The following is a 70004-nucleotide window of genomic DNA, read 5'->3' as shown; positions in this document are numbered from 1 at the left end:
TTTCCTTAGCCACTTCTTTTTGCAAAAGGAAGAAGGAAAACATGTTTCTAGGATATTCAATTCCATATAACAAACTGACTCTGATCTTCCTTGTTTCCTTCCTTTGCATGTTCTTGTTCCTGTTTGAAGGAGCGCAAATCTTTTGATGAGAAGTTTACCCGAATGGACACAAAGAGGCTCTGTGAGTTGACATCTGCCGCTGACAGCCTTCAGTTAAAGCCTCTAGTTGATCTTACTAGTCGTGCCCTTGCACGAATTATTGAAGGGAAAGCTCCTGAGGAGATACGTGAGATATTTCATTTGCCTGATGATCTTACTGAGGTGTCTGGTGCTAGTGGAACCTGCTTTATTTTTTTATCTGTTCTCTTAATCTCTTTTCTTATTTTAGTACTTACTTTGTTGGTTTAGGAAGAAAAGCTGGAGCCTCTGAAAAATGCCACCGATGACCCACGCATTCGACTGTTAAATAGATTGTATGCAAAAAAGAGAAAGGAACTAAAAGAGAGGGAGAAACTAAAGGTGACTGGGCTCTTGTTTTCTGCTGCTTTCATGCTGGTTATTTATTAACTGTTCTGCTTTACTTCTTACTTCTTAGTAGCATGTTTATATGGTTGACATTGCTTTGTCAATTAATTTTTCAAGGCGTCATTTTTCAACTCCCTACTTAAAAAATGCATGCAAATAAGTCGGGATTTCTATGTTTCAGAATGTTGAGGTTGACGAAGAGCTTGTTGATGATCGTTCAGTTGATGACCTCTTGTCATTTATTAATGGAGATGATGGAGGTATACTTAAGTTTTTCTCTAACATAGATTGTCAGCATATATTTATTTTTCCGTCCAAATGATTGTAGTTCTGTATAGCTTTCTGTGTTTCATGACTATTTTGGTTGGTTGACCTGCTTAAATTAGCAGAAGAGATGGTTTTACTGATTAAATACCTCCTCCTATAGAGAATAGTTTAGCACTTTTGCTCCTGTGGTTGCGTCTCATGTGTCAATCCCGATGTCAAAATGTCTTCTATTTCTCTGCAGTCATTTGTGAGTGTGAGGAACTGAGGAGTGAATGATAGTGGCCAAAATTGAAGAAAAGCAAATTGTTTTGTGTTTTATCATAATCCTGTTTGATGGTAAATTATGAAGACATCAAAAGGATAGGACCTTTCTTGGAAGATGTTACAAGATGACCTGTTTCGAACTTTTTATAGCATAGGATTAAAAAATAATTGATGTTTCCTTCAGTCATCATGGTCTAGGAACTTAATCTAGAATAATTTTCCAACAAACTACAGTTAAAAATTGTTGAGATTTCAGGCTCTTTTATGGATATCTCGTAATGGATAAATTGTTTAAAATTCTAATTCTACATAAGTTTTATACACCACAATTGTAATCTTTTAAAGTTGTGCTGCTTTTATGTATACCAGAAACCTCCCAGTCTTCTTTTTTTAGTTCTTTCTGAAGGCCTTATAGGAGGTAAGGGAATTTTATTTTGCAGATTCTAAAGGGATTAAAACTTCAAAGAGTAAAAAGAAGAACCGAAGAAGAAAAGATTTGCAGAAGAGCACGTCTGCTCATGAGGCCACTAAAAACCATAATAAGGTCTGGACCTCTCCATTCATCCTTTTTCTTTCTTTCAATACTGTCAGGTTTCTGAAGTTCTCATGTTCAGGAGTCAAATGGTCTTAACTCTGTATGCCGTAGTGCTGAAGTTCGTCAGATTCTGCCCAGTGTTGGTGCTACCACAAACTTACAGGATGTCGAAGATGATATTTTTCCCAATAAGAACGAGTTTGACGATGGTGATATTGATGATGAGATTGATCCGACATTGAAGGAAAAAATTGATAGGTAAGGTGATTTTTCCTTGTAAATCTTCTTCCTTGCTTCTTCTTCTCCACTCTCTGGAGCATTGAAAGACAAAGTGGTCACATTTCCCTGGATTTTGCCATGAGGCTTAGTGTTTGCATATTCTTCAATTGGTAAGCAGACAAAGATGAATATTGTACCTGATGAAGCAACAAAGTTAATATCTTAATAATTATTACATACACGATTTTGGAGGAAATTTATAGATTAGCCCTACCAGTCCTTTTTATGTTGTGTAGGGAGGTGGAAGATTTTGCCCGTAGATTGAATTCAGATTGGCCGGAAAGAATGCAAGAAATTCTCTCTTTAGGCCAAGAAAAGAAACCAGTGCATTTGTCACTTAATGGCAAGGGTTCATAAGGAGATATGCAGGTATGCTGCTCTCTCTTTTCTTTCGTAAGTTTTAGTGTCTATGTTACTTGGATTTAGGTGTCAGATACGGATATTTGTTTGACACAAGTATGTTAAAAAGTTTTGAAGCTTTTCCATGTATTTGAAGGGCACATATTCCCGCCCCCATTATCAAATATGTCAGACAGGGATACTTTTAGCAAAATGAAACGTTGGAGCAACATAGTCTAGTGTGGTTGCTTGTGAAAGTTTTAGGGCCTATTCTTCTGTGCTTAAAAAAAGCACTTCTAGCTCTAAAAGCACTTTTGGAATAAAAGCTGTGCAGAACAAGTTGTTTTTTACTGGAATTTTTGACTTTTCAGAAGTGTTTTTCAAAAGCACTTTTAATAACATAGTATTTTCCTCTCTCAAAAGCACTTTTAATGCTTAATTACTTTTTCACCCCTCCAATAACATAGTATTTTTTTTCTTCTTGGTGTTTAATTACAAATATGTTAAAATTATTAATTAAAAATAAAAAATATTTTTTAAAATACTAATTACAAATATTTAATGGTTATATTTAAATATTTAAAATATAGTTTATATATTCTAATTAAATTTTATAAGTAATTAATATGTATTACTTAAAAATATTTAAAATTTATATTTCATACGTTAAAATATTAACAAGAAGTTATAATAATTTTTTTATATTCTTACTAAAATATAATAATATTAACTAATTTAAATTTTATTTAAATGCATATTTGTTATTTGATAATAACATGTCTAAAATGTACATTTTATTTCTCAAAAGTATTTTTTGACAACAATACTAAACCCTCAAATTTTAAATTAAACTTTTTAAAAGCACTTTCTCACAGCACTTTCAAAAGTATTGTCAAACTAGCTTTTAATCAGATTATCTCGGACTTTCATTTACTTTAATGCAACATGTTCATTCTCGTGATGGTTTATCATTTGAAAGTTAAAACCGAACTTGATTTTCTTCATTTGTTTGATCAAAATAGTAAAAGAAGCAACACTAAAATAATTTTGTATGGCAAGACTCAGATCCGGAGCAGAGGTGATTCACAATGAAGGTATGCCTGAAAATTTTTGATGAGATGCTTTGCAGGTGGATGAAAGATGGCTTCTAGAAGGGCATTGTGGATCCTTTGTGAGTTTTTAATTTCCTTTTTAAAGTTTATTTTTCTTTGTTGTGCTTAGTCAGGCTGCAATTTTGATTCTGAGTGCAACTTCTTTTTACTGTATTTTATTCATATCATCTTTGTGTATATTCTCGTGTTATAATATTACTTAAGGTATTATATATTTTATTATAGTTTTGAGACATTAATAATTGGTATTATATAGATTTTGATACACTGATGTTAGTTTTTCTTTGTTGTGTTGTGCTGTGATGGTATATGTTCAAAATTATCGGGTCATATAGTACAATCATGACATTATTATAATCCGAATTATATCCTATCTATATGGTATGGTGTATGTATTGACAAGAAAAGAAAAAGGTTCAGCTGAAGTTATCCTTCTCCCATCCTGAGAGGGGGTCCACACGTGTGATTCGTCCATTAAAGATAGTGCGTCTGTGAGTAGCCGACCATGTGGGCCCCACTTCCTTGGCAGCTCCAGTGCCTTCTGTCTAGAGAAACCCATATGATATTCCCCTGAGCTCAGGTCCATCTCTACCAACACGTGTTTCGCTTCGAATGGTTGGGAATGGAATTCGACCAATAGTTAACCAAGAAATCAGTGTGGTTGACATTACCTGTTTCAGTTGTAGTTGTAAATATACCAGGAAATCTGTACGGTCCATACGGAAACTTTTAACCATTTTAGACAGTAGCCGGTAACCTTTGAGCTTCAGTAGCTCTCTATTATGATATATTGACCCACGCGTTTTCCGTTTTTCAACTACACTTGTCGCTAAGTAGTAAAAAACAGAATCATTCCCTTTTGTTTGTGGCTTCCCATTTCTCTTTTTCTTTTATTAAAAACATTATATTCATTTATGATTAATATTTAATATCAATATGAACTGGTCTTATGGTACATCCCGAAAGAAATAAAAATATTTAAATCATGATTTTTTAAAATTATAATTATTAATTAAATAATTAAATAATTTTATTAATCAGATTTTGAATGTGTTGGAAAGTTAAAGATCTTAAAAATCTTGTTTACTCAAGTTCAAAATCATGATATGGTGGTTATTTTATTTTATTTTTAAATAAATTAAATTATCTATATAATTATTTTAATATATGATTTTTTTAAAAAGTTTAGTCGGTAATTTTTCAATTGAATTTTAATCCGAATTATTATAATTTCAATACATAAAGGAACCCATTCATATTCTATTAAAATTCACAGATACGAACAGTAATAAAACAGTTTGGATTTTACTAAAATTAATACTAAAAGTGAACTCTTTTATTATTATTATTATCATAAACAATCTTCAACATAAAGTTAAAAGCCTAAAACTTATTTCTTCCCTTGAGCAAGGATCAGTGCACCCAAAAATGAAATTGCGTGAAATGCACACTTCGACCAGAGCGTGAACAACACAGGACAAGAGTAAAAGGCATTTCCTCACTGTTTATTTCATGTCCGAACCTCATAACGACAACTCAACCAAGTGAGTAAAAAAAGAAACAAAACAAAACAAAAGCGATATTTTTCATCTTCATTTCCTTCATGCTTCCATCTTCTGTACTTTCTGATAGTTCTTTTTTAAAAAAAGTTCTCTGAACAAAAAGGAGGAAGGAAAAAACCCCTAAAACCAATTTATTTCTCTCCTTTTCTTTTTTTATGGTGATTCTTTCCAAATATGGAAATTAATATTGTGTTTATCGTAATTTTAATAGTAATTTTGAGTGCTGGGTTCGTTTCAGCTGGGGACATAGTTCATCAGGACAACGTTGCTCCAAAGAGACCTGGGTGTGCTAATAACTTTGTTCTGGTATTCCTTTAAAAGTTCTGAACTTTTTTTTTGGGTCCATGTTTGATTGGTTGCTGAGAAATTGGAGGGATGATGAAAGAATCTAGCTTTTTGTTCTTGTCCTTGATTTGCGGTTTACATGTTCTATTAAATTCGATAAGTAGTTTGAATGTTTTTATTTACTTCAAATTATGACTTTTGTCTTTTTGCTCTTCCTGGTTGATTACTGAGAAAATGGTGGGAATATCCTTTTTTTTTCTTTTTTTAATTTTGGGCTTATTTTGTGGTTTGGTCGTGATGGAAAAAAGTTAATGTTTTCTCGGGACTTACTTTAATTTTGGTGTGGATAAAGGGAAACTGAAGTGGTCAATTTTTCTATGAACTAAATTATTGTGATGTAGGCTTTTTCTGTTTTTCCTTTCTCTTAATTTCGTTGTTGAGGTTGGGAGGTGAACTTAATCCACTTTACTTGTTTTTATGAACTAAATCAATTTTTTGTTTTGTTTTTATGCATCAAAAGGAAAAAAGCTTTGGTTAAACTAGGCTGAATAATGATTTTGACCTTTTTTTTTTTTTGTGAAAGGGATAATGACTTCGACTTAACTAGGACTTCTGTTAATCCGACTTTGGTGTGAATGTTAAATACAGATATGTTCAAATTTTTAAAGCTTTTCATGTATTTGGAGGATCCTTGAAGGGTCATATCCCCGTACTCATGTCCAATGTGTCTGACATAGGTGTCGGTCAAGGATACTTCAGGAAAAATGAAGAGTCCAAGCAACATAGAGTAGTATTTTATTCCTGCTATATTGGCATGATGAAACACTTTAGAGCATTTCCTATTAGCCGAAGGGAACTTTGATATCTCCTCAAATTTTAAAGTATATCAGAATTATATTTTACTTGGATGATAACATTTTATTGGAATGTCTTCAATCTCCAAAATATTTGCAACTCGAATTCAGCTTGAATTTGTTGAAAATACTCTTGCACCTTGTTGCTTTCTTCTTTTGCTTCTAAGTTATATATGCAATAGTTGATTTTCTTACTTCTTTGCTGTCCTTTGAAGTTAGAAATGCTGCTTGTTTATTCATATCTCTTTTCTCCAGTTTATTGTTTTCATAATTATGAATATGGACTTTTTATATTTTATTTGATCGAATTTCTTTTATAGGTAAAAGTCCCCATCTGGATTGATGGTTTAGAAAACACTGAGTATGTTGGTGTTGGTGCTCGTTTTGGACCTACTTTGGAATCGAAGGAAAAGCATGCAAATCATACCAGGCTTGCACTTGCAGATCCTCCTGATTGCTGCAGCAAACCTAGGAATCAGGTTTTTGAATTTTTCATCTTTTTACAGTCTTCATCCAATTTGACTCCTTGATATATTCTTTCTAACATTTGCTTGTGCTTTCATCTGATCAGTTGCTCTTTCACTTGTTCCTTTACTCTCTCATAACGTTGAATATCTTGTGTGTCGGCAGCTTACAGGGGAGGTCATTCTAGTGCATCGGGGTAACTGTAGTTTCACTGTGAAGGCAAATGTTGCTGAAGAAGCTGGTGCTTCTGCAATCCTCATAATAAACAACCAAACAGGTATTTTATGTCCTTTCATCACTTATTTGGATAACGCAAGAGTTTGAACATCTTGCTGGAGTCGTGTAGTGAAGATTAGCTCCTTACGCAATCCATATTCATGTGGTATCTGCCTGTTGTAGAAGCATCGCCTTGATGGATAGATCTTCATTTTATAGTAAGTTTTTGTTTGTTATCCAAAGAAAAAGAAGAGCTTCTGTGCAGAACACATGATAAAACTATTGCTTCAAGTTGGAAATTTGGAGAAATTTTGTGGGCATATATTTTGGTTTATGATATCTTGTCATGTGAAAAATGTTAACTCTACTGCAACTGTGATCGGAAAATTACTCATAAGATCTTTTTTTAGGGTGATATGTTTGTAGATATCATTCATTCTCTGTCCAAATACTCTATGTAGCTGTTTTGATAGTACCCTTTTCAATAATTGAGCCATAAAGGGATAGAAAATGTTACATTGAAAATATAGAATTTATTATAATAGCTGATTACAAATTTACATTCATGAGCGGTTATGAACAGTCCAAAAGTTATTTTTGCTTTCTGAATACTGAGCTAGTTAATCTTTTTCTACAGAACTCTTCAAGATGGTTTGTGAATCAGATGCTGATGTAAATATAAAAATACCTGCTGTCATGCTTCCTCAGGACGCTGGTTCCAATTTGGAAAATTATATAAATAATAACACCAGGGGTATGCCTTTCTTTTTTGCTGCATTAATTCCTTTTTGTTGTTCTGGAGCAATATTTTCTTCAGCTCCTTTTCCTTGCTTGGTGATATATTAGGATTTAAATTGTTTGCAGTTTTCATCTTTATGTAGTTTCTGTTGCGCTTTACTCCCCAAAGCGTCCGGCAGTTGATATTGCTGAAGTTTTTCTGTGGCTAATGGCTGTTGGTACCATTTTGCTTGCTTCTTATTGGTCTGCATGGACTGCTAGAGAAGTTGCTATTGAGCAAGACAAGCTACTAAAGGTTTCTTTATACCCTTTTAGAAGAAAATCTTTTATGTACTTTTTGCCATATCCAATATTATTCAATCATTCACCCCGATAATGTGCTGATTGATGTTGTATGCGCAGGATGCATCAGAAGAATTTCTACAAGTGGGAAGTGCAGGTTCAAGTGGTTTTGTTGACATAAATACAATGTCAGCAGTTCTCTTTGTTGTGTTTGCTTCATGTTTCTTGGTCATGCTTTACAAGCTTATGTCGTTCTGGTTTGTTGAGGTCCTGGTGGTTCTGTTTTGCATCGGTGGAGTAGAGGTGTGTGCCTTTACCCATATATTCGTATGCTTAGTGCAGTGTTGCTTATTTCCTCCATCTTTTTACTGGTAGTTTACAAGTTTTCACTGAGCTACTTCATATGACCTCCTATGGTTCCCAATATCTTTTACGGTCAGTTTTAAGATTTTATTAACAATGCTAGTCTTCCTTTTCTATATAATTCTCTTATTCCTGTGAGACCTGTGCTGCTTTGGAAAATCTTACCAAAAGTTCTAAGCCAAGCGTATTGCACTGAAAAGTCACGTCGGTCAATCTATGCTAGCTGGTACAAAGTTACCAAAATCTTTTCAATAACTAATCCAAAAGATATGTTACCAACAAGAAAAGTTTCATCTTGGTCAATGTAACTTTTTAAAGATGGTAGTTGTTCATCTATAACTTAGTGTGCGAACCATGACTATCTGCAATTCTCTTTGAACCTCAATTGAAAAGATTTGCTCAATAAATATGCCTGGATGTAAAAATTACTTAATCAGAAGCCACATCTGAATTCCAAGTTGCATTACTCTTACCTTCTCTTGTGCTAAGGCCTGATAGAAAGGGTTGGGGGTAGGGGTAGGGGAAAACTCTTTTGAGATGAATGTTAATCCATGGCATCCCTTTGTGCTTGCAGGGTCTGCAAATGTGCTTGGTGGCTTTGTTATCAAGGTATGCATATTCCCTCTTGATTGTTTTTTCTGTGTTTACATGTCCATCTTCTTAATTATTCTTCTTTACTGTAATTGAACATCATTAAGACCGAAGTCTCTCTCAGAAATATGTGGAAAAGGGAAGCCAGCAACTAAATCTCTATTCAATGTTTTAAAAGCAACTCTATTCCTAGAATATGCATATTTTCTTTCAAGTTTTAATAACAACTTACAGTTCATATGATACTGACACTAAAGTTTTATATAGTTTCAGGTGGTTTCAACGCTTTGCAGAATCTTTTATTAAAGTGCCTTTCTTTGGAGCTGTTTCCCATCTGACACTGGCTGTTTGTCCCTTCTGCATTGCATTCGCTGTTGTTTGGGCAGTGTATCGACGTATCTCCTTTGCCTGGATAGGTCAAGATATTCTTGTAAGACAATATGTCTAGCATCTTATCTTCACATGTATATTTCCTTCCGCATTGCATTCACTTGTGGTGCATTCCTTCTCATTGAGAACCAATATGTTCGGAAAGTTTGTTTGATTTGCACTCTTTATCATGGTGAAGTGCTGATATTTAAACCTTCCCTCTTTTCCTCTCAATCAGGGTATTGCGCTTATAATCACGGTCCTTCAGATTGTTCGTATACCAAATCTCAAGGCGAGTACCTTGATTTGTTTTGCTTTTTCTACTTGTTACTCAGGGTTCTTGCATGTTTTGCTGTTATGTGGGTTGTATCCTCTCCATGTACTTTTCACTCAGAGGATAAAATATGCATGTATCTAGTTGTATAGTGTATACATATGAGAATAATTGAAGATGGCTTAAATTTTTTATGCTTTTTAGTGTTGAATTTTTATTGAATCAGGTTGGAACGGTTCTTTTGGGTTGTGCTTTCTTGTATGATATCTTCTGGGTCTTCGCTTCCAAATGGTTGTTTCATGAGAGTGTGATGATAGTGGTAAGTAGTTATAAACATTATCTCTTCAGCATCGAATTCTGATGGTGGTTGATGTTCTTTCTGTGGATATGCTGGACTATTTAGGGAATGATCTTATTTTGTTATTAATTTCTATATTAGGTAGCTCGTGGCGATCGGAGTGGAGAGGATGGCATACCAATGCTACTAAAAATTCCGCGGATGTTTGATCCTTGGGGTGGTTACAGTGTTATTGGATTTGGAGACATAATCTTACCTGGACTCCTTGTGGCCTTTTCACTAAGGTTTGAACATTTGAAACATTTTGAGCCATATGTAACTCTCTCATGGCTACCATCTAGGAATTAAATTTCGATCTTTTGTTGATTTTCTCGCTTTTGTATAGTTTAAGACCTTATTAACTATAAGACTGAAACATGCTGATTCTATTTTTTTAATGGGCCAAGATTCGTAAGGCTTACAAATGTGCCATTGTTTGAATTCAATGTGCACCATGGTTTAAAGTTTAAATACGAAAAAATTTGCTTTTGTTTGTTTTTGCAGTATTCAATATCTTCATTACATGTTATAGTAATTAGATTTGTTCCAAATGAAGAATTTGATTCCCGACCTTTTGTGTGTTCATTGACTGCTGGTGCTGGTGACTTTGCAGATATGATTGGCTAGCAAATATGAATCTTCGAGCAGGCTACTTCGTATGGGCAATGACTGCCTATGGTTTAGGTACAAAGAAATAGTAATTAACCTTAAAAGCTGCCATCTATAAGTTTGCCAGCTATTTTCTTTTCCTACCATCTTGCGCATCAGCTTGTTAATTCTTTAAATTTCATTCCGCAGGTCTTTTGGTCACTTATGTGGCCTTGAACCTGATGGACGGGCATGGCCAACCAGCTTTGCTTTACATCGTTCCTTTCACACTTGGTAAGTAGCAATGAGGTACAAACAGCGTAGTCAATGTAATGTACATCGCATCATGCTCTTAAACCCCCAGATGAAATGTTATCTTCCGCCTAATTTCTCTTACCGTGAATAACTTGTTTCGGATTGCAGGGACCTTTATTACATTGGGAAAAAAGAGAGGTGATCTCAAAACTCTGTGGACACAAGGAGAACCAGAACGGCCTTGCCCCCACTTGCAACTTCAGCCGCTACAACAAAAAGATTAACGGTAATAAACCATGAGAAACAAGTATCTCAAATGTCAGCCAATTTTAGTTTCTAGCAGAGAAACAGTTGAAAAAAATGCTCTTTTTAACCTTTAGGTTGTAGAGAAGAAGCATGTAATATTTGCTATCTAGTTATTTCAACACCTTTAGAGCTTGACCCTAAGTAATTTTAAACCAGTTCAGCTAATCTCTAAGAGGTTTTACCATTGATTCTGTAAATCTATGATCAAATGAGTTTGAAATTAGCCTAAAACCAAAAGCTATGCTTGTTCGGTTGAATGGTCAGAAGATAATGCTTCTCATTTTAAGGTTTAACTTACCTCGATTCTCAATCTAGCTACAGTCTAACGTGACTTTTGAATAGCGAGGGATTTCAGAACAAAATGTAAATTTCAGATGGCTGTTTAGCCATGATGACTATGGGTTGCAAGTAGTGGAAATGTCGTGATATTTTTAAGGATTTTCGTTTTAATTTTGACTAAATTATTATTAAAAAAAAATATTTTACAAATACGTGATAAAGTTTGCACTTTCAAAGATGACAGAAGTTTGAAATTTGGAGTAGTAACAAATCCTAAATATTGATTGTAAAACGGATATTGATGTCACAACAAAATCACTCTTATTTTAATAAACTTTGATACTTATGTATTATTTTATAATTCTTTGAAAATATTAGATTGGTAATTTATAGGTGGAGTGAATAAGAGATCTTTGTTGGTATTATATTTAATTCTTAAATAATACTCTTTTAATTATTTTATTTGAAATATTATATAAAAGTATGAAATAATAAAAATATCCTTATAGTAATATTAATTACTTTTTAAAGTAAGTGTATTTTAATAATTTTTAAATAAGTTGTTGTACCAACTCAATTAACTATTTTATACCTAATTCAATAATTTTCAATATTTTATGAGTAGCATTTTTTTTTTGTTTGTTTGTTTCCTTAAAACTCTTTTGAAACATCTCTATCATGCAAATTCTGATCCGGCTAAAAGAAGTCGTTAAAAAAAAATCAAAATTTCCAATTAAGAATGTTCCATTAAGAGAGAATAAAAAAATTAATATTTTTTATATAATGCTTAAAATTTTTATAACCTATCTCTAATATTTAGAAAAGAAAATAAATACGTTTAATTACGTTTAAATTCATGTCTTTCTGCATTGATAACAGTATTGATGCTAATCGAACTAAGACTCAATCAACATAAAAAAATTAATATTTGATACATCGAACTAAAACAATACAGAAGATTTTTAATTTATTTAATTTCATTTAGACGAAGTGTCTAATTAACTAATAATAATATATAACAATATTCTAGTTAGGGCTAAGCAAGAAATTTTAAGAAATCAACTCAAATTGAGGTGTTCAGACCATTTATGGAACATAAATTAAAAAAAAACCGATGTTATCCGAACTAAATTTTATTTTTATTTAATTTATAATTAATGTTTATTTTTATTGTGTAAAAATAAATATTTCATATTTTTGGTATGAAAATATTTTATATTTAAAATAATAAAAATAACCTAAAAGTTTATATAAAACTATTTTTCAAAAAAGATTAATTATTTTATTTACTTGGAAAATAATACAAGATTAATTATTTTGTTTACTTGAAAAATAATTTTAAAAAATATTTATGGAAAAAGTTTTGAAACTTTATCAAATAATATCCAAAATTCATAAAATAAAGTTAATTTTGTCAAAAATAAGTTCAAAAGTCCATAATCATACCAAATTTTAATGCACAATTTGAAAATAAAAATAAAAAACTACCAAATTTGTGACAACTTATATATAACTTGACCGGAGGATGCAAATATAAAATGTCACATTTTGTTACTGAAGCAACCTATTTTTCTTGTTCACTTTATCAAAATGGAAGCGTAGTGATAAAATTATTTTACTAAAAATTTCAGATGCTGCTTATTTTACGTAAAATTCCCTGCAAAATTTAGATTTCACAATATATCTATATTCAAATCATCTCCCAAATCAATTCTCAGCACTTCGATATTCTGAAACATACCACAAATTAAGCACATCACACTAAAACCTTTTAATTGACCAATAACATTGTAATTATTGCAACTAAAAAATTAAATCTTTTATGTCACACATACATAACTATAGTCAAATGACTTTACTAAAAATCAAGTACATGTCAACTTGAAACAAAACAAAATATACAAACTTTGTTGAGTCCAGGATTTGTTGGTTGGATGCTGACAACTCTTGAGTACAAGATCTCAAAATACACCTAGCCTGCATATGAAAACAAGATCATTCAATGAGTAATAATTCCAATGATATTGCAATAACTCACTCAATATATCATGAAATTTAGATGATTGGACTCAATTGATTTGTTTCCTTCTTAGACCGATTCAAGTCTATATATCAAAGTTTATCCAATACATTAATATACACATGTATTCCAATAAACAAAATGCGATATTTCAATTAACCAATCTATTTTAACGAACTTATTAACATTTTATGCTAACGATGTATATAACCTTATTCGATTTTGTCTCATTTCGTCATATCGCATTGCATTGCCAATTTGAATCAAACCATTCTTTCTATTCAACATTTATATTTGCTAATACATAACTCATATTTGAACTAATTCATGAACCCCACTAATACAGTAATTTGGCACCCAGTGCCTCATTAGTATGTCCTAAACTAAACAAATTGCGCTCAGCACTCATCGATTCATCCGAAGCAATAATCATGCTCAGCACTCTTCGGAACGTCTGATGGTTAATGCGCCCAACGCTCATCAACCTATAGTTGAAGTAATCCGTATCGGGACGTTCGACGTAAGCAATTCGCACCCAATGCTCATCGACTCAGTCGAAGTAATACTTGTGAAAAGCCACGGTCGGGATGTTCGAAGAAAAATGTGCCTAGTGCTCATCGACTTATAGTTGAAATAATCCATTTTCACTCGATTCTATAAGATGCCATTTATTCTCAACTTTGCCCAACAATTACTACGACAACTAGTAATCTAATTTTGTTCTAAATTCAGCATCTATTCTATTGATCTCAACAACATCAATTCTTCAATCAAACACCATTTCATACAAAATATGACATGATTCGTCTCATGTTCGAGCCAATTTCGCAGTTCCATTAAATTATACTATTTCTAGTTTCATTTAGATTAACCTTCTGTCACAATAATTAATCTCAATATCTTATTTCTAATCAAATACTCATGCATAACTTCCTTTGTTATGCCAATATACCTCATAGTGTAAATAAATGAGAAAAAAAAAGCTAAGTTATAGAAATACAAATCGAAAATTTCGAGCTATTCGTCAGTGGCTTTAGCTTTTTCCTTTGCTCTTGAGGAATCCAGGTCATCGGCAGCTACGAATTAACATAAACACATAACACCATCAATAGTCAACCCAATTCACAATCAATTGTTATCTCAAACAAACTTTAAATTTCATTTAATTTAGTCCTTACAACTGAAACAAGCATAACTTTCAATTCTAAGCACCGATTTATAATCCGACTTCATTTCCTTCTATTTTAGACCCTTTATTATCGATTTCTAACAAAATTTCACGACAGCTCTATCTGCTATCCATTTAAGTTCTCAAATATAAAAGCTAACATCTAAATTAATAATTTAGTCCTTTTTCATATTTACACTCAAAACTTACCGATTAAACATAAAACCCTAGAGAATTTATTAATGACAACTCTTTAAAACATTATTAGTTTTATACATTGAAACACAAGCCAACTAAATTAAGCTCCTACGGCCACAAAAATGTAAAAATTAGAAGAAAAAAGACCTAATTATACTAACCAATTTAGTTGTCAAAGTCTAAAGCCCTAAAACCCAATTTATTCTCTATTTATTTTCTTTCTTTTGCGCGTGGAAGGCTTCTCCTTCCGCTTAACTAATTTATAATAATAATAATAATAATAATAATATCACAGCCCACCCTCACGTTTCTTAACCATATATATTCGACATGTTTTATTGCCATTTTAGGTTTTTGGACTATTAGCAATTTTAATCCCTTTAACTATTTTCTAATTAAAATCTATAACGATTTGTTTTATAATTTTATCTTTGGACTAGATTAAATATTTAAATTAACCAAATTATTTATCCTCAATTCAATTTATCAATAAATTAACTCTGTAAATATTTTTATTAATTATTTATGTACTCAATTCACTAAAACTAGACCTCAAACTGTAATTTTCGATATTGCTATTTCGGGTTGTTACAAAATTGAATCCATCTCACCCCTAATTCAATAAACATACTATAGAGGTTCATGTACTAAGAACCAGATTGCAATTTATCCCCTCTACTAAAAAAATAAGTAAATTAATTGTTGTACGTTAGATTAAAGAGCAAATTACTCATTCTGTTAAAAAAATATCCGTTTCTACTATTAAAAATTGATAATTATATGTCAATATGAAATATACGTTGCCATGTATCATTATCTAATTATTCTATCAATGCTAGTTTTTAATGATATAAATGAATAAAATTTTTAATAGAAAAAAATTACTTTTACCCTTAATTCTAGTGCACGAAAAATAATTTTTTTTATTAAAAACTATCAACAGTATCAGGGAAGAGCAAAAAAGCCTATTTGGGTTTATGAAAAAAAATTTGGATCCGGTTAAATTGCTCCAGAATCCGGGCCCAACCAAACAAGATACCGTCTCGTTACTTTTCACCCTTTTCAGTTTCCCGCCATCGTCCACAGCTCCTAGCTATTTAAGCAACATCGTTTCATCCCTTGGATGCTTTTCACTCGTAACTAGCTCCTCTTTCTCTTTTTATCGATAATTCGAAATCCAACGATCTCACTGTTCTTTTTTTATGGTATAAATGAAGTTGAAGATCAACAAAGCTTGCGATCTCGGCTCCATCTCCGTTTTTCCTCCTCATACAAGGTTTCTCCTCACCTTTATGATTCTCTTTGTTTCCCAAGAAAATGCATACAAACATAAATTAATTAAACTGTTTACTTCGTGAAGGTTTGATATTATTAGGAAATTATAATAATCTATCTTAATCGAGCTTTTTTACGGTTTTCTCTTACTATAGGGAAGAGAAGAGGTGATAAATCTCTTGTTCGTTTCTGTTAATTTTCTTAGATTTTGGAAGGAGGTCAATCCTCTTTCGAGTCTTCAAACTTCAAAGACACGTTTGACTCCGATTTCATATTTTTCAAACTTTCTTTTTGGAAAATAAGAATTACTTGTGGAAATTTTATTTTGCAAAGAAAATCATGTTTAGATAATTTCAAAATTAGCATCAACTGAGAACTAAGAATTGAATTTTTCAATTTGATTTGCATTGTTTGGTTTAATGTATCTGAAAGGAGATCGAGCCTGCCACCGAGTGTGCCTCAATCATCACAGCTTAGATCACAGCCATCACAACAATCATTCTCACAGGGGATTTCATCTCAGCATGCCTTATTTTCTCAGATCTCACAAAGCTCACTCGATGAAATCGTGACAACTGATCAGGTTGAATTATTCTCATCTCCTTTTTTCTTTTTGTTTTCCAGCATTCAAGTTTGTATATAAATCACCGTATCTTTTTTCTAATGAGAAAAATTGCTTTCTGTACTTCATCTTTGCAGAGATTTGGTTCCCAAGAACGAGAGAATACTGCCAGCAAGTTTTCTTGCTTGGCTCCAACCAACTTCACAAGAGAAGATAGTCAAGTGCCGATTTCTAGATCTTCCACCAACTTAATACGCAAATGGAATTCTGTTTCTGCTCCAGAGCATAGATGTAAGATTACTATTTAGTTATTTACTACGTTTAACATGACCAGTTTTATGATCTTACCTTTGAGTAGCTTAATTAAGCTTTTGAACTACATTTTTGGTATATTACAGCTATAGACGGATGCTGAACCTTTTATTTACTTGAACAGGTCAAACTTCTGAAGAACTTGAACACCGGCTTTCAGTGATTGAAACTTCATTGAACAGATTTGGGATGATCTTGGATTCGGTTCAAAGTGATGTAATGCAGGTGAACAAAGGAACAAAAGAAGTCTTGCTGGAAAGTGAGTCATTCAGTTCCTCAAGGTTACAAAATCCGGAGAGATGATAACTTGTTGCGCAATGGCTACACCTGTTAATAACTTGTTTGTCTGCATAAGAATGTTATAGACCTGTCATTCTAGGGCATGGTTCCATAATTTTAATACATAATGTCCAAGAATTGGACTTAAAATCAACTGGTTTTAGGTGGAGAGCCTACTTTAATATAAAACCACACAAAATGCAATTATATACATGAGGACAACCTTGCTTAGGGTTAGGCAAAAACAACATAGTACCATGTGCCCAATCTTAATGCAAGATCATAGACAACCCAATACTTAAAAGATGTGGGATGATACTATTTAACACTTATAATTGACATTTAAAAAAAAACCCCGCTTTTTCATTGTTAAAACAAAGTTTCTTACAATTTTATTTCAGTGGAAGGGATGCGGCAGAGGTCGATAGCTGAAGATACCTCTCTACAGCTAATGGTAACAACTAATAACACATCACTATATCCTCTTTTACTTTGTAAATTGACTAGCGTTGCTGTCACGAACATCCGTAAATATATACTTTTATAAGACAACTGAGAAATGGTAAACAGATCAAGGGACAAGAAGATATGAAAACCAGCCTTGATGGCAGCATGAAAGCGGTATCGGATCAACTAAACAATGATAAATTTCGAGATAAGTTACAACAGATCTTCTTGGTGCTTTCTGCTTTACCAGAACAGATCGAAGCTTCTTTAATCAAAGTACGAAATGAGCTTTGCAGCACGTTCACCAACGAAATAAAAGTATGCATAGAACATTTAGACTTTAAAATCATACATTCAGTTCCATGGTCTCGAATGGGGTGAAACAGCTCTTCTTTGTTCCCTAATTTCAAACTTTTTCTGTCAATCATGTTTCTTAGCTTGTAAACTGTTCCATCTTATTGTGTTGAAACTTTCAGGCAATTGATTGCAAGACTCTCAGCCAAAAAGCTCCAGTTGCTGCTGCCATTCTACCTAAGGTGCGTATCCTTTTCATTCAATAACCCTTATATCTCTTGAGCAGCCATGCAATGACAAAAAAATTTCTCAGTAGAACTTTCTTATTTGTGAACATTCAGTCTACCGGCTGTTCTGTAACTCCACGAACCAAACCATTGGCAGTTAAGAAGTACGTAATATTCACACCATTGACTGCTTCTTCATTATTTTCTTTTTCGACTATTTTGGTGCTCAAATTGATGCAGTCTTATGAAAAAAGCTTTTTGTCCTTTAGAAAATTTAAACTTCTCCAGCCTCTTCAAGACTCTAAAATATTCTCTTGCTTGTAGGCAAGCCATGCCTTTAAAAATTTATGAGCAAAACACTGTAGCTCCAGAGGTAGAAAAAGAAGGTTGGAAATCTGTTAAGATGAAACAATGTGCTACCAATGAAAGGGCATCCTGCAAAGAGAACGACAAGAGAAAAGGAGTTTCATCTGTTGAACAGGTAGTTCTTACTTCTTTGTTTTCATTTTTCTCCTCCACTTTATCCCTTGGCTCCTATTCTTCAAGGCCTATTTCAGGATATTCTAAGGCAACCGATTTGCTTGAATAACGGGTTACATGGACTTAACATTCCTTTACCCATTTGATAGTTTGCTGTAGCTTATTTGCTGCATTGAGTTGTTTATGCTTTGATTGAAATTGCAATCCATGTTTCAGGAAACATTCAGAATCTTAATTGAATCAGATGAAGAGATGGATGCAGGGTTTTCCTGCATGCTTAATGACAAGCAAACAGGTACTTAACTAAATAAGAGAGATTACATGATTCAGTTTCTGCTTATTAGTTATCATTTTTATAAAGTTCATACATGAACTGCATTGCTAATTTGTTTTAGCTATGTTGTTCCAAGCTCTTCTTTTTTCTTGATACAAATTCTGAAATTTCAGAGAAAAAAGTATACCTATCAAAAGATTTTTTTTCCCTTTATTTATTTATTGTTCTCACTTCAACTGATGCAAACTGGATAATATGGGTCTCTGCTGCGAAGGTTCTAATCTCTCTTTATCATCATCTTTCTGAACTTGTATTGTTTTCTAAGATGACGCAATGAACATTTTGATAGAGGAAGCAAAGGAAGAGACTGAACGAATTTTGAGGAAAGCTAGGCGGCGAAAGAGAAAGCCCCTTAATCCCATAATTATTAACTGAAGGTACTAAGGCATATAATAATAAGCATAAAAAGTAGGGTCGAAAACTCTTTACTTTTTGTAAGATGAAAAAAATGTGTTCATATCGATTGTACTCAACAGTAGATTCTGATTGATGCTTCAGCTAAATCATGTTCCAATAAGGATTGGAATGTTCACTCTTTTCTTATTCATACTTTGTAACCAAATTCAATTATATTTTGGATAGTGTATAATTCAATGCAATATAAATGAATTAAACCATACATCATGAAAAAAATTTAAAATTAAATTCACCCAAATTTATTTTTAATGATGTAAGATCTTTTATTTATTAATGCTTCCTAAATTAATTTATACATCTCAATACATTAAATATTAACCTGTTTTTGTTATAAATAGTGTCCAAATTATAAAAGATTTTATCCAAATATTCAAGTTTCGATTTAGTGGTTATTTCAACAAAGTTTTGATTTATGAATGATTTTTCTAGACAAAAAATAATTTAATTCCCTTTCTTCTTCTTCTTTTCTTTTTTCAAATAAAACAATGTTTCAAGAAAGTTGGATTTTGTTATATTTCTACGTAAACCCACAAAAAAGAGCCTACATTATTACAAATGCTAAGTAGACAATGGCATGATATAATCCTAATAAATCTATAAAAAATCATCAATCTCATTTAATGATCTTAATTTAACAAGCTCATCAACCCTAAAAACTTGAATCTAATCCTTTTTTTTTCATCAACACTTACAAAGATCATATCTAACTCAAACCCTAAATCAAAATAAACATTCAACCTTATAAAAAAATCATCATAAAATGGAGGCCAACTCTAAGCCCTTCTTTATCTACAAGTATCCTTTTGTGCTCTAGTGGGAGGGAAGAAAGACAATATTGAAACTCTAGTTTAACATCACCCAAGCATCCTTCAATCATCAAACTTAGTGACTCACTGGAACCACTCTTATTGTAACATTCTAAATTCTGTGTAACTTAATTGCTATAATAGATATTATTAGATGCGAGTTTAGCTTTATGTTTTTATTATATTTTTAATTAGCACTTTTAGATTTTTATTAAATATGATAAATTTTTTCATCAAATTTTTTATATATATAGTCTTTAATTCGTCCACAAACTTTTTTTAATCACATCTAATAAAATCTTATAGCAAAGTGGTTAGAAATTTTGGTACGATCAAATTTTGGTCATGGCAATAACAAATTTTTTTACCCAAAAACAAAATTTCTTAGAACGAAAGCCGTTAGATATTTTGGTTCTTCCCAACTAATTTTTTTTATTTAGTTTAATTTCAATATTTCAAATTAACTCGTATGAATAAGATATCACAATATAGATAAATGAATTCGAATTTTAAATATATTAAAAATTTGTTGTCAGTCGTGATTAATAATTAATTGAAAATTAAAAATATTGTCTTTGTTTATTATATATTATGATGGCAATTAATACTTTAATTAAAATAAATAAATTTTGATGTATAAAAAATTTTGGTTTGCAAAACCAATAACAAAATTTCTAACGAAATAACAAGATTTTTTAAGACAAAATAAGATATTTTAGTATATCAAAATTTATAATGAAATAACAAAATCTCTTAAAATATATAAAATAAACTAGTTTTATATGATTTATAATATATATGCAAAAATCATATACACATATACAAGATCTATATATCATGAAAAGGAAAGAAATAATATAATATTAATTTAAAAAGATGTATTTATATTTCAATGGACACAACAATTTATAAACCTTTCAAAAGGAAAGGTTGTGTCTTTTCAAATAGCCATATAGGTATTTTTTGATACTATGTATATAGATACAAAAAAATACGAATCGATATATGGAATTGAGTTATGAAAAAAGATTACTACTAAAATTATATTTTTTTCTCTAAATTTCATTCTAATTAAAAAACTTTAAATTTTAATTCTAATTTTATAAAAAAATAGTAACTCTAAATAAAATGTTACACATAAAAAATATGTAGAATTAAAAGCGTTTTCATAAAATCGACTTATTCCCAAGAAAATAGCCTAAACAGCTATTTTTTTTTTATATTGGGATTCGTTGTGGTTCATAATGATATTGTTTCTAAAATTCAATTATGAGAGTAGAATCTGAGTTATCACAAGAGAGTAAAAAAAATGTTGATTAAACGAAAATATTGGTGATGGCAAAGGGTGTCGTAATTTGCAAAACGATTTTCACAACCGAGTTTAGCAGGAATCACGAATCACGTGATATCTCCACCCTAAAGAGAGACACCCAAATCTCGTGTCCGGTCGGGTGATCGGGTCCCTCAAGCAAGGCCCGCGGCACGTGTGACACGTGTTTCCCTCGCACGTCCGTAGATCCCCGCTTAATACACTCCTATCTCACACACGCCCCATTCGTGCTAATTCCTAAACTTCACACACACATTACATGCTCGCCAATCCCGCACACGCGTGGAGCCCTAAGTCTCACGCGCTCGCTTCTCCCTCTTTCACGCGCCCCTCTCCCCTGCCGGCAATACCCCCGTTCTGGGGCCTTCTCCCTAGCTTTTTGTTTCTCATCAGCTCCGGAGGAATTCTGGTTTTACCACACCGGAGGTACCCTCCGGTCGCCGGGAAAAAATAGGTTGGAGTCGAGAAAGTGGAATTTGAAGAGAAAGTGAAGGATCAGATATGTTTCGAAGCTTCATTTCTAGCAGATTGAAGACTGTCTGACAGTTAGGGGAAAAAAAACTGAGACTTTACTTTCAAGGTAATTTTCGAGAGAGAAGACGTTATTTTCAAGGCAATTTTCGAGAGAGAACTTTCAAATTTTGCTTGGCCATGTCTTTTTAGTATTAAATTCTCCAATTTTCTGGGAAACTTGTTATTTTAAGTTCTAGAGAAAATGTTTTCCTTTCCTTTTTCTTCTTTTTGTTCTGTTTAAGTCTTGTGATTAATGTACAACGGAGAATTTAGTTCAGTACTTAAAGTCTTCATGTGGTTGCTGAGAAAGCGTTGGAGAAGTGAAAGCAGATGAAAAATAATAAGATTTGACTCTTCTTTTTAAGGTTTTTTTTGTTTAAATTATCATAAACAAAAATTTAAAATCCAAATAAGACAAATAGTTTACTAACTGACAATTCTTTCTGAGGTCTAAGAAGCTTAGTAGGTGCCTTATAATGATTATTGTTATTATTTGGTCATTGTGTTAGGAAACATGTAGATTTGGAAGTTGGAGCCATGTCTAATTGGGGTGTCCTTCCTCCCCCTTTCGTGTAATAATATGAATTGAAGTTGTGATTGTTACCAGGAAAATTTGAAATCTTGGGCCGGGAAAACTGGTTGCTTCATTATAAGAGAAATCAATGGTATGTGTTGATTTTGCACAAGGTAAGGAAATGCTAATTACATTTTAATGTAGGGAAGATATAATCCAAAGGTTATTTAGGAGGTAGAGGTTTAGGATTAGAGTAGGAAGTTATGGCAACAAGTATGCAGAAACTAGTAGGAGTTAGTGAGGAAGATGATGAAGAGGAAATGGAAATGGATGTAAAAGAAGAGGATGATGAGGATGAGGAGAATGGAGAGAAGCAAATTGCTGCACAGATGATGATCGGTGTTGATGAAGTGATGCCAAGTACGAGCAGTAGTGATCAGTTTCAATATCAGCCGCAACTTCAAGAGCAAGTCAGCAACCAGGGTGGAGGAGGAGGAGCTCGGAGGTCGCGACCACTGGAAGAAAAGGAGCGAACTAAACTAAGAGAGCGGCATCGAAGAGCAATAACAGCAAGGATCTTGGCAGGACTGCGGAGGCATGGGAACTATAACCTGAGGGTTAGAGCTGATATCAATGATGTGATTGCAGCTTTGGCCAGGGAAGCTGGCTGGGTTGTTCTTCCTGATGGAACCACTTTTCCATCAAGATCTCAGGTACTAGCCTTTTGAATGCATAGGTTTTATCTTGAATTGAGCAATTATTTCATTGACATTACTGCTATGCACAACATCGAAATGTAACCTTCGATTGATTGTTCAATTGATTACCTTATTCCTAATATTGGATTAATGTATGCAAATTAATCCATCCTGCGTAACATTGATGGTAAGGCTTAGAACCACGTGTCATGCATTTAATTACACAGCTCTTTAATGCTCCTTTGATCTTCATTTCTGTTAAATCTATGGGAGAACCAAATTGGAATGTTTTCTCTTTGCAGAGTTCACCTGCTGCTGGCACTTCTGCTGGCATGACTTCATCCTCCTCTCAAATGGTGTCACAACAGATTCCACCTCCCCCTGCCACTTTGCAAAGAGTCTCTTCCGGCTATCGCACCACAGTGGAGTACAATGCTTGTCGTATGAAGAGTGTTTTCATGCCTACCCCTTCACCTTATGATCTATCCTCAACTGCCCCGGCTCAAAGTTCAGGCGTGGTTGCTGATGGTGGAGAACAAACAGAAAGACTTCCTCTTATTGCTGGCTCCTTGCAAGTGATTAATGACAAACAGGTATGGAAGAGTTATATGGAGGTCATATGTGAATAACTATTTATGCGTTCTGTTGCTAATTGGTCAATCCCAAATGATGTTCAGAAATTTGATCTTAAATTCCTTGCTAGGACTTGAGTGTCAGAAAATATGTGATTGTGGCACTTTCATATTTGAATAATAGGTTGAAATAGACACTGATAGTATGATCTTGTTCAGAGTGATATATAATTCCACAAGAGCATGTGCTCGTATCGATAATTCAAGTAGCTTTATCCTTATGATTTGTGATATTCATTTTCTCTTCTAATTACAATCTTTATAGATTATTGGACTACCTACTAAGCTACCCGAACGGGATTTTGCTGGCACTCCATTTGTTCCAGTTTATGTGATGCTACCTGTGAGTTTTCTAGTTCCCACTTCTTTCTATATATTTACATTGGATCCCACTTATACTTCAACACTTCATATTGGATTATTTATTTATTTGTCAAATGAGCATGCATAATTCTTATTCTGTTTCCATCTCACATATTGGGTTCTTTGACACAAATGTTTTTCCAAGCTAACTAATGCTAAATGTGACTACTTTTTAAGATACTTCTAGTTTCAGTCTAATGATTTACTTTAATTGTGACAGTTAGGGGTCATCAACATGAAATGTGAGCTAGCTGATCCAGATGGTCTGCTAAAGCAGCTAAGAGTACTGAAATCAATCAATGTAGATGGGGTTATGGTTGACTGCTGGTGGGGGATAGTGGAAGCACATGCTCCCCAAGAATATAACTGGAATGGTTACCAACGACTCTTTCAGATGGTTCGTGAGCTTAAGCTTAAGTTACAGGTGAGTTTTCAATATGGAATTATATATAAAGTTGAAGGCTTTTTAATGCTTGAGGTAGTACTCTATTCATATAATTGTTTGATTTATTTGTTCATGTGAGCATCGGACTTTGATAGTCCCCCTCATTTGACCTCATCTCATCCCCTGTGAATGCTGCAAGTCAATTCAGGTTGAAAGCAATACTACTTGGTATCTCTGGCATGCATTTGTCTCTAGATGTCAGCTTTTGCTGATCCTTGAATATGAGGATGTGGATGCTTTAGCGAGACGAAGGTTGGGGGTTCAATATGCATTGGGATTGGAATCCCCTTGTGTCTTGATATGTCAAACTTGGACTCAGTTGCTGCATGTCTGAGTAGTATTCCTCTGGTTAAGGCTGTTGTGATGCAATTTGTGAAAGAAAACACCAATTTAATTGGCGGCCATATTCTGCAGTGGTATGCCTTAGGTGGAGAGGTTGCATTTTGGTTTGTACCTTATTTTAGAGCTTGGTCAAGCTTTTCAATATTGGAAGGAAATTTGAAATTTCCGCCAGTTCCTAATCTTAGAACTAAAAGAAACAATCCAAACAATTACAACTTAGTTCAGATAAGTAACCCTGACAATTTAGGACTTTCCTTCTTCTTGTGAAGGTGTTGAAAAGGAGCGTATTTGTCATTTGTGATTGTAGAGTGTCTTTTCTCTTCTTTTTTGTTTTTACATTTTGGATGTGATTCTTCTAAAGATTTGTGCCAATTGTGACAGTTGCCTTATTGGTGGATCAGGTTGTAATGTCATTTCATGAATGTGGTGGTAATGTTGGTGATGATGTTTGTATTCCACTTCCCCATTGGGTTGCAGAAATTGGTAGAAGTAATCCTGAAATATTTTTCACTGATAAGGAAGGAAGAAGAAACCCTGAATGCCTCTCGTGGGGGATTGATAAGGAACGAGTTTTAAGGGGCCGAACTGCTGTTGAGGTATCAGTCTTTGATATAATTTAGCCATTAGTTAGTCTCTAATTCTGTAGCATTTGCTACCTACACTATTGTGTAAATCATACAAATTGCAGAGCTTCACTGTACTACATTCTGCCATGACTTTTTGTTATGGATCTTTTAACTTATTTGAGTCCAACTGAAGCTAGTTCTATCTTTCTTGAATATAATTGGTAATGGATCTGACTTTGGATCTTATTTATGTTAAATCAATAAGCGTTGCTAAAAACAAAGTAACTTCAATTTGATATTTTCTGAAATTTACCTTTGAGGGATAATTTAAAGTTTGAACAGATTTGTTATGCTAACTTGATCCGCACTTTTCTCCCTTCACTGTGATGCAAATATTTCTTTCAAGAGTAGATTTTTTTATGTTTTCTTTTTTGTGGCTAACATAGGTATACTTTGACTATATGAGAAGTTTCCGTGTGGAATTTGATGAATTTTTTGAGGACGGAATTATATCCATGGTCGAAGTTGGTCTAGGTCCCTGTGGGGAGCTCCGATACCCATCTTGTCCGGTAAAGCATGGATGGAGATATCCTGGGATTGGAGAGTTCCAGGTAATTTAATTACAATGTGAATTTTAATCCTTGTCATTTGACTTTTGCTTATTCAACTTATCTGGCCTTACAGTGATTTGACACAAAGTTTCTGCAGCAAGAACATTAATTTTTTCTTTTTGTGGGAAATTTGAAAGAGAATCTGTACTTAGAACCAGGTTCACTAATTCTAATTTGATCCCTAAATGTGACAACTGATTTTTTAATCACTATATATAGATTAATTGCGTTGCTGCTATATGTATGTTTTGCCTCTATGCTTCAATCCATCGCATTTTCATGCACCTAGAAACTTAGCCTGCAACTCGCCTCCCTCTCCCATTTATGTTTACCCTTTTGAAGGAAAGAGACCAATAAATAAGAAGTGGTGGCTAGGCAGGCATTCTAGGATGTCTTTTGATATTCTTATGTATCCTGCTTGTGTTAAGACATGGTTCCTTGCCAGCAATTCTTTTTAAACTTACTGTAAATATTCTCATCATGGTTATCAGTATTGCTTCATTGCCAGCCTAGCAAGTTTTGGATCTCTTTATTTATGCTCCTGTTGTGTCTCCGCTGTTACTTGTTTGTGCTTTTAGCAGCTCAAACGTGCCCAGAACATTAAAGTTTTGGTTCTTCTCTGGGAATCATGCAACTCGTTCTTTTTGCAGTGTCATGACCAGTACATGTTAAAAAGCCTGAGGAAAGCAGCAGAAATGAGGGGACACAGCTTTTGGGCTAGAGGGCCAGATAATGCTGGGTCCTACAATTCCCAGCCACATGAAACTGGTTTCTTTTGTGATGGAGGAGACTATGATGGTTACTATGGTAGGTTTTTCCTTAACTGGTACTCTCAGGTGTTACTCAATCATGGAGACCGGGTACTTTCTCTGGCGAAGTTAGCTTTTGATGGCACATGTATTACAGCAAAGGTGAGTGCCTGCACTGATATTTCTTATACCCGACAGTTTTATTCTTATTACCCTCCAGAATTGGTATTATGCTTTATTGTTTGCCTGATAACAATCTTCTTTGTCTTCAACCCTCTCAATCCTTTTGCTTCTTCAAGATTGTTGTCACTTCCCAACCTTAAGCCTTCCTCAACCCTGGTGACTCTGTAATAGTCTAAGGCCCGAGTCTTTTTTCATTTCTTAATGTTACACAGGTTTAACAATTTTTTTTAAGAGCTTATTCTTTAATATGCATGCTTAAAGTAACTCTTGGCACTTGAAGATTATCATTGATGTGTTATTCAACTTTGATTCTCATATGGAGCATTTTTTTTTCATGATGAAATAAGGAAAATTTGTTGTATAACATATATTCTTTTAAATTTTCTATTTTACTGTTTTATTGAAATGCCAACCGTTCATTTTTTACTATATCATTTCAATCCGCAAGTGGATAGGTCTTCTCCCCCTCTTCTTTCTCTTCTTATACATTTTCTGTTCCTTTTCCTTAATTTTGTTTAGGCTTTCTCCTGCTGTTAGGTTTACTTGAATGCAAATTTGGTTACTGTTCGTAACTAATTTTAAAAGAAGCAGCTGCCAGGTATTCACTGGTGGTATAAAACAGCCAGTCATGCTGCTGAATTAACAGCTGGGTACTACAATCCCTGCAATCGAGATGGCTATACAGCAATAGCAACAATGCTACAGAAGCATGGAGCTGCTTTAAGCTTTTCATGTACTGAGCATCACATTTTGGAGCAGCAAGATCACCTGCGGGAAGCACTGGCAGATCCTCGGGGTTTAGTGTGGCAGGTGACATTTGGGGAGCTCTTGATAAAACTTAACATTTACTTGCTATTAGAGAAACACTTTTTCTTTGGAAACAATCTAGCAATTTAGAAAATTTGCTATTTCAGGTGCTGAATGCTGCATGGGATGTTTGCATTCCAATTGCAAGTGAGAATGCTTTTCTTTGCCATGATAGGGTAGGCTATAACAAGATATTGGACAATGTCAAGCCAGTAAATGATCCAGATGGGAGACATTTTTCATCTTTTACTTATCACAGGCTCAGCCCACTTCTCATGGAGAGACAGAATTTCATGGAATTTGAGCGGTTTGTCAAGCGAATGCATGGTGAGTTGCTATATACTTTCTCTTCTAGACTTTTACTATTTATATCTATTCCTGGACTGAGGTGGGGGGTTTTAAGTCAAATTTAAAAACACACACTTGTCTATTGAAGCCAAACAAAAGTCAAAGCCAAAAACCATGGGCAAAAAGAAACTAGAATAAGGAGCAAACTTCAACCTTTGAATCCCTGACGAAGAAAACCATTTTTGATTTTGGTAATCGATATATGAACTTGAGGATGATTCCTCTCTAAATTGAAGATCTCAAATGTGGAACGAAACCAAGTTTGTTTGGCTTGGTTTTCCTAGTTCTGGGATGTTTAAGGCTTACCCTAAGGGTGTCAAAATTTTCTTTCCTTCTCGAGTTTTAGTTAGGGTTAATGTCCGATGCAGCCCCTATAGAATTAGGATAACAAGTTCGGGTATCTGATTGAGCTTTTTTTCCAGTACAGACAGATACCCAATGTCCAAATTCCATTAGAACTGCATAGAACATTATGTCATTAGTTTATTATTCTTGTCTGTCCCTCTCGAATTCATCGGCCATCATCCTCTTAAACATGTCTTTTTTCACATTAAGGATGAAATCACTTTGAGCAAAACAATGGCATTTGAGTAAAATTGATTGAGCCGTATGTCATCATTTTCACTGCAGGGGAAGCGGTTCTTGATCCCCAGGTATAGCAAGGTGTGTGAAAGCACTTAAAAGAAAGTAAGTTTGCCTCCCAACAAAAAAGTATATTCTTAGTTTTAATATTAACAAACAGTGTGTAAATGAATGAATAATTATTTGGGACCATTCCTTGGCACAACTAGCTGTTTAACTTAGGTTGTGTAGTTAAAATCAATTGATGAATGTATTATTTGGATTTGAGGACAATTAACATTTATCACACAAACTACCCCTTTTGAAAGTTTCTTGTATTGGAATAGTGGCAAATAGATCCCAATGAATGAATGATGGCATCTTTCCTTATATGAGGATCAAAGAAATTCAAATTTTAAATGTAGCCATCATGGTTATCCCTTTTTAAACATACTTTTTTTTATATAATTTAGTATTTAATTCAAATTTAATCATCCTTCCTAAGTTTGATTTACATAATTCACGAGTGACAATAATATATCGATGGTCCAACAATAATGAAATAAACAATTAAAAATTCATTATAGTAATAAAAATTATTAAAAACATTATAAACTTGTTTAATGGTTAGTTTTTTTGTTTTCGATTTTAATAACATTGATCTATCCACTTAGTTCAATTCTACCTTACTAAGGCAATGAAAACTAAATCAAATATAGTGCTTGGTTCAATTTTATTAAGTTATTATTCGACTTCAATTTGATTTTCGAGTCACAAAGATAAAAACACCATTATTATCATCCTACCTGAATTGTTTTTATTTAATTTGTAATTAGTTTAAATTTTAAATAAATTGGTGAAAATAACTTCGAAAAATATCATAAAAATAGTTTTTAAAAAAATTTAAAATCGATGAAGCGAGCCAAGCCAATTCAAAAAAAAAACGGTTCTGGTTTTTATAAAATAAAATAAAAATAAAAAAGCAGGATAAATGTAATTTTATTCCAAAATCGATTCAAATCCAACCGTTACCAAGTCTTATTACTTGGATAATGACTAAATCAGGAATGTCTACTAGGATAGATTTGATTGCCCATTATGTACAAAACTTCCTTATCATTCTTGTAACAATTCATCCATATCATGATAGTCTCAAGCAATAAACCATGGTGCACATGACATAATTCATTTGCAGACCTCTCTGTTTTCTCTTTTTGAGGCAATGCAGGTCGGGGACTAATGGAGTGAGGTTGAGGGTTGTTCTATGGAACTGGCTTCTCCAACACCAAATCCCCGGACTCGGTCAACCTCCCAACTATCCCTTCTTTTCCTAGATGATAACTCAGAAGCCTCTCTCACTTGATCCACCAGAAGATCCGGCTCCTTCCATTTCATGGAATGTTCCATACGTGGAAGGCGAGTAAGCCTGTGGGATATCCAAAGCAACTGCCCTCTGAAGAGCTGCCTTGTGTTCTTCACTGTGTTCTCGAGCAAGAGACACATGCCGCACCATTTTCTGCTTTGCAGGAACCCGCATTACCCCATCTTTCTCCACCATCAACTACATTTACCAGAATGAGAGCTTATCGTGTTGTTGCAATAAACGGAACTATTTTCCTATTTCTACCAACCTAAACTATTCCAGCTTCAATCATTCAGCTTTTCTTACTCGTTGATTCAATACCATTTAGACCAATTGTTGAGATAGTTAAATGCAAAAGTAACGACTAAGGTCGTAAAGTACAAACTGAAGGGTGTGTATCAAATGCAGAAAAAATACACATGCGATTTTTTTTTTTTCTGGCGAACATGAGATTTTTCACTATACATCTTGTTAGTTGCTTCACCTTAATTATGCTTAAATGCTGAAGTATAGGTTTACAGCTTACTACACAAAGTACACTGATTCTAAACACGATTTGACTATAGTAGCCATATTGTACCTTCCAAGCACCATAAAGGCATGCGAAGCTAAGATTCTTAATATTTTTTTTATCTCTGAAGAAAAAATTCTAAATCTAAGATTCAAGCTCTCACTTCTGTGTCAAAACATTTTTCTTTTCGAACAAAAAATAGGTCAAGAAGCCATAAACTTACATCAAGAGCTCTTTGGGACTCTCTTTCTATCCAAATAATAGCATGATCAGAGGTTGCATTGCAGGAAAGAACTATATGCTCAAACCTCCCATCCACAGGTACTGCTGTTCTCACCACAGGGGGAAACCTTCCTATCCTGCGATCAGGATGGAGAGAAATGCATATGAAACACTGAACCAAAAAAACATCTTAATTGACCCCGATCATATATGATTATTTAAGGGATAGAAAAGATATATGATTGACCACGACTGTGAGTCTTGGACTTATTAACATCTTTCACTAAGAAATCCCGTCTTAAAATATCAAGCAGGTTGAGTGTTTTTATTAAGGAGTGGCATAAAAGAAAAACGAATAATTCACTATACAGTGTTGAACAGTTCACAAATTTGTCAACGTAACCTGCAGGGTCTTCTTTCAACAATGTGGTACAGGCGTCCAGGTGCATACAGCCGCCTCGGATCTTTCAGCATCTTCTCCTCCATGGTGCAAGTGTCTTTCAAGCACATTAGGCACAAAAGACACGGTAAACTGCATAAGAAGTAAAACCAGCCCAGTTATGCAAACATCAAAATCAATTCTATGAATGAAGAGAGCTCAGTTTTCAAAGAAACTCCACCATTAAGGAAATTACTAACGAAAAGGTGACTAAGACATACTATATTTTACCAGAAGAGAGATTTGAAAACATCTTCCAACGCAGTGGTTGTTCGAGGTAAAAAATCATCCTGGTGCATTACAACAGCTCATGTTAGAGCCTACGCATACAAGATATTATCAATAGGCATTAGCTATATTTGTTTTAATCTTAAACCTTCTAACCAAATTTGGCAAGCTGAAATAAATGATCCAAGTCCATATATAAGCACACATGCATACAAGTTTACAATATATGGTATGACAAGTTTACCTGAAGCACTACTGAATTGATTACATCTGCATATCGAACCGCCAAATTGAGCGACATACACCGAGCGGGAGCAATGGCGTAGCATCTAAACCGGTTCCTCTCTGTGATTCCCAGTTTGCTACGATTTTGAACGGCGACCATCACCAACAAGGCCACCAAGCCTGCTCCAAGGGAATGACCTGCAAATGTCAAAGTGTAGCTAGGATTCTTCTTAAGTAATTCCCTTAAAACCTCACACTCGGCATCAAAAACCCACTCGGCGGCTTTCAATAACCCGTTGTGGACATATCCACCATCAAATTTGGTCTGCCCCAGTTTGTTATCAAGCAAAACAGCATAATCACTTTCCTTGGCTAAGTTAAGTCCCCTAACAGCAAACACAATATCAGCATTTTCATGATCTAAATAAATCATGTAAGGTGGAGCTCGGCCTTGAGTTTCTTGGTCATTTCTTCTTAAAAAAACCCAATCAGGGTTAATGCCATAACCTCCAGGGGGTGCCCAAAGAGGGTTATGGAGATCATCTTCATAAACAGCTAGAATTAAACGACAAAGACGTGGGACTGGCTCAAATTCTTCCACTGTGGCTAAACCCCAGTGCTCGCTTTCATGGCCAGCAGTGTATAGACATTTCTGCCATGCCCAACGAGCACAGGCTAAACAGTAGACACATTCAAGGACGGGACAGCAACAGGCGATTGACATAGGCTCCCCTATGAATCAAACACATTTAATAACACACCATGGATCACTGTAAAGATTAAACAATATGAAATAAATACAAAAGCAGGGCTTTTTTTTTTTTTTTTAAAATCAATGGTGGAAACTGTAAAGGGTAACTTAAGTTTTCAAAGGAACTAGCCAATCAATAGGCTCTGAAAAATCCTAAGTTGGTTCACGTGTCAACCAAAAGAGAAGATGAAGAAGGGAATTCCAGATGATCAGGAAGAAACTACAAGAAAATTCTTATAATTTCACCTTGGGATTTGTATAAAAAGTGATGGACAGAAAAAAAGATCAAAAATTTTAAAATAAAAGGAGAAAACTTTGAATCAAAAAAAGGGGGAATTCAAGAAGGAAAAAGAAAGGGTATGAGGATTTGGGGTATGTGAACATTGAAGAAGCTTAATGGTGGGGTTTGTTTTATGGGTACACAGCTACCTTTCTAATTAGCAAAGGAGAAAGAAGAGACAAAAGCTTGAAAAAGAAGCCATGGCTGAATCGGCTATAAAGCTTTGTTTGTTAGTACCTGCTAGTCAAACACATTTTCGCTTGTTTTGAGACTTTGAGTTGGCTTCAGAGAATCTACGCAAATGGAATCATTCCATTCGCTGCTTCCATGCGCGTATGCTTCCTTGCTAGTTACTTAACTATTGACTGGAAATTAATGGTTCAACTGGTTCGGCCCATTTTATTATTGGGTCCAAATGGTTGAAACTTCCTTCGTTTTTGTTTCTCAGCAATTATGGATTTCTGAAATTTTTGGTTAACAGGCCCAATGGAGCCCCGACCCGAATTACAACAGGAATGAAATTATTTTTGTGCTTTCCATCGAAATTTAGTAAATTTCTAAATTTAATTTCCGTTGAGGTGTAATGATATGGTATTTGAGATGACCTTTTTTTTTTTTTTTTACTTGAGAAAAAAAATACTCTGAAATCAAGTTGGAAAAAATATGATAAATTTAATGTTTTAAGTTTTTTTAACATATACGATTTATGGTTGAAACAGAGTTATATGCTCAGGCCTTCAACTTTCCCTTCCATCAATCCAATACCAGTTGCGCCGGAGATCTGAGACGGTGGAGCCGACGAAAGATGCGAAGGTTTAGAGAACTTGAAGGGGGCGTAGCGTATGATGAAAGTGAAAGTGAGAAATTAGGGTTTTAGTTTTAGAAATTGGTTTTTGTTCAAAAGAAGGAACGACAGATTGGAGTATTGGACAGAGGGAAAAAAAAGAAAAAGAGGAAGCCCTATTTTCAAACAAGTATCCTGGTTTTCAAATTTCAAAGCCCAATCCAGTAAATGCTTAATTTGCCAAAAATATGATTTAATAAGTATTGTTTGGGCTGGCTGCTCCTGCACTAAAAAATCTTACTTGAAGCCCGGTTTATTTAAAAAATGGGATTCAATTTTTTGTTCAAATCTATTTTATGAATTTATATTTTTATCTAAATCCTTTTATTTTTCAGACAGTCCTTCCGGTCTTGTCAAGTGGTTCAGACCTTGGATTAGTCTACTTCAGGTTGGGTGATGAAAAGGTAAGGCATGTAATTGCCTTACTTGATAAATTGATAATTCCACACTCAAAAATACTTTATCCCCACTGTTTTTTTAGGAGTAAATTACACCATTAGTTATTAAACTATAGGTTAGTTTTTGTTTGGATTACTTAATTAAAAAAAGTTAAAAATTAGTTCAAAAGTTTTCATTTAAGTCATTGGGCCGTTAAGTTTTTTTTTAAATAGTTTCACTGATAGGTGCGATGGGTCAATATCCATCAACGAGTAAAAGAACATTCCTTAGATTTAAGCCGATTTGACAGTCAATGTTAAAGATCGAAGAAAAAAGTTATTTGAATTTTAGTTTGTAAATTTGCGACGTTCAAAATTGTTTCATGAAAAAAACTAAACTGTAGAGGAGAAGAGAAAAAAGAGCTTTTGATTGGGGCAAGCAATGCAAATAGAGAAAGATATATATAGCATCAATTTTAATAGCTCAATGACTTAAATGAAAACTTTTGAATAGTTCAATGACCAAATTGTAACTTTTTTTAGTTAAATGACAAAAATAAAAATTTACCCATAGTTTAGTGACTAACAGTGTAGCCCTTTTTAAGTTTTTGATTAATTATTATATACTAGAAATATGTGTGTTAAAACCATAGATTTAGAATACAAATGTGTGTTTAGAAATAACATACAATAAACAATCAAACATATTGTTTGAAACTAATTAATCATAATAACAAATGAAATATGTTTGACATTAAAATAAAAAAATCTAGATTAAATTATGAGTAAAACTAAATTTAAACACATAAATATGTGAAACAACTATATTAAATGCTCCGCAATTATTTATCATGGTTTTATCATCAATTATGAGTTAGTATCGAGTTGACTTGTGACACCAACTCAATTAATAAATTATTAATATATACAATTGATGAAGATAATGAATTGTGCATATTAAAATAAAAATATATAAAATATACTTGAGTGGTAAATTTAACATTTTACTAATACAATTAATATAGGTTGAAATCCCACATCATGTATATTTTTATTGGTTTTTAGAAGTAAAAAATACTAAAATACCCTCAAATAATATAACTCATTCCAATTACGAAAGGGTATTTTTGTAATTTTTCTAACCGGGTAGGTGACTAGGTTCAGGGTGATATCAACTTTGTCAGTAGCTTAAATAGTATGATAGACATACAATTGATGAAGATAATAAATTGTGCATATTAAAATAAAAATGTATAAAACATATCAAAATGAAGTTTTGATTGAGTGATAAATTTAAAACTTTACTAATGTAATTAATCCGAGTTTAAATCACACATTATATATATTTTTATTGCTGTTTTAAAAGTAAAAATATTAAAATATCTTCAAATAATATAACTCATTTTAATAACGAAAGGGTATTTTAGTATTTTTTCTAACCAAGTTGATGACCCTATTAAAGGTGACACCAACTCGGTTAAGAACTTAAATAATAGGATAACTCAATTTAATTATGAAAGGGTATTTCTATAAATTTCTTAACCGACTTGATGACCCGGTTAAAGGTGACATCAGCTCAATCAAGTGCTTAAATAATACGATAGACGCTCCAGCTAATCTAATTCCTTATTTTCGATCTTGTCGTCTTTCAATTGCCTCCATAAATCGTTAAAGCTTAACTATGAACAATGAAGCAGGTGAATGTTTCTCTCTCTCTCTCTTTTAAATTATTTATTTAATTAATGTTGGTTCGACGGTCGAACCGGTAGAAATGGTGGTCTAATATCTTCAACCATTTTTTTAGTTATTTAGTTGTCAAGTTTAAGTGCCAAAGTGAACAAAAAAAATGACATATACTAGCATGATTCTAATTGTCAAGTTCAAGAATTTTTTTCACAATCGTTAACAAAATGGGCTTAAATAAATAATAATTTTCAAGTTCAAGAGTCAAAGTGGATCAAAAATAGTTTAGGGTCCAAGGTAGATCTACTTGTTGAGTTTAGAGGCTAAAAATTATATTATTTCTTTTATTTAAAAAAAAGAATAAAAATATATCAATATGATTGGATTTAAACCCTTGCCAATTAAGTTGTTGAGAAAACCTTAAATTTACCACTCAATTAAAGTTTTATTTTAATATTATCATGGGCACTTGTTTACCTTTATCAATTGTATATTTTGTCTATACTATTAATAAAATTCAGTTTGATTTTAACAATTTTATACATTTTAATTTTATTATGCACATTTAATTACCTCCATTAATTGTATATATTATCTATATGGTTTGGTTAGAAAAATTATAAAAATGACATTCGTATTTTAAAGAAGCTAGATTACTCGAGAGTACTCTAGTCTTTTTAATTTATAAAATAAAAAATAAAAATATGCATGTGGTGGGATTTGACTCTTGCTAATTACATTGGAAAAATTTTAAATTTATCGCTCAGTCAAGGCTTTATTTTGTTCTAATTATACAATTTAATTTTATTTTGCAAACTTTATTACATTCATCAATTGTATATTTATCTATACTATTAATAAAATCTATGATTGAGTTAGTGTCACAAGTCAATCAGGCACCAACTCAGTTTGGGAAATTACAAAAATATATTTTCGTATTTAAAATAAGTTATATTATTCAATGGTACGTTAAATTCTTTTTATTAAAAAACAAAACAAAAACACTTGTAGTGAGATTTGAACTCACAACAAGGCGTATATTTTAAATTTACCACTCAACCAAACTTTTATTTTAATTTTTTTATATGTTTTAAGTTTATTATGCACACTTTATTACCTCCATCAATTAGATTGCTAAAAACGTGATTTACATACACATACGCATGTGATAGGATTTCTAGTATTAATAATGTTGTTGATTAAGATAGTGTTACAAACTAAAACGACACTAATTTAGTAATCTTAATATGACGTATTCATGCGTTTAGATTTCATTTTAATTAGAATTTAAACTATTTTTTTATTTTAAAATTGTATATATTTCATGTGTTATTATTATTAATTAGTTTCAAAACATATATTTCATTATTTATTGTATGTTATTTTCAAACACAAATATGTATTCTAAATATATGGTTTTTGCATGCATAGGTAAAGTTTCTAATATATACGAGTTTGGATTCTCGCGCAATGTACGAGTTGTTTTTTTGTATTAATATTATAATGTTTTTATAATTTTAGTTTTGGTTTAAGTTGTTTATTTATTTAAAAAATTAATGATAAGTGCATAATTTTGCATTTATATAAAAATTATTGGTTTTGTTGAACAAAAATATAATGCATAATAATATATTGAAAATAAAAGTAGTTAATGAATTAAATATAGAAACATGATTTGTGTTTTTATTTTATTTTATTTTAAGTAAGCAACATTTATTGTTAATATATTGTTATATGGTATTATCATAATTATTTAAAGTTAAATAGATTTTAGATTTTATAGCAAACAAAATCAAATTTAAATTGTAATTTGAAAATTTTATTCCCACCATCCATTTTTATACCAATTATAGTCTAATACTTTTTATATACAATGAGGTTGAAAATATTAAAAGAAGATATGAACTTTTTTATTTCAAATTTGTTGCTATATTTTTATAAAAGATTTACATTCAATTAAAGTTTTTAAATAATAGTCAACAGTTATATATGGTAGATTATTATAATGATAAATGATATTTTATAAGTTATATCGTATGGGAATTGTTTTTTTTTTTCATTGTATTGCTATAGTGTGTGTATATATGATGGTAAACTACATCCAAGGTTATTGAACTATTAGTAAGTTTAATTTTGGCTACTCAACTTTAAACAGTTACAAACAGACATCGAGTTATTCAAAAGTTTTCATTTAATTCATTGAGTTATTAAATTTTTCTTTTTTAAGTTCAACTTGCGAGCTTTAAGTAACAATTTGATAAACAGTACGATGGAATAGCATCTATCAATGAGTAGAGACAATTCCTTAGATCCAAAACGATTTGACACCCAAAGTTGGGAATAGAAGAAGAAATTTTTTCGAATTTTGATTCACAAATTCGTGACGTTCAAAACTGATTTATAAAAAAAAACTAAACTATAGAAGAGGAAAGACTAGAGAGCTTTCGATGAATGTTGGCAGTGTGAACGGAAAAAAGTCATATAGCGACAATTTTATCAATTCAATGACTTAAATGAAAACTTCTAAATAATTTAATTACCGTATATTAAACTTTAATTAGGTAATAATATATTTAGAGCTAATCTAATTTTGAATTTATAAAAATTGAAAAGTTTTTATTTTACTTTATAAAAAGTAAAAATAGACAAGTTAATCTATAATTTTGTTGCACCTTACCCGACATCTTTGAGTGGCAAACAAATTAACAAAAGACAATAAATGAAACAAATTAGCAATTCAAGTTCTTGTTATTACTTATAATTGAATTAATTTTTGAATTTGTATAAAATACGAGATCAGTTTTTATAAATTAAAGTAACAAAATAAATTTTCAATTTTAATAAAGTACGAAGGATTTATAATTACTGAGGAATAATTAAAAAGATTAAATCTTGCCAATTGAATCTTAACTCGATTAGCATCGATATTATTGTCAATGTAGAAAGATGTGGATTCAAGTACACAAAAACATATTATTCTTCTATTTATAAGTTGAGAAAGGACAAAGAATTGTTTTAAAGATTGCATCAAAAACAACAAATATAATAAGAACTTATAATTGTTTAAAAAAAAGGTTAAATCATTTTTTTGGGCTTGAACTTGAGAACTATATCAAAGTACGATTTTTTTTTCAAGTTTAGCATTAAACTTAGCAATTGTTCTCGACTTAAACTTTTTTTTGTCAAAATTAATCCATAATATTTCAAACCTCGACATGGGAACAGTTATCAAGTTCAAGTCCCAATATAAAAAACAATTACCAAGTTTAGAGTATAAATTCGACAAAAAAAAATTCAAACCCCAATATGAAAATAATTACTTAATTCAAACCAAAATGTTCATGCTTCAAAATAGTGATTTATCCCTAATTAATACTATTAGAGCTCAACAATAAAGTGTTTAAAGTTGCAATCTTGAAAAGATATCAAACTCTAAAACTAGTACCAAAAATGTAGATACCTTACTAAAAAGGCTAATCTTAACAAATAATTACATCGAAAACAGCTCTTACATTTTAAGAAGACAATCAAAGCCCCTAGTAGAATTGAGAAACAAAAATACTACTAAATAAAAAAAGAAAGCACTTCATTACAGAAAGCTCCCTTGCGGTACAGACATTGAAATCAGTATCTTCAAGTAATTACACCATAACCATACCTGCAATGGTGGAAGGAGAAAAAAAAAAAACACACGAGTAGAGTAAGCCTTTCATTTCGAAATCTAGATTTCGTCAATTATGAAAATAAAGCTTCATTGGATCAACTAATTTTCTCTTTTTCAAAGCAGGGTGTATAATGCCATTGCAAGACTCTAGCTTCTCAATCCTGGAAATGCAAACTTTCATCCGTTTCAAAACAACCGGCATTGCTGAAATGTTACTCGAAATTTTGCCTTTAAGTGATCGTATCTTCTCTTCCGCCCTTTGTTCGTCATCTGATTTCATCTCTTTTGAATCTATAAAAATAAACAAAATCTAGGTCAATTATGGAGAAAAAATTATTAAGTCCCAATTCCAAAAATCTTATAAAATTGAAGGGTGTAACTCTACCTGCATTATTTTGTGCTGAAGGTCCAGGATCCGACCCATCATCAATGCCGGGCAAATCGGGTCTTTGAGCGGAAAGAATTGAATCGAGAGTCGTCTTAAGCTGATCTGGAATAGTAGCTCTATATTCTAGAATCTTCTCTGCCATTTCCTTCACATCTGATTGCAGCTCCTCCAAGTCCTCTTCGGAGTCGGGTTCCGATTCGGCCCGTCCATTGCCAATGCGGGTCTCTAGGGTTTTGAGCTTGTTGTTCAGAGCCATCTATCAGAGAAGATTAGATTTTATTTGCAGAGACCCCTTCTTCTTTTGGGAACATTAGGGATTTGAAATTTGAAAAGTTCGAGCGTCTTTTGAATCTTTTGATGTTGAACCTGAAGCTCTGTACGAGCTGTTAGCCCCCACTTGGGTCAGCACAACGTCGTCGTATAAACTTGGTGCAACTAGACCAACTCAACGGCGTCGTCTGAAGGCTTCCTATATACGCCGTTAACAATTTAACACTAAACATACTAGTTTAGGTCTAATGATGATTGCAGTCCCTCTACTACTCTAAAAATTAGATTCTAATCTTCATATTTTAGATTTTCTAATTTTAGAATTTAAAGCTTCCTTAAGATTATAAGTAAATCCAAATTGTTGATAAACACCATTTAGTAAATTCAAATTGATAAACACCGTTAATAGTTGCCTATTGTCTTAAAAAATCCAATAAATAGTGTTCAATTAGTCTAAAGCCGAATCTCAAAGCTGGGTTTTCTTTTTTAAATGATGTACTATTAGCCATTTGAACCTACCAATAATATTGTAAGAGTAGAATGACTAAATTATGCCAAATCAAAGTAGAAAAACTGAATCCCAAATTTCAACATAATAAGGGGTCTAAAACCATAATTAGATCACTAAAATCAGGCTATTTGTAAAAATATTGTTCAATTTTGCCTGTGCCTGCATTGAACAACTACTAAATATACAAGCATTTTACTCATCTTAAGGATTTGGGACTCAGATAATAAATTAGTACTTTTTCTTTTTCATTTTAAGAAAAAGACATGATTTGTCTTTCATTTGCTAAATATATAATATAAGCATTTTAAATGCAATAAAAATATTTATTTTAAAATAGTAAGTATTTTAATATTACTAGCAGTAAATAATCAAATGACCGCCACTGAAATTCCTTCTTCAAAAGCAATATGTACAAAGTACACACTACTAGTACTGCACAAACACAAAATTCCCTGTTGAAAACTCAAAAGGGACAAAGGAAGCTTGGCCTCATACAACAATTTTCAGGCATTCCCTAATGTAATAATAACCATAAAAAAGCCTTATTCAATAGTCAAACCTCATCACTGCTCGATCTTGTATCCTATGGATGGAGTATAGACCTACGGGTGTTCTTTAGCGTTGTTGTTGGAACTCTGCGAACTTCCTTGATGTTCTTCCCTCGATGATCCCACGATAAACTCTTTCAGTGAAGTTTGTGCTGATAGTATGCTCTTCTTGATCTGCACGTGAATATCATTTCAATAGAATCGCAAACAAATGGAGAGGAAGCCAAATTCTAAAACGGCCTTAATGAATACTGATAATACAGCACACAAATACATCACAACATCAGTCAAATCCCCAAACGACCCCAAACAAAGAATGTAAAGATCAAGCATCCAGTTCTCCAAATACCAGATCCTTGTTTCTTTCATATCCTAATTCCTATTTCCTTTCTTTTATCATTCTTCTTCCCTTGGACCATTATCATTCAAACTTAACAAGCGAAAAGCCGATTCATCAACAACCAGCATGCTACACACAACAAACATAGGAGGCAACAAAATTTATGCCTAACAAAGTTGAGAAATTTGGAGTATTTATGAAAGTAAAGAAATTATAGAGGCGTGGGCTCCATGGAATTAGAGAAAACAAGTATTAGGAGAATAGAAAAAGATTAGATTTACAAGCATATTAAAACATAGGAAGCTTAGCGCAGCTAATGTACAGGAGACCAATTACATTTTACAATATTCTATCAGCCAACATCTTACAAACTAAAAAACTTGCTTTTAAGAAGCCAAAGCCCAAAACACGAAAGCAATTAAGGTTACCCTACATGTGAAATATATATATCATACAGCAACTAGAATCGAAACTCGAAATTACTACTCTATGGGAGACAGTATTGCTTAATCATTCGTGTGCTGTCCATGATGATGAAAAAATCATCAGACTTCCTAATTTCTCAATAATTGCATTTGTAAAGTGTAACATAAATCATGAGAAAGTATCTTTTTTCAACTTCCAAAATTCACATAAAAACTCTCAGTTCCAGCATCTAAGTTCTTTTCTTATATTTCTGGACTTCATTCTAAAGGGGTTAGTTGCCATCCTATCCTGCCTATAACTGATTAAAATTTCTTCAACTAGAAGGTCCAAACCCCAATCTTTCAGGTTTTAATTATTTCATTTTCTTTTGAAAATGAATGGGATTTGAAGTTTATACTTTTTTTTTCAAGACCCCTTGGGTCTAACTAAATCCAGAGTTGAACCAAGTCAAATCCGTAAACATGGGCGAACTTAGCAATGTTTTCTCCTCCGCATGACTCCAATCCGAAACGAGATTGAGCTACTGACTACTCGACCCAATAGGTTAATACCTAACATGTTCAAATTCATTATCATTTATTATAATTCTCCACACTAAATATGAATGTAGAACCTAAACCATCAAATTGATGAAAACCCACAAAAAATAATATGACCCTTATCCTAGGCTGCAGCAGATAAGAAAAAATTGAAAACCCGAAGATTGGCCTTTGAAACCGAAACAATAGTAAAGAGTAGAAGATACTTACAGGGTCGAGAGCATTAGGTTCAGGGCCATAGTCAGCGGTTAAAAGGAAATAAGAGGCAGTAACAGTAGCCACCATGGTGATCCTCCTCACCATCTTGTCTGCTTGGGGATTCATATTTTCCGTATCATCAAATATGGTTTTTTGGTTCTAGCCAAAAAGAAAACGTTTTCCTTTTCTTCTCAATTTTGTTTTTTGGGCTTAGTTTATGGAAGGTTTTCGAAAGGTCTCGGAGGTTTTGACGGCAAGTTGCTATTAATTTTAGGGTAAACTACACAATTAGTTACTAAATTAGGGGTATGTTTTTGTTTTGGTCACTTAACTAAAAAATATTATAATTTAATTACTAATCTATTCGAAAGTTTTTATTTAAGTCAATGAAAAATTTAAAAGTTTTTATTTAAGTCACTGATATGTTAAGTTTTTTCTTCTTTTTTTTAATGTTCCATCGATGATCGATCGATTTGGTGGATCAGTACCCATCGACAAGCAGAAGAACATACTTTAGATACAAGTCGGTATGACAATCAGTGTCGGAGATAAGAGAAAAAAGTTATTTGAATTTTAGTTTGTAGATTCGCGATATTCAAAACTGTTCATGATAAAAAAAATTGAACTAAAGAAGATAATGGGAAAGAAAGCTTTCGACTGGTGCGGGTAGTGCAAACATGGAAAGTCATATAGCTTCGATTTTAACATCTTAGTGACTTAAATGAAAACTTTTGAATAGTTTAGTGATCAAGATTATAACTTTTTTGTTAAATGACTAAAATGAATATTTATCCATATTTTAGTGACTAATGGTGTAGTTTTCCCTTAATTTGATTGGTGAATTTCAGAAATGACCCTCCATCCTTATTTTTCGGTTTAATTCTAAACTTTACTCAAATTCTTTTATTCTAGTACCTACATTTTTTTATTAGAAAAGTGATATTTAAATTACACTTAATGCACAAATTGCCCCTAAAGTATCTTAGTTTTCTTTGCTTCAGTTACATGATTTATCTCAAAATGTTAACCCCGTTAAAAAAACCCGGTCATCTCCTCCAATCAATTATAAATGGTCACATGGTGCATTCCGGTAAATACATCTAAAATTGTAGAAAATATTTTAAAAATGTAAAAATCATAAATATATATATATAAATGTAAAAAATTAAAAGGTATTCAAATTAATTTTTTAAAATGTAAAAACATATAAAAACAAATTATAAAAATATAAAAAAATATAAAAATATAAAAATTATGAAAATGAAAAACCATTAAAAATTATAAATCATTTTTTAAAATTCAAAAAGCATGTAAAAATTCTAAAAAATTATTTAAAATTTAAAAAATATAAAAAAGGGTAAACTACTAAACTAGTCACTTTTGTTTACCTTATGTTACATTTTATGTAACAGCCTAATTTTCAGTGGTGTCGGAAATAGTGGTTTGAGATCACTAAATCCGACGAGTGAGTTCAAAAATTTTATTATTTATTATTTATGAGTTAAGTGTGATTTTAGAAAGATTTTTGAATTAGTAATTTGTGTTTTAAAAGAAATTATTAGGTTAAGTGGTTTTGAAAACAAGGTATCGAGACCTCGATTTCATAAATTGAGTCGTAAATATTTTTATAAATATTATGGAGTGTCATTGAGTTAGTCGTAAAGTTTCGTTTAAAAATTTTAACGTTTTGATAGTTAATTAATTAAAAAGAACTAAATTGAAAAAAGTGTAAAATTTGCTAAAGTAATAAAATAGCCTAAATGTTAAATGAGGGAGGACTTAAAAGACAAATTAGCCCAAAGATGATGGCTGACGCGGCATTAGCAAGAAAAAAAAATTAGGAAATTAGATGAAATAAGGGTAAAATTGGAAATTTTATAAAATTAAATAAATAAAACAACAATTAAAAGAAATTTAGACAATTCCTCATGAATTTTCAGCCAAAAATGGCATAGAAGAGTCCCTCTAAGCTGGTTTTTCATATTTTTGCTACAAGTGAGTTCAATTCTTTCCTTTTTCTTGTAATTTTTGTATTTTTAAGACTTTTACAATTAGGTCCAACTAGTTATTTCATTAGTTTTTGATTTTATGGATAATTTTGAAAGTTACCATTGATGAGTGCTGGATTTTTATGATAAATTAACATGAAAATTGAATCTTTAATTTTGTTATATGATGATTTTATCAAGTGATTTCAATAAAAATTAATTTTAGGACTAAATTGTGAAGAATTAAAGAATTAGGGTTTGATATTAAATTTATATGTATCAAAGGCTGTAATATAGCCTAGAATAATTGAATAAATTGTCAATTGAGAAAAAATAGCTCAATTGATAAGATAATTGGTAAGAGACTAAATTGTAAAAACTGTAAAAGTTGGGTTAATTGTGTAATTTGGAAAATTAAGGGCTATTAACTGTGAAGTAAATTGAATTGAAATATATGCTAATGAATGAATAATTTTACATAATATATGCTAATGAATGAATAATTTTATATTTTAGATCAAGAGCCCGTAGATCAACGAGAAAAAGGAAAATTAATAGAATAGTCCCTAACTACTATAAATTCCATAATTAGCCCATGTAAGTTCGTTTGGTTAAATTTTAATGTTTATTTACTAATTGATGAATGTTATTATGTAATCAGTCATATTTTTGTTGTTGACAATAAAAATTATTATTAAATTATGAAATAGAATTGAATGATTAAATTGAGTAGAACCCAGGATTGAGTACAATCGTTTAGTGATAAAGGATGAATTGACGGATAAGGCCATGGTTGGACCATGACAGTATTTATATGTAAGACTATAGCTGGGTTATGACATTCTGATGATAAGACCATAACTAGGTTATGACACTACGAATGTAAGACCATGACAGAGCCATGACAACATATATGTAAGACCATAGTTGGACTATGACACAAAGAAAAAGATGTACTCATACCCATAATTCGTTCTTCAATTTAGTAAGAATTGGTAAAAGAATCATGTGATTGGAATTGAAAGATTTATTGATTATTATTGTTATTAATTTGAAGGAAGTGTGTTCATTGATTTATATTGTGCTTGACAGGAAGAATGTATGATTTATTTGCACTTTAATTTATTATAGTGAGTTCGGTAAGATCAATGTTTAACCTAGTGAAATTACTAAGCTTCGATAAGTTTACTCGTGTTGTTTAATGTTCTTGTAGATTAACGAGAAATCGGAAGATTTGAGCAACACATCAAGCCACACTATTCAGTTTGCTCCGATAGATTTTGTTATGCATACTTTGGTTTATATGGCATGTATAGTGATTTGTATAATTTAGGTAAAATTGGTTTGTGTAATATTATGATGTATACTTTGTTTAAGTTTCCAACCAACTTATATAAGTATGAATTAAACATGCATGAGGTATGTTTAAAATGGTTAATTGATGGTTAGTTAGTAGGTATAATGAGGTATAATTTAACTTAATAAATTTAGTAAAATATGCACAAATGTGTATATGATTGATTTGGTAAGATTGGATATTTGAATACATGTAATGATATGTTAGTTATAAGACTTGGAATTGGTTTGAATTGAAGGTCTTATTGTGTTTTGTGAGTGTGTAAATAGTTGTGCCTAGGTTGATACCAAGATTGGGTGAGAAAAGTGGCCTTAAAATGGCCTATTTTTGTCCACATGGGCAGAGACACGGACGTGTGTCTCAGCTGTGTGTAACACATGGCCATTCACACGAGTATGTGGTTTGGCTGTGTGTCCCCTGCACCTTAAAATTTTGAAACAGAATGCTCAGGTTTTAACACATGGCTTAGCACACGGGCGTGTGGTTGGTCGTGTGACCCAAGTCAGAGAGTTACACGGGTAAGGACAAGGGCTGGGACATGGCCATGTGTCCCACATCGAATGCCCACACGGCCTAAGACATGGGCGGTTCAGACGGCATGGCCGCACCGGCGTGTGTCCCCTACACCTAGGAAAAATTTTGAAAATTCATGAAAAATTCTCTGAGTTTCCGGTTTAATCCTGATTTGTTTCTAATGCCTATTTTAGGCCTTGATGACCCATTTATAGGGGCTATAAAATAAAATATATTAATTTCAGATATGAATAGTAAATGACATGAATTAATTGTAATTGTTTTGTAAACTCTGGTAATGCTCCGTAACCTTGTTCCGTCGACGAATATGGGTTAGGAGTGTTACATTTTAGTCACTTATGTTTGAAATGTTACATTTTAGTCACTTACGTTATCGCATTGTAACATTTTAGTCGTTGAGCCGTTAGTTGCCATTAATGGTGTAATGATAAGCTGACGTGGCACGTTAAATCATCATTTCAAATAAAAAATTTATGTTAATTTATACAATCGTTCCCTATATTTTTTCGTTTTGAGCAATTTGACTTTTTTCTTTTATGTTCTTTTAACTTTCATTTTTTTCTTAATTTTCCATTCTCTTTTTTTTTTCCATTTGTTAAAACTAGTGCCTATACTTTTATTTTTTTGAACAATTTAATTTTTTCGAGTGAGGCGAGCTTGTAAACTAGTTTTAACAAATGGAAAACTTAGAAAAACTATGTTAAAAGAAATGAAGAAAGGAAAAAAACAGAGGGAGAAGAAGAAGAGAATGGAAAATAAAGAAAAAAAAGGTTAAAAAAACATAAAAAAATTAAATTGCTCAAAATGAAAAAATATAGGGAACGATTGCAGAATTTAACTTAAAATTTTTGTTTGAAATGATGATTTAGCATGGCACGTCAGCTTACCGTTACACTGTTAACGTTAATTGACGGCTCAGCGACTAAAATGTTACAACACGATAACGTAAGTAACTAGAACATAACATTTCAAATATAAGTGATTAAAATATAACCTGAGGCAAATAAAGGTGACTATTTTGGTAGTTTACCCTAAAAAAATTAGCAAGGCTTATAGTTCAAAACCCATAAATTTTGGTTTTTTTCCTAAAACTTTGTTAATGAAACTTGAAGGTGTTAAAATAAAATTGAAGCAAGCAACGATAGTTACCGGATAGGAATTGTAATAAAAATGTTTTATCTTTTCATAAAAAATACAAATTAAGAAATATAAAATTTTCTACCAACCTTTTCATGAGTGTTGAAAACTCAGAGAAAAAATAACTCAATCTTATAAAAATACGAATAAAAAAAAAACCTAAGAAAGATAAAGTAAGTTAGAAAACAAAGCAAAATATCAAGTTTAGATGCTATTTGGCAGTTGAGAAAAAGTAAAGAGATGAATTTTTTTATTGTTGAAAAGAAATTCAAAACAATTGTACTTTTAGCAACTATTACTCAGTGCATATATATTGACTGAGAGAAGTTGGTAATCATGTAAAGCATGCTCATACATATGCATAACAACTTTAATAGATCTTGGCTAACAACTAATCAGCTGAGTTGTTACAATAGCTGGATAACAAACTCAAGACGTACATACTACCATTCTATCATTCTCTTGGTTTTTGTTATCTTGAGAAAAACTGACGTTTTATCAAGAACTTGAAGACCACGCCTGAAGCCAGCAAATCAAATAAGTGGAATTGGTTTTATAAACATGTCTACAAGTTGATGGGCGGATGGCACAAACTTGACTTACAACACACCAGCTAACACTTTCTCATGAACAAAATGTAGATAATTTTCTACATGCTTGATTCGAGCATGATGAGTAGAGTTTGCAATCATAGAGATAGCGAAACTATTATCGCACTAAACAATAGGAACCTGAGACAGAGATATGCCAAGTTTCGTTATCAACTGTTGAACCCACAAGAGCTCAGACACACAATTGGCAACACTACGATACTCAGCCTCGGAAGATGATTGTAAAATCACATTATGCTTCTTAGAACACCATACAACCAGATTTGATTCGAGAAAAACACAAAATCTAGATGTAGAACAATGATATTCTACTACAGAAGCCCAATTAGCATCAAAGTAGCACACCACAGTAAGTGAACCTTTGGTAAAGTACAACCCATGACTCAACGTACCATTAAGATACCTTAAAACATGTTTCACTGTCTTCCAATGAACTTCAAGAAGACTATTCATAGACTGACTAAGCTTGTTTACACAATATGCTAAGTCAGGTCGAGTGAGACACACATATTGTAAAGACCCTATCACACTGCAATAGAAATGACCATCTTCAAATGGGTTGCCTTCTAATGATGATAACTTTGGTGTGCTAACCATAGGCGTAAGGATAGATGCAGCACCTGCTATACCTGTTTTTGTAAGTAGCTCAGTAACATATTTTCGTTGAGTAAAAAACAACCTATTTGGGGTACAACAGACTTTAATGCTAAGAAAAAAATAAAGAGCACTAAGATCTTTCAATGAGAATGTATTGTGCAGCTGTTTCAAAACCTCATCAATTTCATCATTAAATGTGCCAATAATTACAATATCATCAACATATGCCATGAGTAATAGAATGGACGTAGTAGAAATCCTTATGAACAAAGATAGATCAGCTTTAGATGGCTGAAACCTAAGCCTATCAGCTAAAAACTTTCGAAGTATGTGAAACCAACAAAGCCTTGTGAAGACTAAGGGTGAGTATTTGATTGAGTCGAGTTGAGTCAAATCGAGTAAAAAAATTTCGAGTTAGTCGAGTTGATGAATCCTATTTTAGCAATCGAATTCAATTTGAATTTTTTTCAAATCGAGTCAATTTAATGAATCTTATTATTTATACTCAATGTTTTGTTTACATGGACTGATTATTTTACAAGTAGACGAAGTACAAGCTTTTAGATTAATTTTGAGTAAAGGAAAAAAAGATAGTGGGGCAATTCGGGAAGGAAAGTAAGACTAATGGGTAAACATTTATCAAAACAATGTAGTTTTGCCTTTTAACTTGATAGTTTTGACTTTTAACTTTAGAAAAGGTAAACATCTATTAAAACGATGTAGTTTTGTCTTTTTTATTTGGATTTTCGGATAACTCAAATTAAGGGTGAGCGTTCGATTGAATCGAGTGAAATCATTTGAGTTAAATTAGAAAAATTAATAATGTTAAATTAAAATCTTGTACAATATAACTATTTCCTTGTTAGAACACAAAAATTTGAAACAATATATATTTGAAAACTTTTTTTAAGTAAAATAATAAAAAAATAAGATATTTTAATATGATAAACTTGAATCATTAATCACTTATTTAGATTTCAAAATTATTATTTTATTAAAATTTTTATATATTTCTTTAGATTTTTTTTAAAAAATTATAATTTTTTTAAAAATATAGAATTTAGAATTTTAAAAATTATTTTCAAATTTTGAAAATTACTTTGATTTTTTTTGTAATTTTTGTTAAGAGAGACCAATTTGCTTATTTTCAAAATTGACAGTGACCAAAACAGTATTTATACTAATCTATTATTCGAATTATTCAAGTTATTTGAATTGTAAAGATTCAACTTGACTCAAACTCGAAATTTGAAATTTTTTATTCGAGTTGACTCGAATAATTCGAATAACTCGATTTGATTAACTCAAAATTTGAATTTTTTTGATTTTTTTTAAATCGAATTGAATTTTGCTTACCCCTAGTGAAAATGACATACAAGTTTCTCCTCATTAACACTAGCAACTTCAAACTTGGGTAGTTGTGTCATGTAAATTTCTTCTATCAACTTTGCATTAAAAAAAGCATTGTTAACATCCACCTGGCGCAACGACCGTCCTTGCATAATAGCAAAAGCAAGCACAATGCGAATAGTATTAGCTCAAACTACCAGAATGAAGGTGTCAACAAAATCTAAGCCGATATTTTGAGAAAACCCCTTGGCCACTAACTGAGCCTTGTATCTACCAACAGAGCTATCAGGCTTTTTCTTAACCTTAAACAACCATTTACAACCCACTGTGTTTCTGTTTGAAGGTAGAGTGCAAAGAGACCATGTATGATTGTGGATCAAAGCTTCAAGTTCATCATGAAATACTGCCTACCAAGAAGAAAATTGCATGGCCTGATGGATATCAATAGGTACATTGTCAAGAGAATAGGCTGTCTCAGTAAGATAAACCTTGGGTTTAAAAATACCAATCTTGCTTCTGGTGACCATAGGGTGAATATTAAAGGTAGGTTGAGGTTGTGAAGTGGAGGGAACCGTCACAGAGCATGAAGTTGATGCGCTAGAAAAGGAACGTACTGTGGGGAAAGATGAATAGTGAATAGAGGGATTGGATGATGAACAAGAAGTAGGTATAGAAGGTAGACTTGTATGTGGTATAGGAGTTCGAGTGGATAAAGTTGACAAAGAAGGAGATGATGTAATAGATGATAGTACGATTAAAAGAGAAGAAGACTAAGTATGAAATGACCTTTCATATAGGGATGGAATAGAGTTTGACTGTGTAACTTGATAGAATGGAAAAATATGCTCATAAAAGGTCATATGTCTAGAAACATTGTAACAACTCGTTTTTAGTCAACTAGGAATAGTAGTTTCAGGACCACAAATTCGAAGTTGAAATAATTATTTTATTATTATTTTAATTTTATTTTAATGTCTTCAGCATGATAATGTGATTGTGTGAAAATTTCATTAAGAAATTTTCTCGTTTGAGTGCTTAACTTGATAAAAAAGACTAAATCGCGTTAAGTGTAAAAATGGAGTTCTATTAGTTAAAAGTGTCTAATAGCTATGAATTATTAAAGTGAAGGTCCTTATGTTGTAACTAGACCATTTTTTTTATAATAGTGGACATTTATGGACATATTTTAAGTGATTTTTAATGTTTTAACTTAAGGTTAAATAAGTAATTTGGTTATTTAAAGTAAAATAAATAAAACAAAAAACCATAATTTTTATGTATCATCTTCCTTAGCCGATTTTAACAAAAAGAATAGCCATTTTTAGGGCTTGAAATTCGGCCAAGCTTATTTAGCTCATTAAGATCAAGAAAAATGAAAAATGATTTTAGATCGGGGAAAGAATAAGGTTTCAAACTAATCTACTTATTTTTTCGTTTTTGCATTCGAGGTAAGTTAGTATGTAATAAGTATTGTTATATTTATGTTTTAAATGCTTTGATATTGCATAAATTGTGAATACGACCTTGTGAATATGATCGACGATGGTTTGACTACGAGAAATCCTGGTTGAACCTTAGGAATAGATTAGGATACAAATGACATGTCGTTAGGGGTTATGTGATTTGGGTACTGGTCCGTACGTCCTACCGGTGGCTAAGTTATCTGGCATGTGTTGCAGATACTCGTAAGCTTGTGTGAGCAGTATCGTATAGCTTCGTCATAACCATCAGCTTGTATGAGCAGACCTGTTGATAGCTTGAGAGTGAGCATTATATGTGATACGAGATTGAGATAGCTTCGGCTATGTATGTGGCACTTAGGGTGCGAGATTCCCGAGTATCCGATAGTATTCTGAATGGTTCAACGAGTAAATCGAAAATATGAAATGGTGAGAAGTAGATAAGTAACAGTACAGGTATGTACGGAAACTATATGAGCATCGAATTTATGGAATCTATAAGTTTATGGTTATATATGTGATTGAATACAAGTTAACATTTTGATTAAATGTTTTGTAGTATATATATTGTTCATATTATTTGATTAGTAAATAATTGATGAGTTGCTTATTAATTCATATGAGCTTACTAAGCTTTATAGCTTACTTTGTTTAATTTTCCATATTTTATAGTGATATCAAACTAGCTCAAATTTGGGAATCGTCGGAGACTTCATCACACTATCCAACTATCATTTTGGTACTTTTGAATCTATGTTTTTAGATATATGGCATGTATAGGATTATGGTCATTTTAATATATAGTTTGGTAATGAATTTGGTCATTTGAAATGGGTTGTAAATGTTATGTATTTGGTTTTGTGTAGAGCCATGAGAGTTAGCTTATTTTGGTTGATTTGGTTGCGTAAATATATATGCAAATGACCTTTGTCTTGTGTTGATAATTGCTATATTAATGCTTGTGGTGAATGGTTGATATTTGAGGAGTTATATGCTTGTGAGTTTGGGGAAAATGATGCATGTTTGAAAGTGTCCATTTAGTTGAATTGTAAATGTGAATTTGGTGTAAATGGAATGGCCTATTTTGTTACTTGTGTGTATTGTGGATGATGGTATAGAACTAGTATGAATTAGGCTTGATTTAGTTGGTTTGAATGCCTATTTATGCCATGTTTTGATGCCATTTGGTTTGGTGTAGGTGTATACAAATTGGGTGGCAAAATGGCTTGGCAAATAACCTATTTTTGTCCACACGGGTAGAGACACGGGCGTGTGTCTCAACCGTGTGTGATACAAGGTTAGGCTACACGGCCATGTGTCCCCTGGTGTTGAATTAAAAATCAAGTCAATATGCTCCACACGGCCTAACACACGGGTGTGTGACTTGGCCGTGTGGTATAAATCAGTATACCCTACAGGTTTGGCGTGGCCTAGTACATGGCCTGGCACAAGGGCATGTGTGGCCATTTCGAATGGCACACGGGCTGGTCACACGGGCGTGTGGTTGGCCATGTGACCCAAGTCAGAGAGTTACACTAGGTAGGACACAGGCTGGGACACGGCCTTGTAATCCCATTTCAAATGCCCACACAGACGAGCCACACGAGCTTGTGTCCCCTATATTTTACAAAATTTTCTAAGTTTTTCTAGAAATTTCATAAGTTATCAATTTAGTCCCAAACCACCCCGAATGCATGTTTTAGGCCTCGTAGGCTCGTATTAGGACAATGTGAATAATGTGTTATGATGATTATATGAAATTTGAAAATGTATGTGAAATGTATGTTTAATTGTATAAAATATCAGGTAATACTCCGTAACCCTATTTCGGCGTTGAATATGGGTGAAGGGTGCTACGAACATAAACTTTTTCTGTAGGTGACAATCATCTATAGCCTTTATACACAGAAGAGTAACCAAGGAATGTACAAAGTGTGGAGCGAAAACGTAGTTTGTAGGCATTATAGGGTCACAAGTTGGGAAAACAAAGACATTCAAACACTCTAAGAAAGTGTAATCATGTTTAATATGAAACAAATTTTGATAGGGAGGAAGGTTACCTAAAGGAACTGAAAGTAGCCTGTTAGCTAATAACACTGCACTACTAAACGCATCATTCTAGTATGAGAGTGGCAAAGACGCATGTGCTAACATAGAGAGACCTGTTTCAACAATCTGTCAATGTTTTCTCTCAACTAGCCCATTTTGTTCTGACGTGTGTGGACATGAAAATCTATGTACAATACCATGAGAATGAAGATAAGCCTTAAGAACCTAAAATTCATCTCCACCGTCTGTTTGTAGAACCTTTAGTTTGCAACTAAGTATACGCTCAGCTTGACGATGAAATTGCTCAAACGCTGAGAGTACACTTGACTTTTGTTTCAAAAAATACACCCATATATACCGAGAGTAAACATTAGTAAACATCACATAATATCAAAACCATTGGAAAGCAAAAGAGCAGACCCCCAAACATCATCAACAACTAATACAAGTGGAGTTGTATATGAGTATCAGACTTGGTGAAATGCAATTTATGTTATTTACCAATATGAAAAGCTACACAAACAACACCAGCTTTATTCTTTTGGAAAACAACATTACAACGAGTCATTGCCTGCTTAACAACTGTGTTACAAAGATGACCCAACCTATGATGCCAAACATCCAATGAAATAGACTTTTTAGCTACATAGCAACTAGCTAGTAAAGAAGTAACATGCTTTTGGTGTGAAGACGTCTGAAGACAATAAAGACCATTGATGTGTGTTTTCTATACTAACTAAAATTTACGACAAAGGCGAGCGTACCTATCAAACAATAGTATAGCTACGGTGAGTAGAGATATCGTATCCACGATGACTAAAAGTACTAGTAATTACTGTTTTCTTATTATTTAGCCAACAAATTGGGGTGATGTGTTTTAACCTAAAAATTACTAAACTAATTTAACTAAGCTGACAAATTGGTCTTGACATGTATAATCGAAGCAAGTTCTAGAATAATAGATCAAGTTGACACACTCAAAACCAATAATAGAATGAGCACGAAAAATGTATGCTCTAAAGGCTTAAAATCTCACAAAAATCATGATTTTGATGTCCAACTTGCAAATTTCAAACTTCAAGATAATACCTCAATTCAAGGAAACAGCCTAAAATTTTTAATTTCTAAAAAAATTATCATGCTTGATTCTCTCATGTCTTAAAGTTTAAATCAACCAATGCACAAAAATCTACAACTCAATCTAAAACACATCAATAAAATCTCAAATTGACAAAAATTCACTCTAATGGAAGTATGATAAAAATATTTAAGTATAACAAATAATTCAGGGATTTTCTAATAATTATATAAATAACCTTCCTACACTTAAGATGTACATTCTCCTCAATGTACAAACAAATAAAAGAGGGAGAAAACTGAAACTGTCCTGAATATGGATGAAATTGCTAGAATGGTGAAAGGCAGAATTATAGGCAAATCTAAATGTAGTACATGATTCTGAGCAAACTAGTAAGAAAATAAACACAAATAGTGAAGAAGATTAAAAGGCTACAACTCATTTAGAAACAACCATCAAAATAAAAATATAGTTTAAAAGATAATAAAAGAAATAAGTCTAAGAAAATAAAATAAACATAAAAATAAAAATAAAACTAAAACTAAAAAAGAAAAGACAAAATCAATGATCTTCATCATCAGAGGCATCAATATCGTAAGTTGCCAGTGCTGAAGAGGATATATGGAGGTGCTGACAGATCTGCTGCAAGGTTGCATCAATATTTTCGAACCGCTGAAAATAGTGTTGCTCGACACGAGTAAACTGCTAGGAGAGGTTTGCTACGGTAGCAACAGAAGTAGTATGGTGACTCGAAGGTGGTACCTCGTGGTGGACAGGGGCATCATCAGCAAAGTCCTCATGCTCATCCTGAAGATCAGAATGAGATAAATAGTATTGATGAGGATTTACTCTACACAGTCGCTCGATCATCCTCATATGGATCCTGCTCGATAAATCCTGTCGGGCCATCTGTCCTACTAGCATAAGTGAGGAGGACTGCTACAGTGTGTCGAAGAGACCGAAGTGTTGTGCGAGTCAAGTCATATAAGGGCCTAAACAAATATTAACTTTCCTACTGCACTTTGTCTGATGGCAAAAGGCGAGAGCGATGAAGTAGGCTAAATTGAAAATGCGCCTCGTGGCCATGCTCCACAAAAAATATGCATTGGTTGTACCGATGACTCCGGTGCTCCTGTCTCCTACCGGCTAATGTGTAAGCCAAGATGGCATAAATGTAGCGCAAGGCTGGAGGAAGAGAAGTCACCTTCGAACGACTCGGGTCTTAAGGCGTTGTACTTACCGTGAGGTCTACTCAGCAAAGAGATGGCAAGTAGTGGATGTGCTAGTATAATCGGAGAAACCCCTCGGCACCCATGAATTCTGCAGTGTAGAGTCCTAATGCTGCTCTGAACTCTGGGATGCTCATATGACTTGCCGTACTGCTGAGTCTGAAAGTAATGGTACCTGGCTCGTTATGGGTCGTCATCATCTATTATAGAAGAAATGTCAAACAAAACTCTAAAGTCAACTCCAAGTAGGTGAACTCGATGATGGCAAAGAACCTATCCCATGGAGCTGTAGCAATGATAGCGTGGACTTGATCAGCTAGTTGAACCTGCTTTAAAGCTGCGAGATCAATATAGCAGCCTAAGTCGAATGACCTTTGTTGAAGCTGCTGAAATAAGTCCTCCTGGTGACATTGTAGAAATCATAAGAATGGATGGCGAGCATCGGCGAAAGTGCCTGAGGAGGAGGTCGCGTCCGAAGTTTTCCATTTTTTAGAAGCGGGGACAACGACCTTAGACGTGCTTTGTGTGTTCGTCATGATTTCCCTGAAATAAAGGATAAAAGCACAAATCAGATAACCGAAAAAAACAACATAAACAACATATTAAAGTAAAAGACTATTCGAGGCCAATAGACATCACTATAGAGACTGAATCGAAGTGAAAACTTAAACCACAATACCGAACAACCCACCCAAAAACAAACTCACCAACCCATAGCATGATAAAAAAATAATATAATAATAAAGATATGTGAAATAACAATCAATACTTATTAATAAAATAACTAACAATAATGAATCCTAAACAAAACAAAACCAATAATAGTATTTATACGAAATAAAATAATAATAATACTAAAACTAATGACTAGAAAAATAAAAATAAAAATAAAAATAAAAATAAAAATAAAAATAAAAATAAAAAATTAAATTAAAGGAGGGAATGACAAACAGTGGGACGGTGACCGGAGCTATTGGCAGTCGGCATTGCGACGGACGGGGTTGAGCTCTAATAGTATGGAAAAGAGGCTAGTTGTAGGGGAGGGGAGGGAACTGTTTCGAAGGGGAGAATAGGGGCTTGTTTGGTGAGGGGAAAAGAAAAGAGGGGTGAAGGAGGAGAGGAGGAGAAGGACGAATGGAATGGAAGGGGGTGGCTAGAGTTGCAAGGGAGAAAAGGAGAAGGAGAAAGGGCGCGATGGTGGTGTGTGGCTCGAAGGGAGGAGGGGTAGGGGCTCAAAAAGGAAGGGAACGAGGTGGGAACGGCGGGATGGGATCATCGACGATAGGGGAGAAAGAAGGGGAAAAGGAAAAAATTGATGGTTAGAATAGTGAGGGGATGGGCGTGCAGCGGCTAGGGGAAAAGATGAAGAAGACAAGACAATTTGGAAAGGAAAAAAATATTAAGGTTTTGGGTTAAAATGGGTGACACAATTGTGTAGAAGCCCGTGTTGGGTATGACTGTGTCAAATGCCCGTGTATGACTCTTTCAGGCCTGTGCAATTTAAAAAGTGAGCCCAATCTTTACACGACCTTAGACACGCCTATTGTCCAAGTCATGTGGCACACACGGCCGTGTACCAGTCCATGTGTGATTTCCTTCGTTTCTCCCACTCCCGTGTGCGAGGCCATAAGGAGCACACGGTATCACACACGCCGTGTGTCTCAACCATGTCTCACACATGGTTGTGTCTCTTGCCCGTGTAACTCACTAACTTGAAATTAAATTGAAAATTTAGCTCCAGTACATATACGACCTAGGACACACCTATGTCGCCAGACTGTGTGGACCATTTTAGGCCGTGAAACCTTCAAAAATTTGAAAAATTAAGTCCCAAGGCTCACACAGCCAAGAACACACCTGTGTGTCTAGGCTTTGTGACTCGTATGACCATGTTTCCACACTGTATAACTCTCTGTCAATTACTTTAATATGCACACGGCCTGGGACACACCCGTATTGTCCCGGCCGTGTAGGTCAAAAATACATTTTTTTTAGATTTTAAATTAGCATGCAATGGAATTAAAAGAATTAGCAAAAGTTAAACACTTGGGTTACCTCCCGAGAAGCACTTATTTAGAGTCTAAGCTCGACTTACCTTGTATTCGCATGGTTACAGTTGTTCGCGGAGCCGAAGCCCCTCTTTCTTGTAAAGAATGTTATTACTAAAATAATGTTTAAGTTGAGTATTGTTTACCTTAAAAATGACGAACTCAGAATGAGTTACCTCGCGTGTATTGTATGGAAAGATATTCAATACCATACATAAAGTTGATCCGTTTGACTCAAGCTTTGAAAGGGAGATTCGTATATTCATTTTTTTAGCAGTACTTTGTCCCCAACCTTAAATTGGTTTATTCCATCCTCATGCTCCTCATGGTGTTGCTTCAACTCTTTTTTGTGCTTTTTCGATTTCTTATTGACATGCGTTCGCCATTCATCTAGTTCATCGAGTTGTAACATTCAATCTTCATGAGTTGTTCTACTTTTGTCACCTTGACAAGGCTTCATCATGTTTCCATAAGGGTTTTCCTACAAAGAAGGTTGAGCCATGTGGTTACTTACATTAACAGAACTTTTAATATTATCTCGATTACTAGAGACTTTTACAGAATCATGTCCTTGGAGAGTAACCGTTTCGTCACTTACACGAACTACTACTTCACCCGTACCAACCTCAATAATAGTCCTGGCAGTGGCTAAAAAGGGGCGACCTAAGATTAATGGTACCTCACTATCCTCATCCATGTCTAATACAAAAAAGTTAACAAGAAATATAAATTTATCGATTTTTACAAGCACATCCTCAATAACACCCTTAGGATATTTAATAGTTCTATCCACTAATTGAATACTCATCCTAGTTTGTTTTGGTTTCCCAAGACCTAGTTGTTTAAACATTTTATAGGGCATGATATTAATACTAGCCCCTAAATCAACCAAAGCATTATCAATATTTAAACTACCAATTAAATAAGGAATAGTAAAACTTCTTGGATCTTTCAGTTTGTTGGGTATTTTATTTTGCTGCTTTCATCTTTGTCCTCATGGCTTACCACTGATAATTATTCAGTGTCATCTTCTCAATAAATTCCTAATCTGCTTCGGGTGTTTTATTGTTTAGTGTACCACCGGCTGCTATGCCCATTAGTTGCCTAGTTAAGGGATTCAAATGGTTGCAGAAGGTTTGAACCTATAACCATAAAGGTAACCCATGATAAGGACACCGTCTTAATAAGTTCTTATGCTTCTCCCATGCATCATATAAAGTCTCTAATTCAATCTAAACAAAGGAGGAGATGTCATTCCTCAACTTGGTTGTTTTAGCAGGTAGGAAGTACTTCAGTAGAAATTTTTCGGTCATTTGAGCCCATGTAGTGTTGGAACCTCATGGTAAAGAGTCCACTCACTGTTTAGCTTTGTTCCTCAATGAGAAACAAAATAATCGTAAGCAAATGGCGTCATCAGTGGTGCCATTAATTTGAAAGTATCTCAAATTTCTAGAAAATTAGCCAAATGAGTATTTGGGTCTTCGTCTTGCAAACCATCGAACTGAACAAACTGTTGTACCATCTGAATAGTTTTTGCCTTCAATTCAAAGTTATTTGTAGCAATGGTAGGTTGTACAATACTCGATTTAGTCTCAGTTAGAGTGGGCTTGGCATAATCGTACATATACGAGGGACAGGAGCTACAGGAGGTAGCTGAATATTCTGGTTATTACCCATCTCATCAGTATAGATATTATCCTTTTGTTCGTCTACTAAATTCTATCGACTCTACCATGCTTCTCTACGGTTTCTACGAGTAGTACTTTCAATCTTGCTATAAAAAAGTAATGGTCTCGACGGGTTTCTACTAGTCATAAACCAAAAGAACCTGCTAGAAGCAAACAAAAAGAAAAAATTAGAATGTAAAAATTTAAACTAAAAAATAATAATAAAAATAAAAATGGCTAAATTAATAAAAATCAAGTGTTCCTAATATTTTAGCCCCTGGTAACGGCGCCAAAAACTTGATGTGTGTTTTCCGTACTAACTAAAATTTACGACAAAGGCAAGTGCACTTATCGAACAATAGTATAACTACGGTGAGTAGAGATATTATATCCATGAGGACTAAAAGTATTAGTAATTACCGTTTTCTTATTATTTAGCCGAAAAATTAGAGTGATGTGTTTTAAACTAAAAATTACTAAACTAATTTAACTAAGAATGCAACAAAGAACAAATCAGGAAAATATTCAAAAGATAACCAATGAGAGAGACAATACCCAGGAAAAAATCCACCTAGACTCCTTCTATTATTAATAATCTGATTTAAATGATTTATTCATTTGGTGTCTTGATTTGTAAAAATCCCTAAATTATGCTAATATCTCTTTTGAGAGTAAGAACAGCTGACTCTAGAACAAGTGACTCTAGATTGATTAATTGAAGTCTCTTTCTAATTAAAACACTTATTGTCATATTAACTTGATCTATAGACTCCCCCATTAGATTTGACTCTAATCTGGTAGATTTATGTTGTCCTATTTTTAGGATTGCATGCAACTCCACTCAATTATGCTAAATCAACTCTTAAACAAAGACTTTTGCTCCACTAAATTAAGCATATTAAACACGAATTATTATCCCAGAAATATTAAAACAAGAAATAAGCACACATAATCAAGAACAAGAATAAAGTATTTATCATGTAAAATAGAAATTAAATTATAGAATTTGTCATAGGTTTCATCCTCCCTAGGTATATAGGGAATTAGTTCATAATTTTGAATAAAAACATCTCAAAGTCAGGAAAACCACAAGAAACAAAGAAATTTATAAAAACTTCAAAAGAAATTAAAATAAGGTCCTCGATCTTGATGGAAATCTACTTCAGAAGTGGCTTCAATGGTGTTCCTTGAGTGTTTTCTTCAAGCTTCTCTACTGGCTTCCTTCTTTCTTCTTCTATTTGGTATTTATAGACTTTAGAATGCCTAGAATGCCTAAAAATTGCATTTCCCTGTGCATTGGGAAAGCAAGGTGCGAAATTGACACGAGTTGGCACATGGGCGTGTGTCCATCTCATGTGTCTCACATGGGCATGTGCCTAGCCCATGTGGCTCCTACAATCTGCTCTTTTTCTCTGATTTTGGCTTAGTTTTTGTTCTTTTCACTCTCAAATGCTCTCCTAAGTATAGAAACATGAATTTAAAGGATTAGGAGCATCAAATTCCCTAATTTTCATAATTAATCATCCAAAAATGTATTAAGAATGGGATTAAAATATGTTACTTTTATAGCTTATCAACCATGTTACAGAGAGCCATGAAGTAACACATCCTTTAATTTCAAGTCTGGAATCTGACAATGAGTAGGATGGAACTCAACAAGTACCTGATTGTCCTTTGTGAACTTAGACACAGACAATAAATTCTTGGTTATGCCAAGAACATATAACAACAAATGTAGATAATAAAGGAAAGACCTCGTAGATAAAGACATTCCAACTCGAGTAATAGGCAAAACAATACCATTACCAACAAAAACCTTACCTGAACCAACATAAGGCACACTTGAGGTAAGAGATGCAACATTATTAGTAAGGTGATGTGTAGCCCCTGAATCAGGATACCAAGCATCATCATCAACAACATCAAGTATAGCAACTAAAGCTTGATCATCATTGTCAATAAGAGAAGAAGAAGAAGTCATTGGTGAAGGCACTGCTGGACTCCATGATGGTGAATGAACCACAAACGGATTAGGCCAATCTTATGGATAAGATCATGCACCAGAATATCTTGAAACAATCGGGTTGGAAGGGAAACCAACAAATTGAGGAGGTGCATACGAAGAAGACCATACTGACGTTATGGGAGAGACCATTTGAGGGTGCATTAAGGAATTCCAAAACCACACACATGAGCTTGAGTTGGTGGACGATAGGAACTAATTTTGTAACTTGTATCAAAACGATGATAGCACCGATCAACTAGATGTCCAATTTTTCCACAAAGCTAGCATTAAGGTTGAGAGCTAGATTAGCCTCATCCATGTCCTCTGTACGAACCAAAACCAAATATAATAGAAGTGTAACATCCCTTACCCGTACCCAAGACCGGGACAAGGTACGGGGCATTACCGTACACGAACATGACATTTTCAAAAATTTTGGGCTATAAAATTTCGTTCCAAATTAAAACCAATCAAACATAATCATAATGTCCCTATTATGGACCTATGAGACCCAAAAAATACATTGAGAAAGGTCCGGGACTAAACCGAGAACTTAAGAAAAATCTTAGGAAAATTGCTAGGTTAAGCCTCACATGCCCGTGTGGAGGTAATGCACACGCTCGTGTGCTTTGGGACATGTTCGTGTCCCTTACTCGTATGGAATTAATTGAATTTATTTTTCATTTCTAACCTACAGGGGTTTTCACACGACCGAGTACACTCCCGTGTCCAAAAACTCGAGCATTCTGTTTATGACATCATCATGCATTTAAGGGCACACGGTCAAGACACACGCCCGTATGCTAGGCCGTGCCATCCACATGGTTGAGACACACAGCCGTATCTCTACCCGTGTGTTTACTACCATGCATTCTGACCTAAAAATTTTAAGTGCAGGGGACACACGGTCGTACCACACTGTAACATCCGAAAATAGAGCCTAAACGAAACAGTGGTTGCGAAATCACGAATTCGAGATAGAAAAGTTTATTCCAATTAATTTTTATAGTTTACCGAGTGATTAGATGCATGTGTTAGAGTATCGATGGAAAATTTTATAGATAACATGCTTAATTTGCCTACTAGGGCTTAATTGTAAAAGTTGATAAATATGAGTTTTAGATGCTAAAGGATTAAATTGAAGAGTATAATTGAAGTAGAGGTCCTTAAATGGTAATTAGACCTTTAGGTTTTCATGGAAAAAAATGAACATACATAGATAAAAATAACTAAAGTTTTAATGAAGGGTATTTTAGTCATTTGGTAATTAAAAGATTAAAAAAGGGAAAAAGATGGCAAAATGTGCCCATCTTCTTCATTAGGCCAAAATTTCAAGGGTTCTTCATAGCTAGGGTTTTGTCAAGCTTTCAAGCTTCATAGTAAGTGATTCCAAGCCCCGTTTTTAATGTTCTTTACGTTTTTGAAGTCCTGATAACTCGATTTAGCTTATTCTAGCAATAATTTAACCTAAGGTTCATATTTGGAAAATACCCATAGGTGAAATGTGTTTATTTTGATGTTTTATGGTAAAATATGAAGCTTGAAATTATGTTAAACAACTTGAGCTAAGCGATTTTAAGCGAAAACGAGTAAAACGACATAATCGGTAAAAATACCTAATGGTCATAAGTACATGTTAGAGTGGGAATTTGATGTTACCGTAGGTAAATAAATGACCAGCATGTCATAAAACATAAGAATTAGGGATAAAGTTTCATTTCCGAGCCTTGGGGAAAAAGTGTAAATATGCAAAAGTTTAGGGGCAAAATAATAATTTTGCCAAAGTTAGAGCTAATGACTGTTTTGATAAATGTGAATATTAAATAATTTAAGTTTGCTATTATAGATCAAGAAGAACAAAATTCGGGGTTAGACCGAGGAAAGAAAAAAGTTGAGGACTAAATCAAAATATTTGATCGTATTCTGTATCGAGGTAAGTTTGCAATAAATAAATGCAATGTTTTATTATTTATAATTAATGATGTTATTTTTTAGCATCTATATATTTATTTTGTAAATCTATTCCTTGATGATTCAAGTAAGAATTGACGGAGAAATGATACTTAAAAGTTTCGGTTGAACCTTAGGAATGTGTAGGATAAGAATGTCATGACATTAGGGTTTAAGGATACCAAGTAAGGCCTTGCCAAGGCATGGCATTGGTAAGTTTTACAAGGCAAGGAAATCATGTAAGACCATGTCAAGACATGGCATTGATAAACTACTATAAGGCAAAGATCCCATGTAAGACCATGCCAAGGCACGGCAATGGTGAGTTCATAAGGCAAGGATACCACGTAAGACCATGTCAAGGCATGGCAATGGTAAGTTTAAAAAGGAAAGGTACCCGTGTATCCTTAGTATTCCGAATGGTTCAACGGAAAATTCAAAGAGTCTACCAAAGGGAAGGTAAGATAAGTCCTTGTTCGAAAGGTTCAGGTTATCTTGATAATTCATTTAGAATGTTGTTATTTATTTACATGCTGACTTACTAAGCTTTATGCTTACTCCCTTTATTTTCTCTCTTTTTTATAGTATCACAAAGCCAACTCGAAAAATCGTAAGGACGTCGGAGATCGCCTCACACTATCAACGAGTTATCTCGGCATTTTGTGACTAGAAATACTTTAAATTATGGCATGTATAGGGACTTGGCTATTTTGTGTGTATGTCCTTATGGTATGATTAAAGAATGGCATGTGAATACTTGGTAGTGATTAGCCTATGATAGAGCTAATTAAGAATATGTTTTGGTATTATGTATGCCTAAATGAGGTTTGATGCAAATAAACTATGAAAGAGTAAGAGTTGGCCATGGAACAGTTAGGAAATAGCAGCAGTGACGTGGTTTTGAAAAATCACTAAAAATTGGTGAATGAGATATAGAATTAAAGCTTATTAAGTCTATTTTTATAGGAAAGAAACAGAGCAAGAAAAGGAAGTCTATATTCTGAGATATTTAAATTTCTGTAAGACTGGTTCAGAGTGACTTCGTGATCCCCTGTTCAAACTTTGGAAAATTACTAGAAATTGTAAAAAAATAATTATAAGTCAAAGTTTATATTTTTAGATTTCATTAGAAACAAACAGAAACTTTATCCGATTTCTGTATAATGAGATAATCGATTTTTAGTGAAGAGAGGTCAGGTCCACTGAACTGCAAAAAGGTGGAACTTTTAATGAATAAACTGTACTAATTGGCCAAACCAAAAATTCTGGAAAAATTATGGTAAGAAGATATATGAGTCTAGTTTCAGAAAAAATTTACGAATTTAAATTTTGAGTTTCGTAACTCAAGTTATAATTAATTTAGTGACTATTATGCAAATGGATAGTTTTATTATGAATAGTGAAATAAATTGTTTTGATTTGTGTAAGTAATCAGAAAATTTTTAATGTTCCCGGTTTGGTCCCGAACCGTTCCAATTGCACGTTTTAGGGCATCGAAGGCCCTTTTTAGGGATTTATTGGATGAATGTGAGTGAATTAATTTTTTTTAAAGTAAATTTTTTTGATGCCCCGAACAAGTAAGATAAGTCTGGTAACGCCTCGTGCTCGACTCCGGCGATGGTCTCAGGTAAAGAGTGTTACAGACACGCCCATGGGGTTGACCGTGTGTCACAAATGGCCTAGACACATGCCCATATATTTATCCGTGTGAACCTTTTTGGAGGCTACAACTCCAAGCCAATGGTCACCCTCAACATCCACTCACATTTGTGAACCTCAATGGTATTTAACATGGCCTAAATATGCTCAAGGGCTACCATCAATGGCCTATTGTGTAACACCCCTATCCCGTAACCGTCACCGGAATAGATAAGGGGCATTACCGGACTTGTAACTCATGCCAAATCAGTAAAATTTTGAACATTTTCTTGAAGTAAAGATCATTCAATTGGATAATTGCTAGACACAACCAGGGATAAAATTTAAAACTTATAAAAGTAAACATTCAAAAGATGTCATATTCGCATGGCTTATATACATTAACCAAAATATCCTCCCACTACTAGTCTATTCTATACATGCCATAAGATAATCCAAAACATAGCAGCACCAAACAGTGGATAGTGATAGTGTGACAAGTTGCTGACGATCCTCGAGCAAAAAGGCCAAAATCAACAATCTATAAAACAGAGAAACATAACAACAAAGTAAGCTTTTGTAAGCTTAGTAAGTCTTAAGCAATTTAAAACCAGTGAACTCAAATATAACCAATTTGTTTATTTGATTCACATATAACATTTCATTTCATATCTATAGTTATCCTCATCGGACAAATCAAAATGTATATCCCCCAATATCCTATAGTATTTCTCCATAACCGAATAATCACATATTCATATGGCATTTTCATATTTGCTTTTCACTTTACAATCATGATTTATTCTGATGGGTCTAACATGTACAAGTATTTATCACATACCTGACCAACCAAATTAAAAGTCGATCTTACGAATTCTCATATAACCTTTTTCTAGGTATACTACCCTTTTTGGCCGAATATACACAATTACGTAATACACAATAAGCAGATAAATTCTCACTTGATAGTGATCTCTTATAAACATAGGTACATTACATATTTTCACCTAACTTTTCACATTGACCAAATGCACAATAATCATAGAACAGTCTTATTGCTTTACTCACATATGCATCACATAACAACCTTGTGATTTAATCCAAATCAAGCTTAAATATAATCTCAAAATACATACCTGACCAACTTAACGCATTGAACGTATTTATTACCAATTGTTACTGTGAAGTCGTATAATCTTATGCTTTACTCGAATCTTCAGCGAGACCTTTAGCTCAAATAATCCCCACACGTAGTCATCGGGTCTTACCCGGGCATAATCTCCACACGTAGTCATCAGGTCTTACCCGGAATATATTTCTAAGTTTCATGTACATTTAATCACATGTTACAACATTCACATCGACTGTCATATTTGTAATTCATTTGTCTCATCAAGTATCTAATAATACACACCTTTCACATTTGGTCATTCGACCACAATATATACACATCTCATACATATTTCACATTAGCCATTCGGCTTTACCACATATACATATCTCATACATATTTCACACTAGCCATTCGGCTTTACGACACATATATATATTTATCTTGTACATCAATTTCAGCAATAGCTTATAAGCAACTCAATTAGTTTCATCAATGTTTACAACAAAATCACATATTCACTACAAGCTGTTTTCCTGAGCAACAGTCATTAAATTATTTGTAACTGGAGCTACGAAACTCCAAATGAAGTGTTGTTAATTTTCCCTGAAAACAGACTCATATATCTTCTATCCATAAAATTTTCAGAATTTTTGGTTTGACCAATCAATACCAGAATTTTTCTTAAAGTTTCCCCTATTTCATTGTTTGACTATACTGACCACTCTTCACTACGAATCAACTTTCTCAATGTACAGAATTCAAAATATGTTCTTATTTATTTCATTTGAAACTAGACCCATTAAGGAGTCTAAGCATATAAATTTTATCTTATAACAATTTTTTTTGTGTGATTTATAATGATTTTCTAAAAAAAAACACGGGATTTCAGAGTCATTCTGACACTGTCTCACACAACTTTAAATATCTCTTTATAAGAAATTCCTTTGCTTACACGGTTTCTTTTATAAGAAACTAGACTAATTAAGCTTTGATTACATATTTTATTCAGCCTATAATTCTACACCAACAATTTATGGTGATTTTCTAAAATTACATTACTGCTGCTGTCCTAAGCAAATTATTACAATTTGCTCTTAAATTTCCAAGTCCAAACACTTATGAACTTACCATTTGAGTTTAAAACATATCATGGCCACATCACATCTTATTAAATCAACTCATTATGTCTTATTATGATTGAATTTACTCAACGTTTAATCACTTAAAACTTACCTCGGAAGTGGTCGACGACTAGATATCCACGGCTATTCGTTTACTTTCTCTTTTCCCCTATCCAACTTTGGTCCTCTTTGCTCTTAAGCTTAAGTAAAACAATAGATTTGCTTAAGTACTTAACTAATATTATTCACTTAACAATCACATTTGGCAATCACATATCATTTAATCTATATCTAAAACAATAGATTTCAATATGTATCATATTTAATAAAACATGCCATGACTCGATTTCATGCTTATTTAATTTATATCTAATTCACATTCACAAGCAAAGAGTCACTTAATTTATCATGCTTTCTTATACATGAATTTAATCATATTGCCGAATGTCCTTATGTGTACATGGTACATACATAAGGCATATATATACCTATATATGACCATTACAATTTAAACATTTAATCATAATCGGCAAGCTTTATTTCAACTATTTAAGGTGCAAACCAATTATGTTATTCATTAACATTTCGTCATATTAAATCTTTGATTAACCAATTTAACACATACCAAAATCTAATCATACATCTAACCTTTATCTCAGTACCAAACTGAGTTATAAGATTATACATTACACTAAGCATATCATTAAACATACCTATTCAATTTAGCTAATTTCATAGCCGATTAATCACCTTACCCCACATTACTCAATGCCGAATATTAACCCAACATCACAAGCATAATCACCATGAAACTTACCTTAATACACATTTTATCCCATTGCCGAATACATATATATATCATCAAATAAATATTTATTCACATAACAACAATTCATTCACATCTCTATAAATGTTCATAATCGGACATTATAAACAAATCAACTAGTTTAGCATTCAAATTCTTCTAACCATTCCTCAATCACTTACTCAATGAACAACAATCCAAGCACATCAAAGCATAGTCGAATGTATCATTCTTCTTAAATTCAAAAATAAATGCATGGGCTAACTTCAAAATCTATTTAACAACTCAACTTTACCAAAATTATCAAGAAATTAAGCCAAACATACCTCCAATTGCTAATATAATTGCCATATGTCTAAGGGCCCCCTTTTGTTCTTCTTTGATCCTAAGAATCGGCTATTGAGAGAAAGAATGGGTAAAATTTTGTTTTCATCCCCTTTTTTTTCCCATTATAAAAACTTTATTTCATATTTTATAAGTCTTTATTTAATTCTTTAACAAAATGTATATAATATCATTTATTAGCCATCATTACAACAAATAAAATACATATTTTCTCACCTAAAACCATCATGGTCGGCCATTATCATGAAAAATGGGGACTTTGACATGCAAGTCCCCATATTTAATCCATGCAACAATTTGGCCATTTTAAAAATTAACCAACACATTTTCAATGTTTCTCACATAAGCCATTTTGATTAAATTCACATTCAATTGACAAAATCAAAGCATCAAAATTTCACACATAAATTGTAACATAAAATAGACATGAAATTTAACAATCAATTATTTGTGTGACTCGATTTTGTGGTCTCGAAACCACTTCCCGACTAGGGTCAAATTAGGGATGTCACATATTGCATGTTAACCTCATCTCACCGGTTATGTAATGCCCAATTATCCCCTTTTGTATTAAGGATTTCCACTTCATTCAAACACATTTAGACTTGGCTCATTATTATAACTCATTGCCGATTATGACCTAACCATCTCCAAGTGATTTGGCCACATTACACATGTCTATTTATGATATACCATATTTAATCATCACAAGAACATTTGAACACAAACATACGCAATTGGTAGGTTATAACCTACATCAAAATGAGCCATGTCTTATGGCCATATACAAAAAGAATAAGTTTAATATTGAAGCCTTTACATTGGCCAACCAATGACACATATCACAAAATAACCAAAACCTATACATGCCATTGTAACAAAATAAAAGTATCTATATACCAAAGCAAGACAAGTTGATAGTGTTGACAATGCTCCAATCGTCTTCCAATCTTCACGAGTCCACGAGCTCTGTAAAACAGGTAAAGAAAAGGGGGTAAGCATAAACATACTTAGTAAGTTTGGATAACAGGAAGGTAAACTTACCGGTTGTTTAGCATGCAACCATACAAGGTATTCATGCCAATACATGCATAACATAAATTCCCTATCACATACACTCAATCATCAAGTTAGTTTCATCTCAAGCAATATAGTATTTATCTTAGATGAGCTCATCAATTAAAGCATTACCATTTTCGTTTCTCATTATAGTCCCGTTGAATTTCTAGGAAATCTCGATGGATATCCCATTTACCGTCAAGTCATGCTAGTGACCATTTTAAATCTACACTCACGTGAACATCTCTCTTACGACGGGATTACCAGTCTAGGTTAAATCCCTCATAACATGAATTTAAGAAGTATTATCGGGATTACCATTCCAGACTAAATCCCTTACGACGACAATTATTCCAATACGCTTGGATCTGAAATGCCATTCCAGGCTAATTTCAGTCCTTAATCGTATTATCCAGTCGGGCTAAATGCACAATGCACATATATTCATCGGGAGGTTCAATCACTTAAGGAACACCCGTCCGGGCTAGA

At 33.1% G+C, this 70004-nt stretch overlaps 7 protein-coding genes, 1 long non-coding RNA gene and 1 other non-coding gene across 22 annotated transcripts in view; 6 read left to right on the top strand and 3 right to left on the bottom strand.

The window, feature by feature from the left end:
- The window catches only part of LOC107900882 (SKP1-like protein 21), a 7230-nt gene extending 3049 nt beyond the window's left edge, over positions 1-4181 (top strand). For 2 of the 10 annotated variants that reach the window (XM_041074757.1, XM_041074761.1), the window contains 7 exons: positions 130-321; positions 409-519; positions 707-785; positions 1497-1600; positions 1671-1849; positions 2107-2239; positions 3275-4181. In XM_041074757.1, coding sequence (XP_040930691.1) covers positions 130-321; positions 409-519; positions 707-785; positions 1497-1600; positions 1671-1849; positions 2107-2227 — 786 coding nt within the window. In that variant the 3' untranslated portion in view covers positions 2228-2239; positions 3275-4181. Of the gene's footprint in view, positions 1-129; positions 322-408; positions 520-706; positions 786-1496; positions 1601-1670; positions 1850-2106; positions 2240-3231 lie in introns of all 10 variants that reach the window. The other 8 variants (XR_005899753.1, XR_005899754.1, XR_005899750.1 and 5 more) reach the window with 8 other exon arrangements.
- A 683-nt stretch (positions 4182-4864) lies between these two features.
- LOC107934314 (signal peptide peptidase-like 4) lies at positions 4865-11241 on the top strand. 2 transcript variants are annotated; one of them, XM_016866716.2, is made up of 14 exons: positions 4865-5189; positions 6343-6501; positions 6653-6764; positions 7341-7457; positions 7585-7736; positions 7844-8026; positions 8661-8695; positions 8951-9107; positions 9285-9338; positions 9547-9639; positions 9760-9902; positions 10271-10341; positions 10456-10539; positions 10669-11241. In XM_016866716.2, exons 1-14 carry the CDS (start codon positions 5058-5060, stop codon positions 10782-10784), a joined length of 1608 nt encoding a protein of 535 aa, XP_016722205.1. In that variant the 5' UTR covers positions 4865-5057; the 3' UTR covers positions 10785-11241. The 2 variants fall into 2 exon arrangements, with proteins under 2 accessions (XP_016722205.1, XP_016722204.1); XM_016866715.2 differs by having other exon boundaries at positions 8945-9107.
- A 4355-nt stretch (positions 11242-15596) lies between these two features.
- LOC107934303 (putative recombination initiation defects 3) lies at positions 15597-19198 on the top strand. Of its 2 annotated transcripts, none has more exons than XM_041074755.1 (11): positions 15597-15747; positions 16179-16329; positions 16446-16599; positions 16745-16879; positions 17301-17353; positions 17470-17664; positions 17823-17882; positions 17982-18031; positions 18192-18348; positions 18564-18642; positions 18947-19198. In XM_041074755.1, the coding sequence occupies exons 1-11, from the start codon at positions 15683-15685 to the stop codon at positions 19054-19056; spliced, it is 1209 nt and encodes a 402-aa protein (XP_040930689.1). In that variant the 5' UTR covers positions 15597-15682; the 3' UTR covers positions 19057-19198. The 2 variants fall into 2 exon arrangements, with proteins under 2 accessions (XP_040930689.1, XP_040930690.1); XM_041074756.1 differs by having other exon boundaries at positions 15612-15747; positions 18971-19198.
- A 2247-nt stretch (positions 19199-21445) lies between these two features.
- On the top strand, positions 21446-28894 carry LOC107934313 (beta-amylase 7). 3 transcript variants are annotated; one of them, XM_016866714.2, is made up of 11 exons: positions 21446-21814; positions 22355-22974; positions 23262-23552; positions 23857-23934; positions 24175-24378; positions 25143-25337; positions 25754-25918; positions 26569-26829; positions 27442-27660; positions 27765-27984; positions 28636-28894. In XM_016866714.2, the coding sequence occupies exons 2-11, from the start codon at positions 22525-22527 to the stop codon at positions 28662-28664; spliced, it is 2112 nt and encodes a 703-aa protein (XP_016722203.1). In that variant the 5' UTR covers positions 21446-21814; positions 22355-22524; the 3' UTR covers positions 28665-28894. The 3 variants fall into 3 exon arrangements, with proteins under 3 accessions (XP_016722203.1, XP_016722202.1, XP_016722201.1); XM_016866713.2 differs by having other exon boundaries at positions 22268-22974; XM_016866712.2 differs by having other exon boundaries at positions 22257-22974.
- Positions 28895-29541: 647 nt separating this feature from the next.
- Positions 29542-32904, bottom strand: LOC107934316 (uncharacterized). Its single transcript, XM_041074754.1, has 5 exons — positions 31574-32904; positions 31333-31391; positions 31066-31194; positions 30664-30799; positions 29542-30127 (listed from the first exon to the last, which is right to left on the bottom strand). The coding sequence occupies exons 1-5, from the start codon at positions 32276-32278 to the stop codon at positions 29909-29911; spliced, it is 1248 nt and encodes a 415-aa protein (XP_040930688.1). The 5' UTR covers positions 32279-32904; the 3' UTR covers positions 29542-29908.
- A 6075-nt stretch (positions 32905-38979) lies between these two features.
- LOC107934318 (uncharacterized) lies at positions 38980-40445 on the bottom strand. The gene is made up of 2 exons (XM_016866720.2): positions 39539-40445; positions 38980-39444 (listed from the first exon to the last, which is right to left on the bottom strand). Exons 1-2 carry the CDS (start codon positions 39795-39797, stop codon positions 39221-39223), a joined length of 483 nt encoding a protein of 160 aa, XP_016722209.1. The 5' UTR covers positions 39798-40445; the 3' UTR covers positions 38980-39220.
- Positions 40446-40687: 242 nt separating this feature from the next.
- Positions 40688-42629, bottom strand: LOC121202932 (uncharacterized). Its single transcript, XM_016866722.2, has 2 exons — positions 42386-42629; positions 40688-41044 (listed from the first exon to the last, which is right to left on the bottom strand). The coding sequence occupies exons 1-2, from the start codon at positions 42497-42499 to the stop codon at positions 40925-40927; spliced, it is 234 nt and encodes a 77-aa protein (XP_016722211.1). The 5' UTR covers positions 42500-42629; the 3' UTR covers positions 40688-40924.
- A 7467-nt stretch (positions 42630-50096) lies between these two features.
- LOC121204504 (uncharacterized) lies at positions 50097-52401 on the top strand. Its single transcript, XR_005899443.1, has 2 exons — positions 50097-50395; positions 51627-52401. It is a non-coding gene; the product is annotated as an uncharacterized lncRNA (long non-coding RNA).
- Positions 52402-58969: 6568 nt separating this feature from the next.
- On the top strand, positions 58970-59076 carry LOC121205428 (small nucleolar RNA R71). The gene has a single exon (XR_005900506.1). It is a non-coding gene; the product is annotated as a small nucleolar RNA R71 (small nucleolar RNA).
- The last annotated feature ends 10928 nt before the right edge of the window (positions 59077-70004 follow it).

This window comes from Gossypium hirsutum, chromosome A08 (assembly GCF_007990345.1).
Source record: "Gossypium hirsutum isolate 1008001.06 chromosome A08, Gossypium_hirsutum_v2.1, whole genome shotgun sequence".
NCBI classification, from domain to species: Eukaryota; Viridiplantae; Streptophyta; class Magnoliopsida; order Malvales; family Malvaceae; genus Gossypium; species Gossypium hirsutum.
Note: the sequence above shows the minus strand (reverse complement) of the source record. Positions and strands in the feature narration are given on the sequence as shown.

Excerpts from the sequence above, each read along its gene's own strand:
- LOC107934314 (XM_016866715.2), top strand. The coding sequence starts at position 5,058 with ATGGAAATTAATATTGTGTTTATCGTAATTTTAATAGTAATTTTGAGT. Across the intron at positions 9,339-9,546 it reads TTCGTATACCAAATCTCAAG|GTTGGAACGGTTCTTTTGGG; the intron begins GCGAGTACCTTG and ends TTATTGAATCAG. Across the intron at positions 9,640-9,759 it reads ATGAGAGTGTGATGATAGTG|GTAGCTCGTGGCGATCGGAG; the intron begins GTAAGTAGTTAT and ends TTTCTATATTAG.
- LOC107934303 (XM_041074755.1), top strand. The coding sequence starts at position 15,683 with ATGAAGTTGAAGATCAACAAAGCTTGCGATCTCGGCTCCATCTCCGTT. Across the intron at positions 16,600-16,744 it reads TTCTGCTCCAGAGCATAGAT|GTCAAACTTCTGAAGAACTT; the intron begins GTAAGATTACTA and ends TTACTTGAACAG. Across the intron at positions 17,883-17,981 it reads CTGCTGCCATTCTACCTAAG|TCTACCGGCTGTTCTGTAAC; the intron begins GTGCGTATCCTT and ends GTGAACATTCAG.
- LOC107934313 (XM_016866714.2), top strand. The coding sequence starts at position 22,525 with ATGGCAACAAGTATGCAGAAACTAGTAGGAGTTAGTGAGGAAGATGAT. Across the intron at positions 25,338-25,753 it reads GGGGCCGAACTGCTGTTGAG|GTATACTTTGACTATATGAG; the intron begins GTATCAGTCTTT and ends TGGCTAACATAG. Across the intron at positions 25,919-26,568 it reads CTGGGATTGGAGAGTTCCAG|TGTCATGACCAGTACATGTT; the intron begins GTAATTTAATTA and ends TTCTTTTTGCAG.
- LOC107934316 (XM_041074754.1), bottom strand. The coding sequence starts at position 32,278 with ATGTCAATCGCCTGTTGCTGTCCCGTCCTTGAATGTGTCTACTGTTTA. Across the intron at positions 31,392-31,573 it reads TCAATTCAGTAGTGCTTCAG|GATGATTTTTTACCTCGAAC; the intron begins GTAAACTTGTCA and ends GTAATGCACCAG. Across the intron at positions 31,195-31,332 it reads GTTTTCAAATCTCTCTTCTG|TTTACCGTGTCTTTTGTGCC; the intron begins GTAAAATATAGT and ends CTTCTTATGCAG.
- LOC107934318 (XM_016866720.2), bottom strand. The coding sequence starts at position 39,797 with ATGGCTCTGAACAACAAGCTCAAAACCCTAGAGACCCGCATTGGCAAT. Across the intron at positions 39,445-39,538 it reads TTCAGCACAAAATAATGCAG|ATTCAAAAGAGATGAAATCA; the intron begins GTAGAGTTACAC and ends TTATTTTTATAG.
- LOC121202932 (XM_016866722.2), bottom strand. The coding sequence starts at position 42,499 with ATGAATCCCCAAGCAGACAAGATGGTGAGGAGGATCACCATGGTGGCT. Across the intron at positions 41,045-42,385 it reads AACCTAATGCTCTCGACCCT|ATCAAGAAGAGCATACTATC; the intron begins GTAAGTATCTTC and ends ATTCACGTGCAG.